This window comes from Hippopotamus amphibius, chromosome 13, assembly GCF_030028045.1.
Source record: "Hippopotamus amphibius kiboko isolate mHipAmp2 chromosome 13, mHipAmp2.hap2, whole genome shotgun sequence".
Taxonomy (NCBI): Eukaryota; Metazoa; Chordata; class Mammalia; order Artiodactyla; family Hippopotamidae; genus Hippopotamus; species Hippopotamus amphibius.
The window spans coordinates 96,243,692-96,315,780 of record NC_080198.1 but is presented as its reverse complement, the minus strand read 5'-3'; positions in this window follow the sequence as shown (position 1 = coordinate 96,315,780).

Below are 72,089 nucleotides of genomic sequence, written 5' to 3'. Positions count from 1 at the left end.
ATGTTAACATAAAGGAGAAAAATAGGATCTGTTAGCTTCCTACATAATGTGCTTGAAATGATAACTACATCTATGAGGGTTGAATCAACACATTTTGCCACCTGTATTTCTTTCTCCAAATTCACCTGGTTTTACTGAGAAAATTTTAAAGGATGGAAGGAAAGAAGGAAAGAAAGAAGGAAGGAAGGAAGAGGAGGGAGGGAGGGAGAGAGGGAGGGAGGGAAAGAAAAATAAGAATGGCAGCAAAAATGAAAACTGCTGGGTGAGTGCAGGCAGCCTGCCATCTCTGGGGTCCTGATCAGCGATTGTGTCCCTTTTATCTTCCAGCGCCTTAAGCTACTGTGATCTGTTCTGCCTTCTGTGACTACATACGTCTCCAAGCAGAGCGATGGTTCCTAACAGCAGGAACTCTGCATTATCACCCTCCTGTTTTTTGAATTGCTCTAAATTAAGCCGTGTGTCTGTGCACATTGGGAGGAGGAGAGACTGCTCCCCACCCTGCCCAGCTCGCCCGACGTTTATGGCGTTTAAAGATCTTCTCAACAAAAAAAGAAAAGAAGAAATCTAGCTCTCTTCTTTAAAAATAGCATAAATAATTCTATTTTCTTCACACAAGCTTTAGTACCAGGAGATTAGAGCTCATAAGAGATAAGTAAAATTATTTGTTCAAACACTACGCTGTCAGATGTGTTGCCAATAGAAGAAGAGATGTGAAATTCTCAATAGGACAAGAAGGGGGTCAGCTGGGCTCTTGTGTTTAGACATGAAAGTAAATGATAATATCCAAATAAGAGCTAGCAGAGAAAGAAGAAAAAAACAAAGAAATGAAAGGCATTTGCTAGGAATTATTGGCAAATTGTCCCCAGTGAAAGGTGAGAGTCACCAAGTACCAGTTTTCATGACCCTGTGCTGACATTAGCACTGTCCCAGGTAAACTGCATGACCTTGCAGGAGCTCTTCTCACTGGGTCAGTGGCAGTAGTGGCCATACAGCACAGAGGTAGCCAAAGCCGGATCAGAACTCCAGCATTCTGACCTGCATGTCAACTAAGGTAGACAGCTTCCCAGGACACCTGGGAAATGTCCCTGATACCTGATCAGGTCGCACGGGTGCTGCTCCAAGTTCTTTTGCTGGTGGCCGGGGGTCTTGTGCCAGTTACTTTACCCACTCGAAAGAGAGAATTTCATTGTTTGACAGTCTTTAGAACCTCCTATGTGCAAAGGTGCTCTGCTGGGCATGCAAAGAGAGAAAGGAAGGGACAAGGTGGCCAGAACGTGGACCACCCCCACCCCCTCAGCGACACTTGCTCAAATAAGATCAAAGGGCAAGGAGAGATGAGCCAGGAAGCTGGAGTGGTGGCCAGTCCCCATCACTGATATACACAGTGCAATTAGCATCAGGGTACCATCTTCTACATCCTGACTCAGGCACATGGTAAAAGATCTTTATTTTTATTTTTATTTTTTATTGGTAAAGAATCTTAATGGGATCTGAGATTGACCTCCTAACTTCTCCCCCTGCCTCCAATTCCTTGCAGCATCACTAGGCTTGCTGCCTGCCCTTCCCCCAACACATATAATCCACACCCCATACAGCTGCTAACATTATTCTAATGCAAATTCTACCATGTGACTCCCTGCTTAACACCTTTTAGCTATATCCCTTCCATGCTTTTCTCTTTAAGATAAATCCCAAATGTTTCTAACAGGATATATAAGAACTTTCATGATTTGGTTCCTGCTTTATCTCCTACCTCACCTCCTCCCTGCCAACTCCCCCTCAAGGGAACTAATTGAAGTCCCCCCAGATGGCCATATATTCTCTCTGCTCCAGATCTCTGCACATACTCTTCCCTCTCTCCAGAAAACACTCCCTCCCTTTCTCTGGCCTGCTACATCCTATTCCTTTGTCAGGTTTCAGTCAAGATGTCACTTTCTCTAGAAAAGTCTTTCTCTACCCTTATTGTACATTGGCATCCTAAGGTCCCATCACCTTAAGAGTGTTAATAAATACCATACGTCATCTTTATCATAATACTGAATTCAAAACTTTCTGGAGAGACTGGGTATCAATATGTTTTTAAATATTTTTTAGATCATTCTACTGTGTAGTGGGGTTTAAGAGCTACTAGCACAGAGAGACTTAGTGTTTGTCTTCCCAGTTCTGCAAAAAGTATTCTGTCCTCTGGATCAGGGGTTTGTAAACTTCTGTAAAAAGGCTATGTAAATTATCCCCTGTCACAACCACTCAACTTTGACTTTGTAACTTGAGAGCAGCCATAGACAATAGGTAAACAACTGGGCATGGTGTATACCAATGAAATTTTATTAAAAGCGGGCAGCATTCCAGCTTTCAGGCAGAAGTTTCTCACACTAGGTTGCAGTTGTCTATATTCACATCCATCTCCATGCTAGGTAATAACCTCTTTGAAGGCAAAGACTCCGTTATATTCACCTACTAAGGTGAGTCCTCAGTCTCCGTGTCCAGCCCAGCATCTGACATCAGCTAGTCCTCAGTGAACACTTGTTGGGGGAACGCCTGAGTGAATGAATTTGAGGAAGAGGAGTGAGCAATGCTTACATCCTGTTGCAAGCTTGGGTTCTTATCAGAAAGAGATTCTGGTTCCAGGCTCTGGGTTTATGTAGCAGGCTAGGTAAAGGGGGGAAGGGCCATTTAAAAACCTCATCTCATAATTATGATTGATGGTGGAACTTCTTCATTTTCTACTCTTTCCTGCTTCTGACATTCCAAGACATATGAATCATCTGCTAGAAAAATGCTATTGACAAATATTTGCTAGACAAAGCAGAGAAGTGTTCCATCCTAGCTTCCTTTCCTCCACTCCTTTTATCATTCACCTGGAAATGTGCTAAGGGCAGCCAAAGAATCATGCAAAGGGTTCTAATGTTGTTTAAGGCTTTCAAAAGCCTTACCTTATTTACACCCACCCGCTCACACACACGCCCCCAGGGATCTTAGATACAAATAGCTTATTGAGCTCACATAAACGGTACTTTGAACAAGATCCCTCTTCCCCAAATTCTTCCACAGTGAACTGTTACCTCAGGCTTACGTCTAAAGGCATCAACCTTGACTCTCAAATCTTCCACATTCTCTCCTGACTCATTTATTTTGAGAAGACATTGCCTCAACAGTTTCTCAAAGTGCTTCAGGTCAGCCAGAGTCTAGAATCCAGAGTGACGGTCAGGTTCACAGCAGTGAATACAACTTATCTTAGCACTGATGGAGGGGAATCTCTCTCTAACACACACACACACACACACCTCGACTGTAATGTACTTAAGAGTTAAAATATTTCCCATGTGATTGTCTATGTGATCTTGCACACATTATTTAACCTCTCTGAAATAGTTTCCAAATTCTTAGCGTTACTGAGTCATCAAGCTGTCATGAATATTAAGAGGTGATGCACGTCGAGCATTTAAGATTCTATCTGGCATGTAAACAATCCCCCAGCTATTATCACTTATGTATTATTATTTTGATCTCTACTGACCATCTCTAAAACCCTATGAGACAGTCAAGGCAGGGATAATTTTTTTTTTGTAGGTGAGAAAACAAAAGCTCAGAGAAGTTAAGCAATTTGACCAGGATGACAGAACTACTATAGCATGAAGCCATGATTAGACGTAAGACTTCTGATTCCTAAGGATTTTCCCAGCATACTCTGCTCCTTTTAAAACTTTACCTTTTAGGGAAATATTATTGTAAAGTAATCCATAGGTTATTTTAAATTAAGCTGCACTGTTACTGACATGGGATTAGAATTTTTTCCATGTAACTGCAATTAAAAGAGGATGAATATCTGGTGGTCACCAGCTGCATGTCATTGGCAGACAAATAATCCTCATGGGTTCTAAGTTTCCTCATCTGTAAATAGAGTAGTTTGGGTAAAATTATCTTTAGGTCCCATCCCTTTCTAGCAATTTATAAGTTGTCCATTTTTCCAGGCTCTGGATTCTCAGTTACTGAGGCTAACAGAAGGAGGAAATACTAGGGTAATTGAAATTCACAGATAATCCCTCAAGTTGTCTCTGAATCCTTGACCGCCATCCCTTCATCCTTTTATTTCAGTTGCTGACAAGTAGATGTAATTGACTGATTTGAGCTAGATTTTCCTTCTGATCTTATCTGTCCTCAGGAGGAAAGGACTAATGAACACAAAAATTGCCAGACTTGGGAAGGGAGACAGGAAAACAAAGGCATCAGTGATCTGTAAGTTGCTTATTTCTTTCTTGAGCTACTGAAAGTGTCTCTTGTTTTGCCTAGTGGTTTGAAAAGTTGTATTCCTGAAGGACTCTTTGTAAACCAGTCTTAGAAAGTTAAATCATATGCTCCATGCAGTGGTGAGTCGATAAGGTCAAATAAAACAAAATAAACAAACCAAAATCCCTGCTTCCCGCCAACCTTTCGGTTGTTTTATAAAGCCACTTGAACATCATTTTCTCTTTCCATCAAATGGAAGCACATCAATAGTAGAGGGAGGGTAAACACATGCAGGCAGAACTCAGAATTCAGAATTCATCAAAATTTGATGTCTTTGCCTTTGATGGTTCAGTTTGCAATTTATATATTTTGGGGAAAGAGATAAAAATATGTGGTTTTCTTAAAAGCGGGGGGAATGCTCTGAGTTTGAAAGTTGGGAAATAGTATAGAAAGAACAAGATATCAATTAGTATACAGAGAGGAGATGATAAAATATTTCCCTAAGTAGAAAGAAGACAAAACATTTCCAGATTATAGTTTCTGCAAAATACAGCAAACGCAGATTATTTTAGGACATACCTGCAGTTTGCTAAGCTGGTGATGAAGCTACTATTGTAAGCCCCGCAAGTGAAGCGATATAACATACTGTTTAAGGGTACCAAATCCCAGTCTGGCACCCACATTCCAGATGTGGTCCTTAGTAGCTCTGAGGCTTTGGGGAAATTATTTAATCTCCCTGTGCCTCGGTTTCCTCCTTTGTAGGATAGAGATGACAAAAGGAACTACCTCAGAGGGTATTTTTGTGAGGAATTAAACAAGTTAATATACATAAAGCCCTTAGAACTGTGTTTCCAAATATTTTGTGTTAAATAGTATTACTCACGAGATGATTCATATAAACATATACAATTCACGCACATCTTACTTCTGTGCATTGTCATCTCAAACTTCAAATGTTGCTATGAAATAGAAACTATTGCTATTTCCCAGTGACAAGGCAGAAGTGAGTTCCCAATTCAGGTCTTTCTGACTGAAAATACTCTGTTCATTCTCAGCATGTCCACATCTTCACTCAGGCCAAGGTGGAAGTCACAAGTGACAAGCCTGGCTTGGGTCCCAGCCCTCTGAGGATGGGTCTCGCCTCAGCTTTTCTTCTAATGTCCGCAGCAACTCATTATTAAATGTTGCTGTGACTCTTGCAAGGCTTTGGATGTGTTTGGAAGCCAGCTCCCCAGGCTTCTTTGAAACTCATTTTATTGCCTTTTTTTTAAAACATAAGAAACAAACAAATGTTCGGACAACAAACTAGGGCTTATATATTATTCAGTAGAATAGGGAACTCATCTGGTATGGAAGGATTAATTTTTTAAAAAGCCTCTTTTCGAGATCATGGGAAGATTCTACTCCTGTGATGTAACCAATTCACAGTCTAGTCAGTAAAAACAAGACAGTCTGTTTTTTCACAGCCTCTCAAATTCTGGGTTATACCATTTAACATTTGCAAAGCGCTTAGGCTAAGCAGTTTCTTTTTATTTAAATACATTTATTTATTTATTTATTTATTGGCTGCATTTGGTCTTCATTGCTGCATGCAGGCTTTCTCTAGTTGCGGTGAGCAAGGGCTACTCTTCAGTTGTGGTGCATGGGCTTCTCATTGCGGTGGCTTCTCTTCTGCAGAGCACAGGCTCTGGGCCCACAGGCTTCAGTAGTTGTCGCAGGTGGGTTCAGTAGTTGTGGCTCACGGGCTCTAGAGCACAGGCTCAGTAGTTGTGATGCACGGGATTAGTTGCTCTGTGGCTTGTGGGATCGTCCGGGACTAGGGCTCAAACCCGTGTCCCCTGCATTGGCAGGTGGATTCTGAATCACTGCGCCACCAGGGAAGTCCCAACAGTTTCCTATTGTAAGTGTAAAAGAGGTCGACTAGCTTTTTATATGTTAATTTATGATTCGCTTTTCATCTTCTGAGAACTGCTTTTTTTAAATATATTATCCATGTTTTTAGCAGATGATTTGTGTACCTCTTTTTGGTCTCAAGGTACTATTTTCAGATTAAGAATAACAACTCAAAAAAAAAGTGTATGTATATGTATAACTGATTCACTTTGCTGTACACATGAAACTAACACAACATTGTAAAAAAACTATACTCCAACAAAAATTTAAAATAAATAAAATAAAATTAACCTGTAAGAAAAGAATAACAACTATTTGTCCTTTATTTTAAAATATTCTTTCTAGTTTATTATATCTTTAGCCTTTGGAAAAAATCATAAATTCAACATAGTCAAATTTGTTTTTGATGAATTCTGATTTTTTTTAATTGCTTAGGACTTTTCTTTCACTGAAAGATTTATAAATATTCTCTAAATTTTTCTTCTAATACTTTACATTTTCAAAATATTTAAACATTAATGTGTTTGGAATGTTTTATACATTCTTAATTGTGTTTCCTTACAGATAAATAATTGATTATTCTTGCACTATTCATTAATAAAATATTATCTTTTCTTGGAAGTGAAATACTGGTTTTACTGTATACTAAATATGGGGTTTTGTTAATTTCTAGACTTTATATATTCCTTTTCTTTGATTTGGTTATTTTGGGGTGAAATCTATATGGCTTTAAACCAAGTTCTAATACCTGGGAAAGGTAAAAGCATGCTGCTTCATTAATCTACTTTATCTTTTCTTTTTTTTTTTTGACTTAGGGTTATTTATTGCTATCTTAATTTTTTAAAGTTAAAGTTAAAACAGCATTATAATTAAAATTGCATACACTCATAAATTTTTGGAATGATTGACATTTATACGAGATTAGTTATTCCTATTCAGGAACAAACAGTTTCTTTCCATTAGTTCAGGTCTTATTTTATGTCTAACAAAAATATTTTGATTGTTTTCATATAAATTTTGTGGTCTCCTTTCAATTTATTCTTTAGTGTTTCTAGATTATGTCTATTGTAAAGTGTATTTTTTCATTTTCTTTTCTAACTGGTTATTACTAGTATAAGGGAAGACATTAATTTTGTATATTTATATTGAATCCAGGCACCTTACCAACTTATTAATTCTAGTACTTGATTTTCTTTCCTAGGATTTTTCTTATTTTTCTCCCTGCTTTCCTTCCTTCCTTCTTTGTTCTTTTAATTCCTTTCTAAAATCTTTAATCATGAGATATTCAAATAAATATTATTCTGTTTTCTAACATATTGACATTCTTTATCTACTCTTATTACATTAGCTAACATCTCCAAAATAATAACTGACATCTCTGCTTTATGATTAACTTTAATGAAAGTAACTTTAAGCGTATCCTCACTTAATTTGATGTTTACTATTGGAAAATAGTTTTCCTTGTGTTAAATGTTTTTCTTCTATTTCTATTTTATGTGAATTTTTTTTTTTACCAATGGTAGTTTCCTTATTGATAAAGTTGCATAATTTTTCTCCTTGACATTTTTTATCATGATGAATTATTAGCATGGATTTCCTGATACTGAACCATTCTGTAATCTTGGTAATAGGTATAGTGTTCTTTTCATATTTTTTTTGGATTTTGAATTTTGTTAGCAATTTTTTTCAAGTTTTAACATCTCTATTTATAGGTAAAATTAATATGTTTCAATTTCTTAGTATTATGATTGTAAAGTTTTGATATCAAACTTCAGCTTTATTCCTCAAACAAGTTGGGAAGCTACTGTATACCATTTAGAACTTTGAATAAATCTTAGAAGTATCTTCAATTTAGAGGTTATTTAGAAATTTAGCAAGGGATTAGAGCATGTTTCTCTTTTAATAGGAATACTTTTATCTACCTTTCTAAACTGTTCATATTTTCAACCTCTTTTTGAATCAATTTTAGCAGTTTATATTTTGCTAGAAAACAGCAAAATACATATCACTTATTCTACATATTTAAATCCATTCCCATGCAATTGCACATCTGTATTCATATATACTATCTCATTTCTGATGGTCAAATTAAAAAAAAATTTTACTTATCCTTATTTGTCAAAGATGTATATATGCTTTATCATTTTTTGTCTCTATTAACTTCTTCTGGGGTACTTTCTAATTTTTCCCTAATTTCTTTAAAAAATTTAATTATCTCTCAACATTTTATTAGAATACATTATAAATCAAGTCATCTATTCACAAAATAATTATGGAACTGTAAGAAACTGATACAAATAAATCTCACAATAGATTTTACAAATGACTATTTTGAGAAGAAAAAGATCAGTGAGACCAGGAGTACACAAAGAAGTTGGTCATGAGTGATGAGGCTTAGGAGTTGAAAGGGGAAAGAGAAGGAGCAAGGTTCCCAAAACTATATGAGCTAATCATTATTTCCACAAAGAGAGTTTCCAGTTAGTTCCTTGTGGAATCACCATTTGTGTTAAAAAGAATTGAGCTGTTCCTAAGATAAACTCATCTTGGGAACTAATTAAAATTGAAGGATTGTTTCTGGGTCCAGACCCTGGGTTTCATTAAACTTTCACTTATTTCACTGGATCCAACAAAACCCAAGCTGCAAACAGAATAAGAAAAAAATGCCTGTTTGTTGCAAAGTCATAAATGCAGCTCGACGATAACTCCAGCACCAAACCTGCGAAGATGGTGACAATGTGTTGCAGTTCTGCTTGAGGTGGAGAGAGAACTCCTACGGGCTCGAAGGAGGAACATACACATCAATTGCCTGTAGATGAAAAGTTCAACTCGGTGCACATTTTTAGAGTAGATGCCCCTATTTGATGTGAAGGAGGAAAAAGGGAGGGAGAAATTTCCTTCAGATATTTCTCTTCGAAAATGATAGTGTATTAAGAGAATGTAAAAGTAAGACTTTTTAGTGTTTTCAAGACCCATATTTGATTTACATAAGAATCAATGGACTTCCTATGTTCACAAAATAACAAAACAACTACCTCTGACCCCAGGCTTTATTTGTAAGACATGTAGCCTCAAATAATGAGATAAATGGTTTTATTCAGGAGCGAGAAACCAAAGGAGGCATTTTTGTCTTTAAAGCGTCTTTTGCCTTCATTCACAGATAAAAAGAAAATGCAAAATGAAAGGACCCTTCTATGTCATGTCAGCAGATATGTGATATTTCCAATTTTCATGATCTCTCAGAAAAACATAGTCTCAAAAGTGCAGTTCAACTCAAAAAAGAAATTGCCCAACGATTGTAGATTAATTCTTGGAAAATGCTGCAACAACAACAACAAAATATTCCACACTTTGCTACTATTTTAGTGAATCATAAAGAATTTCTTGAAGGCCTAGCATTTTGTAATAAAAAGTAATTTTTGCTAATATATTCCCTAGACGTAAGGCATTGTATGATATTGGATTGCATACATTAGACCAAAATGCTCTCTTGTTCAAACTTTTATAATTCCAGAGGCTTCCTACAAGTTTTATGTATGTAAAGGAATTTGCCTACAAGTCATTACAAACAACTTGTTCTTTTTCTTCATGAGGAGTGTAAAGGGACTAGTACTGAAATGCAGTACGATAAATGTAAGGCAAAAGGAGAAGTTGAAATTGTTGAATATTTCACTTATAAATACTGAAATGAGAAAACTGAGAAGGCTGGATTTTTCTGCCATAGCATTTTTTAAATGCTTATGGTGATTTATTGAAACATAATTTACTTGCAATAAAAGGCACAGTCATAATTGTACATCTTAAAGCCTCTTGCCAAATGCATCCACCAGTGTACCCACCATCTGCTTAAAGTATGGAACATTGTACTTGAAAAAGTTCTTGTCTGCCCTTTTCATTTAATTCTCCTGAAAAGCAATCATTATTCTGATTTCCAGATTGTTGATTAGCTTTGCTTGTTCTTGACCTTTATGTAAATAGCATCATACAATATGTATTATACCGTGGCTGCCTTCTTTCACTTGTGATTTTGAGAATCATCCATGTTGTTGCATGTATTAAGGATTTGTTCTTTTTTTATTGGTGTTCCATTGCATGAATACTCTACAAGTGTGTTTATCCACCCGCCTATTGATGGGCATTGGGGTTGTTTCCAGTTTTCAGCTGGTATGACTAGCATACCTTGAATAATCTGATACAATCCTTTTTGTGAATATATTCATGTATTTCTCTTGGTTGTATGGTCATGTATGGACTTGCTGAGTCATATGATATAGTGGCATTATTTTTATCTCCAAATTAAAGTTTCAATTACAGTACAAATAAATTTTCCCCTAGCCTATCACTTACTTGATGTTCACCCACTCTCAAATACTTTAGTGGTGTTTCTGTGTACAAGAATATTCTCTTAAATAATCATTAAATAATGAAAGTAAAATTGACATTTTACTACCAAAGTTCAGATCCTATTCAAGATTTTTCAATTATCCCAATAATGTATTTTACAGGAAAACAATCATGTCCAGAATCATGAGTTGCATTTTGTTTTTATGTATCTTTATTCTAACTTTTATCTGGGACCTTTAATAAGTCTTTCTTTGACCTTCATGATCTTGATAACTTTACATTACAAGCCAGTTATTTTGTAGAACATCCCTCAATTTAGATTTGATTAGATTCAGGCTATGCATCTTTGGCAGAGGTATCACTGATGTAATACTTCCTATCCGGTCCACATGTTTTTGACTTGTACCATACGTGATGATGCTTACTTTGATCATCGGATTAAAGTGGTGTCTGCCAGGCTTCCACCACAACATTACTCTATTCCCTTTTCCATTTAACAAGGATTTTATGGGGAGGTATTTTGAATCTATATAAATATATTGTTTCCCATTCATCTTTTAATTTATTATTTACATATTTAGAAAAATATAGAGTCATGTGTTTCTATTTTATTTAATGGGTTATAATTCAATGCATTCACTATTTTGATGCTGAAATTATCCCAAATCTGGACAGTGTAAGTGTTTCCAGCTGGCTTCTTGTCCTTTTGATAAGCCTCTTCATTCTTTGAGCACTTTCTTACTTTCAAGTACATGATGTTCCAGTCTCATTTTGTGCTTTCCCTGCCCTGGTCCAGGAATCAACAAATTTTCCACAGTTCCCTGGTTCCTTTTGGTGGATCACAGTATTTAGAAGCTAAGATCTGGTTCCTGGGCGTGCTTTTCTACTCCCAGACCGTCTCACTGGAATGGACCAGTGCATATGAATGGGCACACACAAACATATGCACACACATTTACATCTATATTTTGCTCTCTATAGATGCTTTTTCATGTGCTTTCAATACCTCTGACGCTAATCCAACACCATGGTTTCAATTCTAGTTTTCTTTATTTCAATATTTGTAAGTCTTGACCCTGACAGTAATAAATCTGGTTTCCATTACTCTTAATACTTACTTATTTGATCAATTATTCTGTATGTAACCAGTATTTCATGGTCACCACTACCTCCCCGATATAAATGTTCACTGGACTCCATTCAGGCTCTGCTGTCCCCATGTTTGCATACCCTCTTCACCACGCCAAACTCCAACCACTTAAGCAGGCTGCCCCCTGTATGGGAGCTTCCTCACCTTGACTGGCTTCTGACACCCGGAGATGGACCACCTCCTTAATCTACTCAGGCTCTGACACCCTACACTTTGCCATCTCTTGAAATGGGCAGTCTCAACACCCTGCTTGGGCTCTGACAGTACATGCCAGGCCATCTCCTCCAAAGGGACACCCTCTTTATCCAGCTTAGGCTTCCACATTCTACTGTCAGTCACCAAGGCCTCACAGTCACCTACCATAGACACCAACTTTACTTGACCCCACCTAATATCTTTTGGACTGAATTCTTCAGCAAAGGAAGGAAAGAGAAGAAAAAAGATGAATGATTGCTTTTAATACTAATATACATTATCTGTTTTAGCAACTGATTCTCACAAAATTTGTTTGTTGATTTTTGCCAAACTCTTGTATCTGTGAAGAGCTTATGGTTACATTCAACCGTGATATGACAAATGTAGTTGCCGATAAATTCATTAACGATTTTGCCAATAAATTTATTGTCTAATATGTGATATTCTGTTAAATTATTTCTCACCCTTGTACAAATCATATTCAATAAACAGAAGTTGTCTTTGACCTCAGCACTAAATCAAGCCCTGATTTGCACTGCTTATTGATTATTATTGTGTAGATAGTCCCATAAAGGCCAATTTTGAGCTACCAACGTGATGTAAGTGAACATGGTTGGTAAGAAATGAGCAGTGGTATTTCTATCATAAAGTTACAAAAGACAATACTCTCAACAGCACACTATTGTAAAATGCTATGAAATAATTAGGAAGTAGTATGTTTTGAGTATTTATTTCATTTATTTTTATATAATTTAAATATATATAATTGTAGCTATATATAATTTTATTTTATTAATGGCTGTGTTTAATCACTGATTTGCAGTGAAAGTTTAGCGTTTGGATCTTACAAGCTGGTATAGGACAGCTCCAGCATACCATTGAGTGTTTTCCAAATTATTTGACCCCAGGACATTTGTCTTAATATAGACCTAATTCCTGGAAATACACTCTGATAAGTTTTTCTAAAATTAGATAATAATATATCCCATCTGTAATAAAAGCAATGGTCTTTTGGAAAAATAAACAAACTGGATATCACACAAATGATCACACTTTATTAAATATTTGCTCTCAGATAAGGAACTTAACTTTTCTGAGACTACACTTTTTATGTGTAACCTGGGGAGCTTGGACTACATCTCAGTAATTCCTATAGAAATGTTTATACCTAGGCTTTTTATTCATGAATGGAGACAAAGTCTTATTTAATAGAGAATTGTTGAGTTCTGGCTGTGTGCTTGAGTCTGTGTTAATATGTGAGTTTATAGAGAACATCATGTAGATTGTACCCTGAAGGAGCTTCAAGTCTAATGAGATAGACAGATAAGTCAGAAAAGGCTATCATATAAAGTAATAGCTATACTACAATTGATCTTGATAAGGATGTTATGCAGGAACGAGGAAGGAAACAGACCAGATGAGACAAAGAACATGGTAGAAACACAGGTTTGTTTGTTTTCTGGTGCCTTTCATGTTGGAGATATCACTGGGTTGGCCTGATTCTCTTACATTTCCAAATGACTTCAGATAAATCATCTGTGCTGTTTAAAATAATGCCTGCAAAATTACAGTCCTGAAACTTTACCTCTTTGATCAAAGAATTGTAAATTGTTAAGAGTCTACACTCTAGAATAGAATATCTTCAGATTTATTTCTTACTTTTTTAGCTCTCAACTTTACAGCAATAGACCCTTAATTTTATTTCGGAGCCTTCAAATGAGTAAATAGTTGTGTCATTATTTTTGTTTGTTTGTTTTTGCTCATTTTTTTTAAAGCTCTTTATTGGAATATAATTGCTTTACACACTTGTACCAGCTTATGAGGTACTCCAAAGTGAATCAGCTGTATTTATACACATATCCCCATATCCCATCCCTCCCACGACTCCCCCCCACCCTCCCTTTCCCCTCTAAGGCATCACCTATCATCAAGTTGATCTCCCTTTGTTATACTTTTGCTCATTTTTTAATTGAAGTACAGTTGACTTACAATATTATATCAGTTTCATGTATACAACATAGTAATTTGGTATTTTTATAGATTATATTCCATACAAAGTTATAAAATACTGACTTTATTCCTTGTGCTGTACATTACATCCTAGTTACTTATTTATTTTATACCTAGTGGTTTGAACCTCTTACTTCCCTTCACCTATTTGTCCTTCCCCCGCAACTGTCAGAATGGCCATCATCAAAAAGATAAGAGATAAGAAATGTTGGCGAGGATGTGGAGAAAAGGGAACCCTCATGCATCGTCAGTGGGAATGGAAATTGGTGCAGCCACTATGGAAAACAATATAGAGGTTCCTCGAAAAACTGAAAATAGAACCACCATACGATGCAGTAATTCCACTCCTGGGTGTTTACACCAAGAAAACAAAAACACTAATTCAAAAATATATGTGCACTCCAAAGTTCACAGCAGCATTATTTACAATATCCAAGATATAGAAGCAACCTAAGTGTCCACCAACAGATGAATAGGTAAGAAAATGTAGTATATACATAATATATATCATATATGTATAAAATGGAATATTACTCAGCCATAAAAAAGAATGAAAGTTTGTTGTTCACAACAACATGGATGGACCTAAAGGGTATTATGCTTAGTGAAATAAGTCAGACAGAGAAAGACAAATACTGAATGTTTTCACCTATATGTGGAACCAAAAAAAAATAAACCAAACAAACAAATACAACAAAACAGAAACAGACTCACAGATATGAAGAACAAACTAGTGGTTACTAGACTAGGAGAGAGGGACATTGCTAGGCCTTTTAATGAAAGTTAATGCCTTTGGGGGCTGAATCTGTCCTGACTGAGAAGTAAAGAGCAAGGCCCGAACCTCATCAGCTTTGAGGACACCATGTTTCTTTCCTCCTTCAACAGGTGGCAAAATGACTGCCATGGAAGCAATATAAGAGGGTTATTTATGACGAGAGAAGGAAAGTGAGAAATTAATACTATAACCCAAATTGTGCAAGATCCAGTAAGGGATACAGATCACGTAGATGACATTACCTGGCACTCCAGGAACTGAAGATATAGTCAGCAATGGCTAGGTATCCCACTTAAGATGGATAGTATTATAAGATAAAATTTGGTTAAGAGTGAATGCAGAAAACAAAGTGAGAGATCCAGTGCTCTGGGAGGTCAGCAAAGGAAGAAACTGAATCAGCTACGGTGAGGAAAGTACAGATCAGGGGTTGTGTACCTATAGCTGATTCACTTTGTTGTACAGCAGAAACTAACACAATACTGTAAAGCAATTATATTCCAATAAAGATAAAAAAAGAAAAGATGGCATTTGAAATGATTTTTAAAATATATATAGAAATAGATCAAGGTAAAAACACAGGGAGCAAGGAGAAGTATTTCTGGCAGCATGAGCACATCCAATAAATGCCTGGTTATACAAAAGGCATGTGCAAGTAGGATAAACAGTTTTTAGTCAGTTATGAGCCCTCCCACATGGAAACGTAAGAAACAAATGCAGAATCATAAGTGATTGGGTAATGAATATGGTTTTTGCCCTAAAGGGAAAGGGTTAAATAAATTTGTGCTTTTATTTTTTTATATTCTGTATTTTCTAACTCTTTGCAACTTTAATTCTAAATGTACCACTGTACACAATGAGGAAGTATTAAGTATTTTTAAGCAAAATTACAGGGAGGTTGTGCTACAAGGAGGTTAATCTGATAGCAGTATGAGGAATGGACTTTAGAACAAATCTGGAAGCTCGTGAGCATTTTGATGGTTATTGCAACAGTGCTGGTGAGAATAAAGATGGTGGTAGGTGGTAGTGGGGAAAGGGAGGTGGGATTGGAGACCAGTGGTGGAACTTACAAGCATGGTAAAATAGTGTAGGCAATGCAACAGTGGAGGTAGTTGGGGCCTCCAAATCCTGGTGCCTGGGTCACCGGGAAGACATTCAAATCTTTAACCATAATACCCACAGCAAAAATGCAGACCAGAGGAAGAGAAATGGCATCCACAACTGTTTTGAATGACCTGAGTTGGAGCATCTAGTGGGTTTGCCAGGTTGCCTTGCCTAGCAAGAAGTTGGAAAAGGGAAGTCAAAGCCAGGGCTACACATATGACTTCTCCTCCCACAGAACATGAATTATAATCACAGCATGGATGGGAGTCCTGGAAAGAGAATATAGAAAAGGTCTAAAGTCTCAACAACCTAGGAAGGCTTTTTTGTTGGAAGGAAGTGGGGATCAAATGAAAACTAGAGGCTACTTCCTTTCAAGGAGGTTTTAAGTTTATTCATACATTAGATTAGATTTCTACGTGAATGTCAGTTCTCCTGACAGAGCTGATTTCTCTTGACCCATCAAAGACATTCCTGGTTCTGGACGTTTAGGATCTCAAGATATTTCATCTATTTTATGCATTATGAATGGATGAGGGGAGCTGTCAACAGTCTCAGGGGGATGCTGCCCTGTTGTTGATTAATCCAACTGATAAGAACCTATAGAACATATAATATCCACTAGTCTGTGACAATATATCAGATACCTCTAAATTTCACTTCTTATAGTTTTGTGGTGGACTAATTATAAATGTTTGTCTTCCTATAGCTCTGTTGTGACACCTTTTTCTATCTGTATTCTCTCTGTGTTGTCTTCATGTCCATCTATATCACAGTCTTTTACACTCCAATACACACGATAAGGATAGGCACACTTGCTTCAACATGTCAAAGAAATAATTTTGAAATTCTCTTAAGATTTTTCCTCTATATATGAATGTGTTTATATGTGTGTAGGTCTCTCTATCTATAAATATAAAGATATATACAGTAGTGCATATGTGTATGACTCTGTTCCTCTCAGTGGTGGGTTTTCATCTCAATGAACAGACTGAGTATTTTTGGTAACTACCAAAAAATTGAATGAACTTCTATTACTAAAGCAAAATGCACACAGACATGGACCCCAACAAACATAGCTACCTCATTAACGTATTTTCTTTAGCAACATCCTGAAAACAGCATATTTCTTCAACCCTCTTTCCTGGCTTCAGATGAACTAGTGGTAGTTCCCTCCAAATGTCACACTGGTCATTTACCAGCTCAACCGCTCACCTCACCGTGTCCTATAGTGCATGGAGCTTCATTTTTCAGGACTCCCTGTCCTCTGGTTTTCCAGATAATTCTGTCCAGTGGGCAATAACTTCACCAACTGGCCAGAGCATGGAGGATGGGGAGGAGGGTATCTCTCCCTATTATTCTCCACTTTGGGCAGCAGTTATAGCAGCAGCTGCCTCATGTTGGTGGCTCCAGGCCCCCTTGTCCAGGTCTTCCCCATCATATACTCATTATGATTCCAACTTCTGCTAAGTGGTCCCAAATTCTGGGCTCTGGTAAGAATAGGTCATCCATTTGTCCCTGCAGGCTGAGTAGCAATTTCATGTGGTGCTAACCACCAAGTTGCTTCACAGGTCTCAGTTGGGATTTTCTGCTATTCCATCACCCATGTAATCAATTCTTTGCATTAAATTCTTTCCATATGAAGTACCAAGAGCAGTTTCTGTTTTTTGACCGGACTCTGACAGAGACAGATGTCTTCTTTAGAATTTCTCTCTTGCTCAGTCATCTGAGAGGTAGAAAAGGTTGAAATGAGAAAGTCTATCCAAAGCAGTTAATCCAGGGTGCAAAAGCATTTGACTTGGATGAGAAATCTGCATTTAAATACTTTTTCTATACATCTTTTAAAATTTTGTGACTGCAGAAAAAATACATAGTTATTGCTTACTTCAAAAATAATAGAAAAAGTCACAAATAAACCACAGCTAACGTTATTGTATGTATCTTTCTAGGTGTTTTTCTACATAGTTGCAGTGGTATTTATAGGTATGCATGTGCAAATATATATGTATACGTATGTATAGAGAAAGAGAAACACAGATATATAATATATTGCATAATGAATTGTTATCAAAGAAATGATGTGATGATGTAATTACACATTCATCTTGCCCTTTTGCTCATTTAACAATCCATTGTGAACTTCTCATCTCAGTGAATTTAAATTTGCCTCCTTTTTTTGACTGTATCCATTCATTCCCTTATTCCACAAATATTTATTTGTCACGCTCCTAGTAAATGCAGGCACTATTCCAGGAGCTTCAGATGAAACAATAATCTATGCAGCAAAATTCTCAAGGAAGGTACATTTTAGTGGAGGTAGATAAATAATAAACGTGTAAGCAAGTGAATATACAGTTAATGCTGCAATTAACTTCTTGTTAAACATACTTAAGGGCACACGTCAAATGTTTCTATAAGCTAAATTCCCAGAAATGGAATTGCTGGATTAAAGTATACACATTTTACATTTTAAGAAATATTGACAAATTGAGATGTTCTTTCAAAACTGCTGAAATCAGATACTTGAGAAAAAAAAAGAAGAAGAAGAAAAAAAAGAAAATGATAACACAAAGATATCCATGTGCTAAACCCCGGAATCTGTCAATATGCTACCTTACATAGCAAATGGGACTTTTCAGATGTCATTCAGATGTTAGAAATCCTGAGTTGGAGAAATTATCCTGGATTATCTAAGTAGGCCTAACATAACCACAAGGTGGAAGAAAAATTCAGGAGAGTTAGTGTCAATGTGATGCGTGTGATGAAGACTCTGCTGGCCATTGGTGGCTTTGAATGTGAAGAGGAGACACCACCCAAGGGATGAGGGCAGACTGGGGAAGCTGGAAACAGCAAGAAAATAGATTCTCCCCTAGAGCCCTAGAAAAGAACTTAGCCCTGCTGACACCTTGATTTTAGCCCAGTGAGACCCATTTCAGAGTTCTGACCTCCAGAATTGTGAGATAATAAGTTGTGTTGTTTTAAAACCACTGAGTTAATGATAATTTGTTACAGTAGTGATAGGAAACTAATACACTGGGTAAAGCCTTCTGATCTCAAAGCAGTGTGAGCTATGCATTCTGAAGCTGAGTTTTCTGAGTTTAAACTCTTGTCCTGTAACTTATCAATTGTAAGAGCTTTGAGCAGGTTTAATATCTCTATGTCCGCATTTCTTCATTTTTAAATTGGGTCTGATTTTAGTAGTATCTACCTCATAGATTTGTTTGTGTTTCTGATTTTTTTTTGGGGGGGGTGGGGGCAATAAAATGAATTAGTGTATGAAAAAATGCTTAGAATAACACTTGTTATACAGAACCTTCTATGTAAAGGTTGGCTATTTTTTATTCCAATTATACAACTATTGCATTTTCCTCAACTATAAAACAGAACAAAAGACAAGCTTTTGGATATGTTGTGAATAATACTTTTTCTTACATTACTTTGTCACGTGGTAAATGTAAATATGTGTGTACCTCATGTAATCTAATTCTTTCTCTTTTTCTTTCCACATACATGTGTGTGTAGATGTGTGTACACACACAAACACACACAGGATTATGTATTGGACAAATATGGATGTAGATATTGACACAAGAAAACACTAGGCACTTAACGTAGAATAATGAAAGTGCTCAATACATGTTATTTTGAGCCAGCTTAAGGCTGAGATAGGATTCATGTTGAGTCTAGTCCACTGAAGACCAAGATTATATGATTCTTTTTCCTTTGAATTTTATATCCAGGAAAAAAAAAAAGCAGCAGAATACACAGCCAAGGTGAAGCAGTAAACCTTAGTCATACCTGAAGGCTAATCTATTTCACAAAAATAGCTTCCTTTCCACTTGTTTTTCTTTCTAAGCTGGGCATTTCCCTAAATAATGTTCCATTTTTCTTGTGCCGTGAAGGCTCTCAAAAGCCCCTCCCCCAGAATCCCCACCAGGCCCGTGTTTCCTCTCCTTTTGTGTCTTCTTCAGTGCTAGCAATTAAGATGCAGCCGCATCACCTCATCCTAATAAGTTACTGGTTTCATTAAGGACAGAGAATTGTGGCAGCTCTTTGGTCTGGATTGCAACAGTTTTAAAATGGATAAACACGGCATGGGGATTATTCGTCAGTTTTTCAGGTTCCCTCAATGGGGAAAGCCAGTTGCTGTCCTCCTCATGCATCCAGGCCTAGAGAATGTGCTCTTGAGCCGTCTGCTGAGAGGCAGGACGACATCCTCATGAACACATGGTGATGAAAGCAGGCAGCTGACGAGGAAAGAGAACCAGAGGATGATTCCAAATAACCCTGTTCTAGCCCAAATGGGGCTACTTGTAGACTTTAGTACACTGCACAGGCAGTGGCACTGTGGGTGGCTCTGCAGTTAAAACTGGTGAACACAGGCTGTGCCCTCCTGAAAAGGCTGCTGGAAAGATCTGATACAATGACCGTGTTTAGCTCATTGTACGACAGGCAGCTCTTTCTTCTCCACTGGAGTCTGAACTTCCTGAGGCCAATGACCTAGCCTTCGTGTCCCAAGGTAGGGCAAGGTGTCAGGTGCATGATAGGAACCCAATAATTTATTGGTGATTGATTAAATGAATCACATGGACTTATATTTCAAGTTATAAGACAATGGGCAAACGTAACATGGTATTATGTTTCTTATGATGTCTCTAAATATCTGATCAGATTATCAGAAACACCGGACTGTTAGTGAGGAGGCATATTAGAGGTTTTCTTTTTTGTGGACACATTGGCCAAATCATCCAGCTCCTCTATGAACCCTGTTTGCATATCACCAGACACAGGACACTCCCCATATCCCAAACAATGCCTTGTCTCAGAGGTCCCTTCCAGAAGGAATTGTCTGGTGCCTGCCCTTGAGGTAGGACAGGTGCCATAGAGCAGGTGTGTACAGTTTCTGTGTCTGTGCACAACATATGAAAATATTTAACAGGTGTTATTGTGCATTGGTAACTTTTTGTTAATTCCACAGCTTTTCTAGTTTGTAGTTTAATTAGCAGCTATTAGATGTGATAATGAACTTGCAATTTTTCTGCACAACTGCTAAGGATTTTACAAGGAAGGGAGTCTAGCTCTCCACGGGCTAGCAGGTTATTCCTTAGGGATAATCTTTCCCAGGGTCTCATCCAGTCTGATGAACCCTTCTTGGCTATTTACTTTCACGTGCAAAATAAAATCAGCTATTCCTTTGGGTATGTTGTCTATACACCTAAAAATAAAATCTTATGCAAATTGAATTCTTCTGTAAAAGATTTTTGAAAAAGTTTCTAAATATTTTACTTTTCTGATCATCTATCCAGGAGTCTGAAAATTATCTCTTGGGCATTTTATAAGCCTTTTCCCTTTTATCCCTAACTCCATTTCTCTTTCCCTGTCAAATCTTTTTTGTTGTTTTTGGTTTTTTTGGCCTTAATACAAGACACCGTTTTTACTTATTTATTTAGTTTTATTGTGATATAATTGGCAAATAGCATTATATGAGTTTCAGATATAGAACTCATGTGTATATTTGATATATGCATATATAGAAAAATGATCACCACAATAAGTCTAGTTAACATCCATCATTACACACAGTCACAAATGTTTTTTCTTAGGATGAGGGCTTTTAAGATCTAGTCTTTTAGAAATGCAAATCAAAATTACAATGAGGTATCACCTGTTATCAGCCAGAATGGCCATCACCAAAAAAACTACAAAAAATAAATGCTGAAGAGGGTGTGGAGAAAAAAGAACCCTCCTGCACTGTTGTTGGGAATGTAAATTGATACAGCTACTATGGAGAACAGTATGGAGATTCCTTAAAAAACTAAAAATAGAACTACCATATGACCCAGCAATCCCACTACTGGGCATATACCCTGAGAAAACCATAATTCAAAAAGATACATGTACCACAATTTCATTGCAGCACTATTTACAATAGCCAGGATATGGAAGCAACCTAAATGTCCGTTGACAGATGAATGGATAAAGAGGTGGTACACGTATACATTGGACTATTAGTCATATAAAGGAATAAAATTGAGTTATTTGTAGTGAGGTGGGTGGATCTAGAATTTGTCATACAAAGTGAAGTTTTAAGTCAGAAAGAGAAAAACAAATATCATAAGCTAATGCGTATACATGGAATCTAGAAAAATGGTACTGATGAACCTAGAGGCAGGGCAGGAATAAAGACACAGATGTAGGGAATGGACCTGAGGACACTGGGGGAGAGAAGGACATAGTGAGAGAGTAGCACTGACATATTACACTACCAAATGTAAAAGAGATAGCTAGTGGGAAGCTGTGGCAGAGCACAGGGAGATCAGCTTGGTGCTTTGTGATGACTTAGAGGAGTGGGATGGGGAGGGATAAGGGGATATATGTATACGCATAGCTGATTCACTTTGCTGTACAGCAGATACTAACACAACATTGTTAAGCAGTTATACTCCAATAAAAATGTAAAAAAAATAAATAAGATCTACTCTTTTAGAAACTTTTGAATATATGTGTAAAGTATGATATTTATACCACCAGGATTGCTTCTCTCATTTGTCTTAAAAACCATCTTTTAGACCTCAAATTGTGAGAAAGTTCTTCCCTAACTTTTCCACTCCATGGTACATAGAAATTGATACTATCAGTTTGACACTCAGGGATAAATGGACAAATTTGCTTGTGGTCAGAGAAGACTGTCAATACCAGGTACACCAGGTAGGAAACCTCAGACTCACGAGTGTGCCAGTTCTTGAGTGTGGCATCCAACCTGTTTTCCAACGACCACACTGTTATTCCAGGACCTCCAATTCTGCTTCTGCTTCACCTTTTTTGTTTTGAATCTTTCAGGGATCACTGTCTTCTCTTGCCTCATGTCCAGTGTCTTTAAAACCATTATTTCATATATTTTGTCCTTTATTATTTTTTATAAATTTATTTATTTTTGGCTGTGTTGGGTCTTTGTTGCTGGGCACAGGCTTCTTCTAGTTGCCGCTAGTGGGGGCTACTCTTTGTTGTGGTGCATGGGCTTCTCATTGCAGTGGTTTCTCTTGTTGTGGAGCAGGGACTCTAGGCACGAGGGCTTTGGTAGTTGCAGTGCATGGGTTCAGTAGTTGTGGCTTTCAGGCTTTAGAGTACAGGCTCAGTAGTTGTGGCACAGGGGCTTATTTGCTTCGCAGCATGTGGGATCTTCCTAGACCAGCAATCAAACCCATGTCCCCTGCATTGGCAGGCAGATTCTTAACCACTGTGCAACCTGCGAAGTCCCTTTGTCCTTTATTTGATTGTTTGTTTGTTTGTTTCGAAGGTAGGTAAATCCTAGTTCTGAGTAGGGGGTGTGGCACTATTCCCTCTAATCCTCTTCCCTGTAATCTTCTCTCCCTGACCTCAGAGAGTTTAATTGTATCCCAGAACAAAGCTCAATAATATTTATAATAATTCAAAAATACCCATTATCCAATAAGATAAAATTTACAATGTCTGATACCCAGTTGAAAATTATGAGGAATACAAAGAAGTGAGAAATTATGACCCATAGTGAAGAAAAAAACCCCTTGAGTCTAAACTGACCCAGAAGTGATACAGATGTTAAAAAAAAAAAAAAAGGAAGACACTAAAGAGAAGGAAACTAAATCAGTTAAGTAGAGACATGGAAAATATTTTTTAAAAAAATCAAAATCTAGTTTCTCGAGATGAAAAAAAAATTATCTGTGAAATTAAAAAAAAAAAAAATCAGTGAACAGGACCAGTGGCAGATTAAACATTTCAGAAGAAAAGATTAGAAAACAGGAAAGCATAGTAGAAACTACCCAAAATGAAACAGAATAAAAAAAGAGAATCAAACAGAAAAATACACAGCATCATAAAGCAATACGTAAATGAAAGATTGTGGCTGTGTTTCAATAAAACTTTATTTATAAAAAGAGATAGTCTGTTCATAGGTTATAGTTCACAGACCCTAACCCCCACTTTAGATGAAAGCAGAAATAAACTTATATGTTCAGTCTTCCATGTTGAACTAAAGGTCCATTGTGTCCCTCAATAAAATATATTCATTTATTATGATGATTTCAGGTACAGAAGGGGCTGAATGAATTAATATCCACTTAAAGAATGAATGACTACACCACAAAATTTTGTTGCATGAATGAAATAATAAATCAATCTAGTTGGATAAATCCTCAGAAAACATCAACCCTAGAATTTCTTCCTCTGATAAAATTGTTTGAATCTACCATCTTCCTTCCCCTCGAACGGTAAAACCTGGGATGAAATGTGTACATCCAGTTTAATGTTTTTATTGGACAAGAAAAGAGTTTGGGAGCATATTCTGCAATCAATTTCTGGAAATGGAGAGAGAACTTTCTTTGCATTTAACTTGAATGAGGGAGATGCTGTTCATTTGAAATTCATCAATGTGAAAGCCATTCCTGGGGAAAACACAGGTGCTGTTTTTCCATAAATTACTGGGGCCTCTGCAGAGCCCAAGCAAAACAGAAACGGCGGGGAGTTTACAAAATTGTTTTCTATATTTGAAAATGCCACCTAAATGGAAAATGAGAAGGAGATGTATCTGGCCAAGTACAAGCTTGGAGAGAGAAAGAGGGAGGAGGCAGAGCTCAGTAGGATTTTATCTCAATTCAAAACACTTCTTTTCCCACAGGAACATTTTGGATTATTTGATAAGATAAAAAACATCATACTATGGAATCATAAAACTGAAAATTCACATGAATTAATGGCCTTTAAAGACCATCTCTTCTGGACCAAACTTCATTTGATGTTTGAATCCTTTATACCATATACCAACAAATGGTTATTGCTTTAGTGTTGAGTGCCTTAAGGACAAAGTGCTTCCTATATCTGAGATGCTGTTTTAAATTTATACAGCTTGCTTGTTCTTTTTCGTATGTACAAATCCATTTTCTGTTTTCCTGTCACACATGCAAGAAATGGAGGGTATTGATTAAGGAAAGGCTTCAGAGGCAATCACAATTAAAGGTGGACATAGAAGAAAGAACCAGGAATGCAAGCTTGTTTGAACATAGAACATTTATTTTGTTTTTTGAAAGTTGTTTGAAACTGGCAGTCTCTGATACTTTTTCTTTTTTCTTTTTTTGAAATTTAGTTTCTTCATCTATAAAGGGGTAGTATTAAGTTAAATTAATGCATCAAACACAAGTGTATATCTCTGGGTATATCAGGATCACCTAGAGACACTGTTAAAACACAGATCATTAGACCTCACACTCAGAGCCTCTGATTCAGAAAGATGGGTTTCGCCTTAGAATTTGCATTTCTAACTATTTCTATTTCCCAGGTGATGCTGAGGCTGGTCTATCAACCACTTAGCCATACAATCCTAAAGGCAGCTCTTCAGCACACATCTAAGAACCATATGTTTGGTAAGATGTTATCTAGGTCAGAGAAGGTGGTTAAATTGATTTTGGAAACTGTTGATACTGCAACCCCCTCTCAGAAGTTCATGTTTCACATTGGCACAATACAGGTTCTGAGAAAGTCTCATAATTAAAACCCAAACCAAAAACTAGTTGACTTCATTTTAGCTAGCATTCACATTTTTTATTGTATTTGACATACTTGCCTACATTTGCTGATAATTGACCTATGAATCTCATTACTGCTTTAGAGAACAGTGAATTAATATGAATTTCCTCTAGATTTTAAGTTTGTTGAGTTCTATGGACTCTGTGGAAGATATCTGTAATTTATAGACTAAAAATGTGGAAAGGTGAATTTTGAACTCAGAGTTGTCCTGCGCTTGCTACTATATAATCAGGGTCAAATCAGGAGATAAAAACGTCAAAATTCAACACCCATTTATGATAAAATTAAAGTCACTAAGTGACTTAAACAGGGTAAAGTTTAATATAAAGAATTTCATTGTAAAAGGGGTTTGGAATAATAATGCGTTGGTAATAAGCAGAGTGAATGCTAAAGAGTATAGGAATTGCAGATATAAAGACCAACCGTTGTCCCTAGAGCTGAGACAAAGGACCCAAAGAAGAGGACCCTCAGGGCTAATACTCAGACCTTCTCAGAGAGAGCACACCCATGACTCTGGATGACAGAGACATCTCTGTACTGCCATGCTAGAGGAAATTTCTAAAAATCCCTCTTCTAAAACTTGCTAGAAATCCACCCTTTAAGGTCCTGAAAAAAAAAAAAAAAAGTTCACGGGTAGGTATCTCATTAGAGGTATTTTACTATAAACCTGCCCAAGATTCCTTTTATTTCTTTTTCTTCTCTGATTGCCATGGCTAGGACTTCCAAAACTATGTTGAATAAAAGTGGAGAGAATGGGCATCCTTGTCTTATTCCTGATCTTAGAGGGAATGCTTTCAGTTTTTCACTGTTGAGAATGATGTTTGCTGTGGGTCTTTCATATATGGCCTTTATTATGTTGAGGTAGGTTCCCTCTATGCCCACTTTCCAAAGAGTTTTTATCATAATTGGGTGTTGAATTTTGTCAAAAGCTTTGTCTGCACCTATTGAGATGATCATATGGTTTTTATTCTTCAGTTTGTTAATATAGTTTATCACATTGATTGATTTATGTTGAAGAATTCTTGCATCCTTGGGATAATCCCACTTGATCATGGTTCATGATGACAAGCAGCTGCTGGGGGAAGCTGCTGGCCACTGGGTGAGGTTGACCACCATGCACTGCAGGAGCCAGGTACTGGAGAAGCTGTACATGCTGTAGGACACAAGCACTGGGAAAACTGCACTGCTGCAGGAACCAGGTGCTGGGCAAGTCGGGTCCACGACAGGATCCTGCCAAGTGAGCACACCAGAACCGGGAAGCAAAGCCTCTTCCTCCTGCAATGTCTTCCCAGTGCCCTCTACTAACAAAGCTCGACATCATGTCAGGTAGCAAACAAGAGATAGTCACAGAACCCATCTCTATCATCATAGAGTAGGAAATGAAAGGTATTTTAAGGTCTGAGAGGCAGTAAATTGATAACTGGCATTGGTGTCTTACTTTGACATGACGTATTCAGCTTTCAGGAATTCTACTCAATGAGTAATTGATTTACCATGAGTCAAGCACTGTTTTAGGCACTTTTGGTGATACAAAAAAAAGTTAAAGGGCCCTGATTCACAGAGGTGCATAATTCAGTGGGGAGAAAGATATTTGTACAACTAAATATATTAATGTATGCCCATATACATTTATTCCACAAACATTTAAGGAGTGTTAATTATGAACATGACATTGTGTTGCATGATGGGCACTGCCCCTTCCCATAAGCAAGCACAATCTAGAGACTAAAACAAATGAGTACATAGATATAACCCAAATATTACTTAAGGTTTAGATAAGATTAAATCCCCACACCTTCCCTAGAACTTATGTAATCATGGTCCCCTATGATTCTGAGTTCCTGATTCCAGTGACCTTGATACATTAATGGGTCAGCTTGCTTCCTGTTCTGTACTTCATTAACCCAGTTATGATTCTTTCCCCCCCAAAATTACCATGAAACGCTTCTGAATATGACAGGCTTTACTGGATATTAAAGATGAAGGAATACTTTTCTTAAAGATAAAACAAATGATGTAAAATTATATGTCAGATATTCTTGTTACTAAGAACCATTATTTTGGCCATATCACCACCTAAGTTTTTTCAGTAACTTGCTCCACTCATGTAGTCCCAGCCTTTTACCATTTCTGACTCATCTCTCCTTCTTCCCTCTTCTCTTTTTATTTCCCTCCACCCTTCTTAAAATTAGCCCGGGAAGTCCCACCTTTTCTAGTTACTTTTAGGCTAGGCCAGTTGATCTATCTCCAGCCCCAATTCACCTATTTGCCTTCAAGATTTGAATATTGAAACCAATATGAGTGGTCATCAGAAAAAAAAAAAAAAGAACCATTCATGAAACAGAAGTCATCTGTCCACCTGTTATAGACTGGGTTCTCTGAGAAACAGACTCAAAGTTTATCAAGCAGAATATTTATTACAGAAGCCCTTGTGACCAACACCTGTAGAAAGGGCGGAAAGGAAGCAGGATCAGTTAGAGGGAGAAGTAGAGCTGAGATGCAGTCTTGATACTCAGCTTGCCCACAGGGAGCCCTGGATATACAATGTCCTGTTAGAATTGTCCCACGTTGGACTGAAATAGCTGGACTTTTATATCTCCATCTCAATCAGCCATTAAAATGGCTTTACTGGGAAGGGTATGACTTTGAGCAAGATGGATTAAGTAAGGCAAGACCTGAAGTTTCCCACACTGAAAGGTATCTACTTACAGCATGTCCAGAAGCTAAGGCAGTAAGTCCTTTGAAGAGAGATCTGGATGGTGCATCATGTCTCCTAAAGTACATTCATATTTACTGGTGGGGAAGGGGTAACTCCTCATGGGTCCCTGAGAGGGAACTTATAAGAGGCATGTTAGTGAGGCAAGCCTACAACTCTTCCCGAGGCACTTAGTCTTGAGGCCACAACTGATACTCATCTCCATCCTCCATTCTCCAATCTACATCTCCTTTACCTTCAGCTGCCGTCTCTGCTGGTCTTGGAGACTTACCTTAGATAAAGCACAGACCCTTCTCTGTGGGGTGTGTGCCACGGTTACTATGCTCTTTCCGGGCCAGAGTTTCTGCTCTCATCAATGTCAATTTACTATTACCATTGGGTCACAGGTCTCCTGGACACCAAAAATATTTCTACTTAATTCCACTGTGTAAAAGAAGCCCTACCACTTCCTCATGACCAGAGTTAATCATCTCTGTGAAGACAGTCACTTCTCCTCTTGTCTGCTATCTCTGGATACAAGAAATCTGAAGTGCTCGGGCACAAACCATAGCTCAATATACAATTCTTGTTTGTCCCATTGTGGAAATGTCCCCCTGTGGAAATGTCCCCCCTTTGGGAATTAGGATCCATAACATTGCAGAGTCTAGAACTGCAGGAAAAGGAGCCTCAAATTCTCCAAGTGAATCATTGGAAGAGACAAAGTGCCATGCCTGCTTCCACTCCTTGGTTACTGGATCCACGTGTTAATTTTACTGAGTAATGTAAAGATTTGTGATTCTAGGTATATACCTGGAAACCTTCAAAACATATTTAAAAGACCATCACTGTCTCTTTAGCTCAGTCAGGATACAATCCAGAATCTTTACAATGTTCTCAGTTTATCTCTCTGACCTCACCTCCTTCTCCTTTTTCCTTTTAGAAATTCCTGTTCCAACTGCCCTGGTTTTTTCATGTTACTGGAATATTCCAGACGTGTTCCCAAATCAGAGACTTAGCATTTGCTATTTGTTCTGTCTGAAATACCATTTCCATGCTACCTTCTAATTCATTTCTTCAACTATTTCAAGTATTTGCTCCAATGTCCTCTTCTCAGTGAGGCTTTCCTTGGTCACGCTATTTAAAAGTTGTTTCATTCCCTGGACCCTCAGGACTTCAAATTTCCTTCCTGCTTTGCTTTCAAACTCTTCTTCATGGTACTCGCCACCGTCTGACACCCTATTCACTTATTTATTCATTGTCTGTCTTCCCCCACAAGTATTTAAACTCCACAAAAGCAGGTGGCTTTTGTTTAGATGTTAGTTTTGTTTTGTTTTAGCCTGTTTTGGTTATTATTGTTTCCTCAGTGCTTTGAAGGAGGATGTGGTACTTAGTAGGTGCACAGGAAATATTTGTTTAATTAATAAACAAAAATGAAAAGTGTCACTGTCATCACTCATTTCCTAGTTCTGGTATAGGAAGGTATAACTTGGAGTGTAAATACACACTATAAAAAGAATCAGCTGGACAGGAATATGGGGCATAAGATTTAGACAGACGTGAAGGAAGTACATTGCTTTGGCCTTATCTTCTCAACACTTTCTTTATTAAATTCCTTATTCAAGGATCAAGATAAAAACATAAAACTAAGACTAATGTTGAGTTTTCAGTAGCTTTTGCCTGACTTTGGCTTAGAGTTATAGCTTGTTAAAGCCTGAAGTAACTTGTAGAAGGACAAAGTGATTTATGGAAGAATAGCATCTATTTTTTATTAAGGTGCCTTTCCACTAAAACCAAGGACAGCTGTTTAACTTGGTTGATCCTGAAAAATTTAAGTTCCAAGTGTTACAGATTTTAGTCAAGCAAAGGAAGTCAGGTGTCCCAGCATGAGTGATATTGTGGCTTCTTCTGTTCTTTGTATTGCCACCAAATCGACATGATGCATATGTACAGGCATCCAATGACATTAATTTTTTTTCAAACCTACTATGTGAGCCTCTAAAACGTGCACAGTACTATCAACACCACAGAAAGATGTGGCAAAATACAAACCATGAAAGAACTCAGGCTCTAGAGGTAGCAAGAGATAACCAGCAGCCCAACAGTGGGATTAGTGCTAATGTAAGTGGTAGGAGGGTGGTGTACCTGGGGCTATAGAAGAACAACAACAACAAAAAAAGATGAGTTAAAGAAGGCATTGCATAGATGGTGATTTAAGGGCTGGACCCTGATGGAAAAGTGTTACTTTGCACGATTGGAATAAAAGGGATTTTCTTGTTTTGGCAGAGGGGTATATATACGTATATATCATTGATTGATGATAGAGAATGCTATGTTGAGTAAGTAGAAAATAGTGATCATAATAGCGGCAAACCACTTTATGGTGTTAAATAGATGGTAAAAACTATTATAAGTGCTTTATATCATATGATATTTGATACTCATAACATTTCTATAAAGTAGGCGCGGGTGTTACATCTATTTTACAGATGAAGTGGATTAGTCTAGATTCTGAAAGAAGCAAATATCAAGACAAAATTAAATATGTAAGAAGTTCATTATAGGAAATATCTGTGAGGGAAAATGGAAATGGATCAGTGGAGGTCAGGGGACCTGTGCAGACCACAGTGCAGGTCTAACCTTTGCGAAGAAAAAAAGGAAGGAAGAAATGTTGAACGAAAGGGTATAAAACTGTAGTGAATCCGAGGAAGTTCCGCAAAGCCAATGGGAAGTCATCAGACCAAGGACCACTGTCAGAGGAGTCCTGGGCCCTCCAGAAAGACCTCTGCCTCAGCAACCCTTCTGTTTTCAGTCACTTCTTGGTAGAGCCTGTCGGAAGCATGACCTCAGCACGAGTGTGCTCATATACTTCAGAGGGCAACATGTGGGGCCATCCGTCCATCTGATTCTCCGTGCAGTTGGAGATCTGAAAAGCACATGATCATGGCCACCCCACGAGGAAACTGAGGAACTGAGATAATGCCACTGAGGTCACGGAGACAAAAAGTGGCAGAATCTATCTCAGGCAGTTTGGTCCCAAACTCATGTTTACAGCATAGTACACCCAAAGTAGGAAAAAGTCATATTAAGTTTCGATTTGAGACTACAGTAGTCACTCTGATAACCAGGTGATGGATGCACCAACACAATGAAAAGAAATTTAAATGGGAAAGACCAGAAAGGGGTCTGATGCTGTCATCCAGAAAAGAAGTTTTGAAGATCTAATAAAAAGAGGGAGCAGCAAAGAACAGGAGGATATCAAAGATACTAAGTCAATAGAACCAACAGGATCTTGTGATTGACAGTATAAGGGGAAGGGGAAGGTGGAGTGGGAAATGTCATAGATGTTTCTTGTGTTAGGAGATTGAGACTATTTCCTGAAACTGAGAATAGTGGCATGGCAAGAAAAGAGTGAACTCTTGCATTGGATTTATGGAGTTTGAGACGTTGCTGTCTATCCAAGATTTGCTAGGCACCGTGGGACCCTCTAAAGGAATATAAAGTTTATTTTTGTCTTTTGATAGATCTTTTTATTATTTACCATTACTTTGCATAATTTAAGAAATAGCACTGGAAGGCAGGTATGTTTCTGAGAGTAAGCATGTCATTGGTGCTGAGATTGACACTTGGCAACATTGGTCCTCTTTTGCAAGGTCAAATAGCTTATGAAACATAGGATCCACTGTACTAGATCATTGTAAATGATACTGTAAAGGATACTTTCCAGTGTTCTGTCCTCTGCTCAAAGCTTTTTTCCTTTGAATGTAAGAAGATAGAAAGTTGAAGATATGAGTAGGAACCTAACTGAAACTTCAAACAACACACTGGGAGGTTGAGTCTCATCCTATGAGAAGAATGACAGCTTATGTCGAATAGCTTGTTTGAGTTTACAAGCTCTTTAACATATTTCCAAAGTGGTTCTTCATAACAAACCTGTAGGATAGTCAGAAAATGTGCCCATTTTACAGACATGGACACTAAATTCAGTGATGCAAGTGACTCACCCAAGGTCACATGGATCCTGGATGAGGAGCCAAGATACAATGCCAAGTCCTCAGGCTCCATGTTCAGTGGGTGAGTTATGGAAAATTCTTGATCTCAGAAGTGGGAAAATCATAGTTGTGCCCAAGGAGGACTTATTTAATGTCAAAAAGTAGGAAGGTCCATAAGGCAGGAAGGCCAAAGTAACAGACAGGTAGGTGAATCAGGTGAAGGCTGACATTTCCTCACAATTTACACACAATTTTATAAATATAGTGTCATTACCATCCTTACCTGGGGCAGCACGAAACCAAAGGACAGATCTGTCCAAACCTGGTATATTAAACCTGACAGGTGAGTCACATTGGCTTGACAGCATTGCAGTTCACAAGGCAATTGTGTGACTCTTGTAAGCCTATTTTTATACTGACTTGATGAACGATGAGGTCTTAGGTTCAGCCACAGGCATCAAAGCTCAGCCTTGTGGATAGAAGAGTAGGAAAAAAAGAAACACAATCTCAAGGCAGTTATCAAAGGACAGTATTCATTTTCCCCAAGAAATGTATTTATTCATACAATTATATTTAATTTAAAAAGCATGGCAAATGAGGAAGGAAGAAGGTGAAGACGGTGAGAGGAGAGATAAGAAGGAACAAACCCACAGTAGCCGAGGTTAATTGGATTCCTCACATGGGGAAAAAACTATCTTATATAAGAGTTCACCTTAATTGGAATGTTTGGGGACACATCAAAGTGTGCCAGTGTGGCATAAAGAGATCTATAAACCACCTTGCACCAGAGCTGCCAAGGAGCTCTTGAGTTTAAGAGACAGAAGATGCAGTTGTGGAGAGAGAAATAAAGATGAAACTTTGAAACCAGGAGAAAGAAAGAGAGAGAGAAAGGTAGGAAGGAAGGAAGGAAGGAAGGAAGGAAGGAATGAAGGAAGGGAGAGAAAGAAAGAAAGAAAGAAAGAGAAAGAAAAAGAGAGAAAGAAAGAAGAAAGAAAGAAAGAAAGAAAGGAAGGAAGGAAGGAAGGAAGGAAGAAAGAAAGAGGGAAGGAGGGAGGGAGGAAGGGAGGGAGGGAGGAAGGGAAAACAAGAAAAGAAAACAAGAAAGGGAGGCAGGTGGGGGGAGGGAGGGGGAGAAAGAATTGAGAACTACCTGTGGCAGGTGTGACTGAGAGAGCTTTTAAATATCAGTACTATTTAATATTTGACATTCAGTTTTGGGTTCTGCTCTCCTCCTGCTCTGTTCCTCATGTCTGCTGTTGCACCCAAAGCTCCTGTAAAATTCTCCCCACATGAATGCCTTTTGTAAATGGTACTTTGGGAAAATCGAAGCAAAGAATCAGTGTTCCATGACTGAGGCCAACTGGAACAAAGAGAGAAAATAGCCATGAGACAAGAAATACATATAAAAATAGGGAATCAGACTCATAGAAGCAGAGAGTATAATGGTGGTTTCCAGGGGCTGGGAGGAGGAGGAAAAGGGGGGATGTTGATCAAAGTGTATGAAGATTCAGTTAAGCAAGAGAAATAAGACCTAGAAATCTACTGTACAGCACAGTGCCTATAGTTAACAATACCACATTGTATACTTAAGATTTGGCAGAGAGTGTAAATCTAATGCTGCGTTCTTATCACAAAAAATAAAACAAAGAGGATGGGGGAAAGTATTTGAAGGTGTTAGATATGTTTATGGCATAGATTGTGGTGATGATTTCATGGGTGTGTGTTTATCTTCAAACTCGGCAAGTTATGTACATTAAATACGTACAGATTTTTGCAAGTCAAAAGAACCCTCTAAAAAGTTAAAACGGATAGGGAATCAGTTGAGAGATGACAATCAGCAATGGGCAGATGGCCTGGGACTTGCTAAAATCTTGGGAATTTCATTAGATTTCCAGAAAAAAAGAGTGACATTTAAGCCAAGCCTGTTTTCTCTCAAAGAATAGGCAAATCAGCTGAAGTCTGCTTGGCTTGAGCTTTGGTTTTATCCTGTTGCTGTGGTATCTTCCCCACTGACTTTTGGTAAGACAGTGGTGGTTATTATGACAAAAATAGCCACCTGTTTCATTAAACCCTCCTGTAAAATGACTATAGCCGCTTACTACATGTGTGACCTTGGACAATTACTTAACCTCATTAAGCCTTGTTTTTTTCTCTTTTGTCAAATAAACATAACTATATGTAATAATATTTATGCAAAAAATGGTGATTATTATTATTACTCTGCTCTCATCGTTCTCTGGGTTATCTATGATCTTACTACTCTTCAAATATACCTCCCCAGATATGTTAAACACATCATGTGTTCTTGTAAGTTCTGTCACATGCAGAAGTTAGTCCTGAGACTCTAAGAAGCATCCTTGAATTCCACTCACTTCCCTCACCCCACCTGCTGTAATGTGCAGTTCATCAGTGAGTCCAAGAAAATCTAGCTGAAAACTTTATCCAAATGCAGTTTACTTCACTCTACTTCTGCTCTGGCCCCTCTAGTCTGAAGTCTCCTTCATCGTTCACCTAGACTATGACATTTTCTCCTCCAACTACATTCCCTTCTCCACATGGTAGCCATGTAAATCAGGCCATGTCACTCTCTTGTCTAAGACCTGCCAACAGCTTTCCATCACCATTAGAATAAAATTCAAACTCCCTCCTATGCCTTATCAGGCTCTATTGAATCTGGTCACTTAACTAATCTCATTCCCTTTTCTCACCCTGCTCTAGCCACCCTGGCCTTTTGTTTCCCTCCTTTCTATCTCCTTCTCTGCTGACTCTGTCTTTCTCTTCCTCCTTCTCCTCTGTATTTTTCCCCTGGAACCAGTGCATCTTGGCCCTACCTTGATGCCTTTGCACCTTCAGTTCCCTCTTTCTGGAAGGCTTTCCCTCCACAACTTTCCAGAGCTGGCTTGTTTGTGACATTCTGAACTCAGTGTCTGAACTCACCTATCTCCTTTTCCTAGGGTCATTCTTGATCATTCAATTTAGAAAGTCTCTCCTTCCATCACTCCTTAACACATCTATTTTATTTTCTTTAGATCACTTATCCCCACTTGATAGTGACTTAGTGTATTTGTTTGCTATTTTTTTCTATTTCCCTCCTGAAATGTAACATAAATGAAAGAAAGGACCTTAACTATTTGGTTCAAATAAATAATCAATATGTTATATTAGTCTTCAATATCTAATTAAACAATTAGCTCTCAATTTGGGGAGATCACAGTCTTCTTTAGGAATCTGTCAGAAGCAACATATTCTTGCTACAGATCATTGTATACACTCATGCAATTTTGCATGAAATTTTAGAGGAAGCTTGGATCCTCGAAAAAGATTTCATTAATAATTGGTGAACTTTTGAAGGCAGGTATTAGACAGTATACAGGTTTCACCCATATCAAAAAGTAGAGCATTCATATGAAAACTTTCCTAAGACAAAATTGCATAAATCAAAGAAGCAATTACCATAGGACACATCTTGTTAATGGATGTACAAAATTAATAGAGATAAAGCACAGATGCTCACAGACACAGTTCCAAGCTATGGAGCTTGGTGCTGAGATGCTAAATGTGGTTCCCAGGAAGGAGGTTGGTGTTACCACTCAACAATCTTGTTGTTTATATAAGGACTCCTGCAACATATACGTTGAATGCTATTTTCACTTTTTGCTCATTTAAGAAAAGCTAAAATCCTCTTTGGATTTCTTTCAATTATTGAAACAGGTACATACCTTAAAACCAAAGTGACATAAAATGAACTTATAAAAGGGAGGGAATACCTGTGACTCTGCTTATGGAGCTGTTGTGTGTTGGTCCTAGCGTTTTATAACCAATGTTGTGGCTGGACCAGCCCTTGTGGTTTGTACTATGATTGAGAGACACCCTTTGGCAATGACGATCAGGAAATTTTGGAAAAAATATCTGTTACTTACAGAACCTTGAAATTTCACGGCACACCTGAGTCCACACAGCAATGTTACAGCTAGAGAAAGACAGAGAGAGAACACACACATGGTCTGGGATTCTGCTTTTATTGGGGTCGAGATTAGGGATGCAGGGTTTCTCGGGCTCATTCTTTATTGGTGAATTTAAAACATAAGAGCCAGAATTTAAAGCTGAGTGAGAGAAAAAATAATTGGAGCCCAAATGATCAGTTATTGAAACCAGCCAAGATCTCTAAAACAAAGGAGACTGCAGAGACATAGTGTGGCTGGCAGTGTGTTTATTTGAGATGATTCTCTTTGAAGAATATGCATTGGCAATTAAAGCGTAAGTCAGACACTTGCTTTACAAAAAGTCAACAGTCAGGGCTTAAAAGGCAGGAGCTTAGGTCAGGCCTTGGCATAGAGAAGTATACAATTTCTGTCCTTAGAGTCACAGAATGGCAGCATAGTAAAGGTCATAAAGAATATCTAAAGCAATATATTGATTTTACATAAAAGGCAACTGAGGTCCAGAAAAGGAAAGCAACTTATCAAATGTCACACAGATGATAGACTGCAAGGCTAAGAGTAGAACCCACGTCTCCTATCTCATGATCCAGTGTGTATTCTCAGAACTCGTGATGTTTTCTGTTTCCTTTTTTACAAACTCAATGAGTTGAACTAAGGCCTCTAATATCCCTTAGAGGGATTGCCAAACCAAAGCTATTTTTGAGGAATCAAAAGCCAATTAAAACTTGTACTTTTTAAACTAGGTGCTGTGTGATCTTCTATAAACTTGACACTATCTTTGTTTCTCAAGTCTTAGATTTAAAATCAAGTAAGAAAAACAAGAACAGGATGGTCAAAGGAGGTAAGGCATTAATTCTCGATATGTGACTCAATTTGAGATTTAAAGTAGCTCAAGGGCTAGGAAATTTCCAATCTTCTTTTATAAGATATGTACAGAGAAACAGAATTTGTCTCTGTTTGGAAGGCTTATGACTTCTCCAGAGGCAAGCTGAAATAAAGATACAGGATTTCTTAACATGACACACAAAAGCTGGAGAGAGACAGACTTGGGAATTTTCTCGGCTTAATTCCTCATACTACTCGAAGCTGGTATCTTCAATTGCTAAGGGAGAGAAAATAAAAGGGTGCAAATGATCTATCCTCTGCATGAATGATTCATTAAATTCAATGAGTTAACTAAACTTCTGTGCAGAATCCAGGAAACACAATTCTTATCTCTTAGTTATGCCCTTACCCCCCCCCCCCCCAATCAGACAGAATAAAGTCTATGCATTGTCATGGGTTGCACATGCAGATACTTATGTTATAGGTCTTTCATGCAGAAAGGCAGATCATTTAAAGGTGCCTTTCTGTTTTAGAACAAGTTTTTTATTTCGTTCTCTGTACCACAATTATCTGCTCATCTAGAATCATCCAGTAAGGTTATAAGACTGCATGACTAGAATTTCCACTTATTTATCTTCCATTGCTTTGTTCCAACTACATCTTCCCTTACAAATGTGAAATCGAGGAGTTTTTCCAAATCATCCAAATGTCTTAACATCACACATGACAGTCTTAAGGTTCAATTTACTAACTTCATATCACCCTCCTGACAACACCAGTCCCTTCCCCCAGTCGTCATCCTTCTGCTTCATCCACTTAAAAACTTACATTTCTGGGAGAGGATCAAGATGGCAAAGTAGGAGGACGTGCGCTCACTCCCTCTTGTAAGAGCACTGGAAATACAACTAACTGCTGAACAATCATTGACAGAAAGACACTGGAACTCACAAAAAAAGACACCCCACATCCAGAAACAAAGGAGAAGCTGCCATGAGATGGTAGGAGGGGTTCAATTGCATTAAAATCAAATCCCATAAATGTTGGGTGGGTGACTCACAAGCAGAAGAGTTATATTGCAGAAGTCCAGCCACTAAAGTGAGGGTTCTGAGCCCCATGTCAGGCTTCCCAACCTGAGGGTCCAGCGACAGGAGGAGGAATCCCCAGAGAATCAGATGTTGAAAGCCAGTGGGATTTGATTGCAGGACCTCCACAGGACTGGGGGAAACAGAGACCCCACTCTTGGAGGGTACACAATAAAGTGTGCTCACCAGGACCCGGGGGAAGGAGCAATGACCCCATAGGAGACTGAACCAGACCTACCTGCTGGTGTTGGAGGGTTGTCTGAAGAGGTGGGGGCAGCTGTGGCTCACTGAGGAGACAGGGGCACTGGAGACAGGGGTTCTGGGAAGTGCTCATTGGCGTGAGCCCTCCCAGGGTCCATCATTAGTCCCACCAAAGAGCCTGTAAGCTCCAGTGTTAGGTAGCCTCAGGCCAAACAACCAACATGGTGGGAACACAGTCCCACCCATTGGCAGACAAGCAGATTAAAGTATTACTGAGCTCCGCCCACCAAATCAGATTAAAGTCTTACTGAGCTGCACCCACCCAGCCCTACCCACCATCAGTCCCTCCCATCAGGAAGCATGCATGAGCCTCCTAGATAGCTTCTAGCACAAGAGGGCAGACAGCAGTATCAAGCTGTATCAGCAGTATTTCATCCTGTGGAACTGAAAACCACAGCCACAAAAAGATAGAGAAAATGAAAAGGCAAAAGACTTTGTACCAGATAAAGGGACAAGCTAAAACCCCAAAAAACAACTAAATGAAGAGGAGATAGGCACCCTTCCAGAAAAAGAATTCAGAATAATGATGGTGAAGATGGTCCAGGACATTGAAAAAAGACTGGATGCAAAGATCAAAAAGTTGCAAGAAAAGTTTACCAAAGACCTAGAAGAAGTAAAGAGCAAACAAACAGAGATAAGCAACACAATAACTGAAATGAACAATACACTAGAAGGAACCAATAGCAGATTAACTGAGGCAGAAGGGCAAATAAGTGACCTGGAAGACAGAATGGTGATAATCACTGATGTGGAAAAGAATAAAGAAAAAAGAATGAAAAGAACTGAAGACAGCCTAAGAGACCTCTGGGACAATGTTAAATGCACCAACATTCGCATTATAGGGGTCCCAGAAGGAGAAGAGATAGAGAAAGGACCTGAGAAAATATTAGAAGAGATTATAGTTGAAAACTTCCCTAACATGGGAAAGGAAATAGCTACCCAAGTCCAGGAAGCACAGAGAGTCCCAGGCAGGATAAACCCAAGGAGAAACACACCAAGACATATAGTAGTCAAACTGACAAAAAATTAAACACAGAGGAAAGTTATTAAAAGCAACAAGGGAAAAATGACAAATAACATACAAGGGACCTCCCATAAGGTTAACAGCTGATATCTCAGCAGAAACTCTGCAAGCCAGAGGGAGTGGTATGATATATTTCAAGTGATGAAAGGGAAGAACCTACAACCAAGAATACTCTACCCAGCAAGGATCTCATTCAGATTGGATGGAGAAATCAAAAGCTTTACAGACAAGCAACAGCTAAGAGAATTCAGCACCACCAAACCAGCCCTACAACAAATGCTACACGAACTTCTCTAAGTGGGAAACATAAGAGAAGAAAAGGACATAAAAAAAAAATTAAGAAAATGGTAATAGGAACATACATATCAATAATTACCTTGAATGTAAATGGACTAAATGCACCAAACCAAAAGACACAGACTGGCTGAATGGATACAAAAACAAGACCCATATATATGCTGTCTACAAGAGACCCACTTCAGACCTAGGGACACGTACAGACGGAAAGTGAGTGGATGGAAAAAAGATATTCCACACAAATGGAAATCAAAAGAAAGCTGCAGTAGTGATACTCATATCAGATAAAATAGACTTTAAAATAAAAAATATTACAAGAGACAAGAAAGGACACTACATAAAGATGAAGGGATCAATCCAAGAAGAAGAGATAACAATTATAAACCTATATGCACCCAATATAGGAACACCAAAATACATAAGGCAAATGCTAACAACTATGAAAGAGGAAATTGACAGTAACACAATAATAGTGGGGGATTTTAACACCCCACTTACACCAATGGACAGATCATCCAGACAGAAAATTAATAAGGAAACACAAACTTTAAATGACACAATAAATCAGCTTGATTTAATACATATCTATAGGACATTATATCCAAAAACAGCAGATTACACATTCTTCTGAAATGCACAAGGAACATTCTCCAGGATAGACCACATCTTGGGTCACAAATCAAGCATTGGTAAATTTAAGAAAATTGAAATCATATCAAGCATCTTTTCTGACCACAATGCTATGAGATTAGAAATCAATTACAGGAAAAAAACTGTAAAAAACACAAATACATGGAGGCTAAACAATACACTACTAAGTAACCAACAGATCACTGAGGAAATCAAAGAGGAAATCAAAAAATACCTAGAGATAAATGACAATGAAAACACAATGATCCAAAACCTATGGGATGCAGCAAAAGCAGTTCTAAAAGAGAAGTTTATAGCAATACAATCCTACCTCAAGAAACAAGAAAAATCCCAAATAAACAATCTAAACTTACACTAAAGAAACTAGAGAAAAAAGAGCAAACAGAACCCAAAGTTAGTAGACAGAGAGAAATCATAAAGATCAGAGCAGATATAAATGAAATAGAAACAAAGAAAACAACAGCAAAAATCAATAAAACTAAAAGCTGTTTCTTTGAGAAGATAAATAAAATCAATAAACCTTTAGCAAGACTCATCAAGAAAAAGAGGGAGAGAGGAAAAGATGGCGGCGAAGTAGAGAGACGTGGAGTGCATCCCTCCCCACAGATGCATTGGAAATGCACGGAAGGACGCAGTAATTCTCACAGAGAACCAGCTGAACACCAGCAGACAGCCTCGGACACCGGATGGGACTGCGGGGAGCCCGACATAGCCGGTAGGGAGGCATCTACGAGGGCTCAAAGAGGGTGAAGCGGCGGAGCTGTGGCAGACGGGAGGGAGTGAGAAACATTCGGAGGGTCTGCAGCGCAGCTCAGTGTTCCCGGACCGAGACATCGATCCGCGGCTGAACGGAGGGTCCAAGAGCGGGAGTGTGGGAGCAGGAGAGCTGGTTCAGTGTGGGAAACATTGTTGCCGGTAGGGTGACGGACCGAGAGGACAGGAGGGAGGAGGCCCGCGGAGAAGAGTGCCCGTTCCTGAGAGCTGCCCGGCCATGATGGCGGCTGGAGGCTGCAGGCTCACTGGCGGCTGGGAGGAGCCACGCGCATAGCATAGCCTCTCTCTCTTTCCACGCCTCTGCAACAGGCAGTGGAGAGACGCCCTGCAGGCCACCTAAGGCGCTCAGGGATAACAAGTACCCTCAGGCACTCGGGTGGGGCTAGATTAAAACCCCTTGCAACGCCAGCAGCAGGGAGGCTGCCGAGAGAAAAAAAAAAAAAGAAAAAGAAAAGAAAAAAACCCGGAGAGAGGCCCAACTCTAAGACTTTCTGTTTACGCCTGAGCCACCGGCGCCCTCTGCAACAGGCACCTCCAAGCCTGACTGAGACATCAGTACGCCACTGCTCACTCCCTCCCAGGAAAAGGAGCCACTATTGTACCCTCTCCCTCCCCACACACCGACGCTTACAGACGAACAATAAAGGAACCTCTGCTGGTCACAGAATAACGCAAAAAAACCCAAGGACAAGCAACCCCAAAAGTTTGGACAACCATGAGGAAACAAAGAAACACCATGCAGGCAAAGGAGCAGGAAAAAAACCCACAAGACCAAATAAATGAGGAGGAAATAGGAAAAATGCCTAAAAAGGAATTTAGAGTAATGATAGTAAAAATGATACAAAATCTCGATAACAAAATAGAGAAAGTACAAGAAACAGTTCATAAGAACTCAGAAAAACAAACAGCCATGGATAACAAAATAACTGCAATTAAAAATACTCTAGATGCTATAACCAGCAGAATGACTGAGGCAGAAGAACGAATAAGTGAGTTGGAAGACAGAATGGGGGAAATAACTGCCACAGAGCAGGAAAAAGAAAAAATAATAAAAAGATTAGAAGACAGTCTCAGAGACCTCACTGATAACATTAAGTGAACCAACATTCGAATTATAGGCATCCCAGAAGAAGAAGAAAACAAGAAAGGGTCTGAGAAAATATTTGAAGAGGTTATAGTGGAAAACTTCCCCAACATGGGAAAGGAAATAATGAACCAAGTCCAAGAAGCACAGAGAGTCCCATACAGAATAAACCCAAGGAGAAATACACCGAGACACATATTAATCAAACTAACGACAACTAAACACAAAGAAAAAATATTAAAAGCAGCAAGAGAAAAGCAACAAACAACATATAAGGGAAAACCCATCAGGGTAACAGCTGACCTTTCCACAGAAACTCTGCAGGCCAGAAGGGAATGGCAGGATATCCTGAAAGTCCTGAAAGAGAGAAACCTACAGCCAAGAATACTCTACCCAGCAAGAATCTCATTCAGATTTGAGGGAGAAATCAAAAGCTTTCCAGACAAGCACAAGTTACGAGAATTCAGCACCACCAAACCAGCCTTACAACAAGTGCTAAAGGAACTTCTCTAAGTAGGAAACACAAGAAAAGGAAAACACCTACAAATACAAACTCAAAACAATTAAGAAAATGGTAATTGGAACACACATGTCAATAATCACCTTAAATGTAAATGGATTAAATGCTCCAACCAAAAGACACAGACTGGCTGAATGGATACAAAAACAAGACCCTTCTATATGCTGCCTACAAGAAACCCACTTCAGACCAAGGGATACATATAGACTGAAAGTAAAGGGATGGAAAAAGATATTCCATGCCAATGGAAGTCAAAAGAAAGCTGGAGTAGCAATACTCATATCAGACAAATTAGACTTGAAAGTAAAGACTATTACAAGAGACAAGGAAGGACACTACATAATGATCAAGGGATCCATCCAAGAAGAACATATCACAATGGTAAATATCTATGCCCCCAATATAGGAGCACCTCAATACATAAGGCAAATGCTAACAGCTATAAAAGGGGACATCGACAGGAACACAATAATAGTGGGAGACTTGAACACCCCACTTACATCAATGGACAGATCATCCAAACAGAAAATAAATAAAGACACACAAGCTTTAAATGACACATTAGACCATCTCGACTTCATTGATATTTATATGACATTCCATCCAAAAACGACAGACTACACTTTCTTCTCAAGTGCACACGGAACATTTTCCAGGATAGATCACATCTTGGGTCACAAATCAAACCTCAGCAAATTCAAGAAAATTGAAATCATATCAAGCATCTTCTCAGACCACAACGCCATGAGACTAGATATCAATTACAGGAAAAAAACTGCAAAAAAGACAAACACATGGAGGCTAAACAATTCACTCTTAAACAACCAAGGAATCACTAAAGAAATCAAAGAGGAAATCAAAAAATATCTAGAAACAAATGACAACGAAAACACAACAACCCAAAACCTATGGGACGCAGCAAAAGCAGTTCTAAGGGGGAAGTTTATAGCAATACAGTCCTACCTTAAGAAACAAGAAAATGATCGAATAAACAACCTAACCTTACACCTAAAACAACTAGAGAAAGAAGAACAAAGAAACCCTAAAGTGAGCAGAAGGAAAGAAATCATAAAGATCAGAGCAGAAATAAATGAAAAAGAAAGGAAAGAAACCATAAGAAAAATAAATAAAACTAAAAGCTGGTTCTTTGAGAAGATTAACAAAATTGATAAACCATTAGCCAGACTCATCAAGAAAAAAAGGGAGAAGATGCAAATCAACAGAATTAGAAATGAAAAAGGAGAAGTCACAACGAACACCTCAGAAATACAAAACATCATGAGAGACTACTACAAGCAACTATATGCCAATCTATTGGATAACCTGGAAGAAATGGATACATTCTTAGAAAAATACAATCTTCCAAGACTGAACCAGGAAGAAATAGAAACCATGAACAGAGCAATCACAAGTACAGAAATTGAGGCAGTGATTAAAAATCTCCCAACACACAAAAGCCCAGGACCAGATGGATTCACAGGCGAATTCTATCAAACATTTCGAGAAGAGTTAACACCTATTCTTCTCAAACTCTTCCAAAATATTGCAGAAGGCGGAGCACTCCCAAACTCATTCTACGAGGTTACCATCACCCTGATACCAAAACCAGGCAAAGATGTCACAAAAAAAGAAAACTATAGACCAATATCACTGATGAATATAGATGCAAAAATCCTCAACAAAATACTAGCTAACAGACTGCAACAGTGCATTAAAAAAATCATACACCATGATCAAGTGGGGTTTATCCCTGGGATGCAAGGATTCTTCAATATTCGCAAATCAATCAATGTGATACATCATATCAACAAATTGAAGGATAAAAACCATATGATCATTTCAATAGATGCAGAAAAAGCTTTTGACAAAGTTCAACATCCATTTATGATAAAAGCTCTCCAGAAAATGGGCATAGAAGGAAATTACCTCAACATAATAAAAGTCATATATGCAAAACCAAAAGCCAACATTGTTCTCAATGGAGAAAAACTGGAAGAATTCCCTCTAAGAACAGGAACAAGACAAGGGTGTCCACTCTCACCACTATTATTCAACATAGTTTTGGAAGTTTTAGCCACAGCAATCAGAGAAGAAAAAGAAATAAAAGGAATCCAAATTGGAAAAGAAGAAGTAAAATTGTCACTCTTTGCAGATGACATGATATTATATATAGAAAACCCTAAAGACTCTACCAGAAAACTGCTAGCACTCATTGATGAGTTTAGTAAAGTAGCAGGATACAAAATTAATGCACAGAAATCTCTTGCATTCCTATACACTAACAATGGAAGAGCAGAAAGAGAAATTAAGGAAACTCTCCCATTCACCATTGCAACAAAAAGAATCAAATACCTAGGAATAAACCTGCCTAAGGAGGCAAAAGTTCTGTATGCAGAAAACTTTAAGACATTGATGAAAGAAATCAAAGACGACACAAACAGATGGAGGGACATACCATGTTCCTGGATTGGAAGAATCAACATCGTGAAAATGACTGTACTACCCAAAGCAATTTACAGATTTAATGCAATCCCGATCAGATTACCAATGGCATTTTTCACAGAACTAGAGCAAGAAATCTTACGATTTGTATGGAAACGCAAAAGACCCCGAATAGCCAAAGCAATCTTGAGAAGGAAAAATGGAGTTGGTGGAATCAGGCTTCCTGACTTCAAACTATACTACAAGGCCATAGTGATCAAGACAGTATGGTACTGGCACAAAAATAGAAAGGAAGATCAATGGAATAGAATAGAGAACTCAGAAGCAAGCCCAAACACATATGGGCACCTTATCTTTGACAAAGGAGGCAAGAATATACAATGGAAAAAAGACAGCCTCTTCCATAAGTGGTGCTGGGAGAACTGGGCAGCAACATGCAAAAGAATGAAATTAGAACACTTCCTAACACCATACACAAAAGTAAACTCCAAATGGATTAAAGACCTACATGTAAGGCCAGACACTATAAAACTCCTAGAGGAAAACATAGGCAGAACACTATATGACATCCATCAAAGCGCCATCCTTTTTGACCCACCTCCTAGAATCATGGAAATAAAATCAAGAATAAACGAATGGGACCTCATGAAACTTAAAAGCTTTTGCACAGCAAAAGAAACCATAAACAAGACTAAAAGGCAACCCTCAGAGTGGGAAAAAATAATTGCCTATGAAACAACGGACAAAGGATTAACCTCCAAAATATACAAGCAGCTCATGAAGCTTAATACCAAAAAAGCAAATAACCCAATCCACAAATGGGCAGAAGACCTAAATAGACATTTCTCCAAAGAAGACATACAGATGGCCAACAAACACATGAAAAGATGCTCCACATCACTAATCATCAGAGAAATGCAAGTCAAAGCCACAATGAGGTATCACCTCACACCAGTCAGAATGGCCATCATCACAAAGTCTGGAAACAACAAATGTTGGAGAGGGTGTGGAGAAAAAGGAACTCTCCTGCACTGTTGGTGGGACTGTAAATTGGTACAGCCACTATGGAAAACAATTTGGAGGTTCCTTAAAAAACTACAAATAGAACTACCATATGATCCAGTCATCCCACTCCTGGGCATATACCCAAAGAAAACCATAATCCCAAAAGAAACTTGTACCATAATGTTTATTGCAGCACTCTTTACAATAGCCAGGACATGGAAGCAACCTAAATGCCCATCAACAAATGAATGGATACAGAAGATGTGGCATATATATACAATGGAATATTACTCAGCTATAAAAAGGGATGAGATGGAGCTATATGTAATGAGGTGGATAGAACTACAGTCTGTCATACAGAATGAAGTAAGTCAGAAAGAGAAGGACAAATATTGTATGCTAACTCACATATACGGAATCTAAAAATGGTACTGATGAAGTCAGTGACAAGAACAAGGATGCAGATACAGAGAATGGACTGGAGAACTCGAGGTATGGGAGGGGGCGGGGGGTGAAGGGGAAACTGAGATGAAGCGAGAGAGTAACACAGACATATATATACTACCAACTGTAAAATAGTCAGTGGGAAGTTGTTGTATAACAAAGGGAGTCCAACTCGAGGATGGAAGATGCCTTTGAGGACTGGGGTGGGGAGGGTGGGGGGGGCTTGGGGGGGGGAGTCAAGGAAGGGAGGGAAGATGGGGATATGTGTATAAAAACGGGTGATTGAACCTGGTGTACCCCCCCAAAAAATAAATAAATAAATAAATAAAGGGAAAAAAAAAAAAGAAAAAGAGGGAGAGGACTCAAATCAATAAAATTAGAAATGAAACAGGAGAAGTTACACCAGACACCGCAGAGATAAAAATCACCATAAGAGACTACTACAAGCAACTATATGCCAATAAAATGGACAACTTGGATGAAATGGACAGATTCTTAGAAAGGTATAACCTTCCAAGACTGAATCAGGAAGACGCAGAAAATATGAACAAACCAATAGCAAGTAATGAAATTGAAACTGTGATTAAAAATCTCCCAACAAACAAAAGTCCAGGACCAGATGTATTTACAGGTGAATTTTATCAAACATTTAGAGAAGAGCTAACACCCATCCTTCTCAAACTCTTCCAAAACATTGCAGAGGAAGGAACACTCCCAAACTCATTTTATGAGGCCACCATCACCCTGATACCAAAACCAGACAAAGATACTACAAAAAAAGAAAACTATAGACCAATATCACTGATGAATGTAGATGCAAAAATCCTCAACAAAATACTAGCCAACAGAATTCAACAACACATTAAAAGGATCATACACCATGATCAAGTGGGGCTTATCCCTGAAATGCAAGGATTCTTCAATATATGCAAATCGATCAATGTGATACACCATATTAACCAAATGAAGGATAAAAGCCACATGATCATCTCAATAGATGCAGAAAAAGCTTTTTGATAAAATTAAACACCCATTTATGATAAAAACTCTCCAGAAGGTGGGCATAGAGGGAACCTACCTCAACATAATAAAGGCCATATATGACAAACCCACAGCAAACATCATTCTCAATGGTGAAAAACTGCAAGCATTCTCTCTAGGATCAGGAACAAGACAAGAATGTCCACTCTTGCCACTACTATTCAACATCGTTTGGGAAGTCTTTGCCACAGCAATCAGAGAAGAAAAAGAAATGAAACGAATCCAAATTGGAAAATAAGAAGTAAAACTGTCACTGTTCAGAGATGACCTGATACTATACATAGAAAATCCTAAAGATGCCACCAGAAAACTACTTGAGCTAATCAGTGAAGTTGGTAAAGTTGCAGGATACAAAATTAACACACAGAAATCTGTTGCATTTTTATACACTAACGATGAAAGATCAGAAAGAGAAATTAAGGAAACAATTGCATTCACCATTGCAACAAAAAGAATAAAATACCTAGGAATAAACCTAACCAAGGAGGGAAAAGACCTGTACTCAGAGAACTATAAGACATGAATGAAAGAAATCAAAGATGACACAAACAGATGAAGGGACATACCATGTTCTTGGATTGGAAAAATCAACATTGTGAAAATGACTATACTACCCAAAGCAAGTTACAGATTCAATGCAATCCCGATCTAATTACCAATGGCATTTTGCACAGAACTAGAACAAGAAACCCTATGATTTGCATGGAAACACAAAAAACCCCGAATAGCCAAAGCAATATTGGGAAGGAAAGACAGAGTTTGTGGAATCAGGCTTTCTGACTTCAGGCTATACTACAAGGCTAAAGTGATCAAGACAGTAAGGTACTGGCACAAAAACAGAAATATAGATCAATGGAACAGGATAGAAAGCCCAGAGGTAATCTATGGTCAACTAATCTATGACAAAGGAGCCAAGGATATACAATGGAGAAAAGGCAGCCTCTTCAATAAGTGGCGCTAGGAAAACTGGACAGCTACATGTAAAAGAATGAAAATAGAACACTCCTTAACACCATACACAAAAATAAACTCAAAATGGATTAAAGACCTAAATGTAAGGCCAGACACTATAAAACTCCTAGAGAAAAACATGGGAAGAACACTCTTGGACATAAATAACAGCAAGATCTTTTTTGATCCACCCCCTAGAGTAATGGAAATAAAAACAAAAATAAATAAATGGGACCTAATGAAACTTCAGAGCTTCTGCACAACCAAGGAGACTATAAGCAAGACGCAAAGAGAACCCTCAGAATGGGACAAAGTATTTGCAAACGCATCAACAGACAAAGGACTAATCTCCAAAATATATAAACAGTTCATCCAGCTCAATATCAAAAAAAAAAAAAATCAAAAAATGGGCAGAAGACCTAAATAGGCATTTCTCCAAAGAAGACATATGGATGGCCAAGAGACACATGAAAAGCTGCTCAACACCACTAATGATTAGAGAAATGCAAATCAAAATGACAATGAGGTATCACCTCACACCGGTTAGAATGGGCATCATCAGAAAATCTACAAACAGTAAATGCTGGAGAGGGTGTGGAGAAAAGGGAACGCTTTTGCGCTGTTGGTGGGAATGTAAATTGATACAGCCACTATGGAGAACAGTATGGGGATTCCTTGCAAAACTAAACATAGAGTTACCATATGACCCAGCAATCCCACTGCTGGGCATATACCCAGAGAACACCATAGTTCAAAAAGACACATGCACTCCAATGTTCATTGCAGCACTATTTACAATAGCCAGGACATGGAAGCAACCTAAATGTCCATCAACAGATGAATGGATAAAAAAAATGTGGTACATATATACAATGGCATATTACTCAGCTGTAAAAAGCAATGAAACTGGGACATTTGTAGAGACATGGATGGACCTAGAGGCTGTCATACAGCGTGAAGTGTGTCAGAAAGAGAAAAACAAACATCATATATTAACACATATATACAGAATATAGAAAAATGGTACAAATCAACTGGTTTGCAAGGCAGAAATAGAGACACAGATGTAGAGAACAAACATATGGACACCAAGTGGGGAAAGTGGGGAGGGTTGGGGGAGAATGAATTGGGAGATTGGGATACCAAATTGTACACTCTAAATTTATGCAGTTTATTGTCTGTTAACTGTAGCTCAATAAAAGTTCTTTTAAAAAAAACTTACATTTCCACTCAGACATGCGATTAAATTGTGTGTCTTTGTGCCTTTGCATATTCTAGAGACTGTCTGGGATTCCTTCCTTCCATTTCTACATTTATTCAATTTATTCATCTAAAAAAAGGACTTTCTCCTCTGTGAAGCCTTCTTTGATGTTTAAAAACAATTCTAATAGCTGCTTCCTTGGTACTATCCCATTATTTAGTGAGTTTCCCCATTACTGCATTTATAGGATTCTGCATGCTTACATCCACCTACCCCCCTCCTGCACATACCCTCATACAGTGTCCTCACTGAGGTCAAGGGTCCTGTCTTATTGGTCTCTGCCACTTCATTGTATACTATGTCGTCTGGAGCAGAGTAGGGTGGGAGTATAAAACATATGTGGACCACCCTGGTTGCAGATTAGATATTTGTGAAAAAGTCAAGAGTTAGAATGATTCTGGGTATTAGGATGGGGGAGATGGTGAGGGAAGAAAAATAATGTTATAAAACACCAAAGGGATATTTAAAGGGACACCTAGAGAAGAGGAAAGAGGATCAGAAGAGAAATGATGTAATGATAGGACTGAGCCAAGTTCCCCAGGTGAACTGTATCAAAGAAGATAATAGCAAGAGGGGATGCCAGGGAGATGGCAATGACCTGGAGAAAATGGAGGCTGCAAAAGTTCCAGTAAGTGTGCTCTTGAAGGGCAAGTGTTCTGAGCCCTGGCAGCTCAGCCAATAAACAACTCCTTAATATCAAGTCTATTGAGCCACAGCCTCAATCTCTGGTGATGCCTCATAACCCACCAGCTATGAAGCTGGAAAAAAACGAGCAGAGCTGGAGGAAGAAGGAGTGTGGGAGGAGGGAAGGTAGAACAAAAGAAGGCAGAAGAAAGAACAAGAAAAGAGAGAAGGAGGAAATAAAAAAAGAGAAGACGGAGAGAAGAAAACCTCATGAATACATAAATCTGACTTTGATGAAGATGTCTCTGCTTGAACAGGTATTCACATATTCCAGTATTTAAAGGAAATGGCCATGTGGAGGCAATCAATGATACCGAATTTCTTACCTTTCTGAAATATTTTATAAATATATAAATGTGTCTACATTGTCTTTATTATTTTTATACAAATGTTAGTGAGTATACATACACCTTATGCATACTCTTCTGCTTTGCAGTCTTTTCACTTAAATACCTCTTCAAGTTTAACATCATTGCATAAACAGCCTCGTTAATTTAAATGGCTACCTTGAATTCTATTCAATGTTTTTGTACTAAGTTATTTAACTAGTATCTCACTGATGGACAATTAGGTAATTTCAATCTTCTGAAATCTAACAGTGTGTTTATGTGTATAAATACACACACAGTTTTTCATATCTGGTGGTATATTTGCTGAATAATGGAATCACTGCATCAAATATATACAGGCTTTGTGATTTTGCTGAATATGCCAAATGCCCACCAAGGATGAGATACCACCATTTTACATTTCCATGATTGCTATGATGTGTGTGCCTCTTTCCTTATAGACACATCAAAACAGTATGCTACCCTACACTTACCTCTTTGCCTGTCCTGCAGATGAAGAACAGTATGTTTAGTTTATATTTTTAGATATCAGGTTCACATAATTGAGTGATAATTTTTAGTTCATACTGCACTGACATTATTGGGCCATGTATGGCTCTCCTTGACAATATTTTATTTGTCTCACCAGTTAATTAATTAGTGTAATACACACATGATCCTCACCACACAAGACCAAAATTAAAACATTATCTGGAAAGACATATAGACATACCTCGGAGGTATTTCAGGTTTGATTCCAGACCGCTGAAATAAAGTATCACAATAAAGTGAGTCAAACAAATTTTTTAGTTTCCAGTACATAAAAATGTTATGTTTACACTATACTGCAATCTGTTAAGTGCACAATAAAATTTTGTCTAAAAAAAACAGCATGCACACATTAATTTAAAATACTTAATCACTGAAAAGTGCTAACCTTCATCTGAGCCTTCAGCAAGTCATAGTATTTTTGCTGGTGCAGGGCCTTGCCTCATTGTTGGCTGCTAACTGATCGGGGAGATGGTTGCTGGAGGCTGGGGTGGCTGTGGTGATTTCTTAAAATAAGACAACATTGAAGTTTGCCACATCGTTTGACTCTTTCACAAAAAATTTCTCTGTAGCATGCAATGCTGTTTGATAGCATTTTATCCGCAGTAGAGCTTCTTTCAATATTGGAGTCAATTCTCTCAAAACCTGCTGCTGCTTTATCAATTAAGTTTATGTAATATTCTAAACCCTTTGTTGTCACTTCAATAACCTTCACAGCATCTTCACCAGGAGTAGATTCCATCTCCAGAAACCACTTTCTTCGTTCATCCATAAGAAGGAACTCCCCATCCATTAAGGTTTTTATCATGAGATTGTAGCAAGTCTTTCACATCTTCAGGCTCCACTTCTGATTTGGTTCTTTTGCTTTTTCTACATCTACAGACACTTCCTCTACTAAAGTCTTGAACTCATCAAAGTCATCCATGAGGGTTGGAATCAACTTCTTCCAAACCCCTCTCAGTATTGATATTTTGACCTCTTATCGTGAATCACGAATGTTCTTCATGACATCTAGAACGGTGAATCCTTTCCAGCAGGCTTTCAATTTCTTTTGCCCAGAACCAGCAGAAGAATCACTAGCTATGACAGCTATTGCCTTACAATTATGTATTTCTTAAGTAATAAGACTTGAAATCTGAAATGATTCATTGGTTCACGGGCTGCAGAATAAATGTTGTGTTAACAGGCATAAACATTAATCTTATTGTACATCTCCATCAGAGTTCTTGGTGACCAGATGCATTTTCAGTAAGCAGTTATATTTTAAAAGAAATATGTATATTTTTCTGAGCAGTAGGTCTCAACAGTGGGCTTAAAATATTCAGTGAACCATGTTGTAAACAGTTGTGCTGTCATCCAGGCTTTGTTGTTCCATTTACAGAGCACAGGCAGGGTAGATTTAGCACGATTTTTAAGGACCCTAGAATTTTGTGAATAGTAAATGAGCACTGGCTTCAACTTAAAGTCACCAGTTCCATTTGCCCCTAAGAAGAGAGCCAGCCTATCTTTTGAAGTTTTAAAGCCAGACACTGACTTCTCCTCTTTAGCTATGAAAGTCCTGGATGGCATCTTCTTCTAATATGAAGCTGTTTTGTCCACATTGGACATCTATTGTTTAGTGTAGCCAGCCTTAATTATCTGAGCTAGATCTTCTAGATAGCTCACTGCAGCTTCTCTATGAGCACTTGCTGCTTCACCTTGCACTGGAGAAGACTTCTATCCTTAAACCTCATGACCCAACCTCTGCTAGCTTCAAACTTTTCTTCTGCAGCTTCCTCACCTCTCTTAGCCTTCACAGAAGTGAAAAGAGTTCGAGATTTGCTCTGGAGTAAGCTTTGGCTAAAGGGAAGGTTGTGGCTGGATTGATCTTCTATCTAGACCACTAATACTTTCTCCATATTATCCATAAGGCTGTTTCACTTTCTAATCATTTGTACAGTCACTGGAGTAGCACTTTTAATTTCCTTCAAGAACTTTGCATTCACAACTTGGCTAACTGTTTGGTACCAGGGGCCTAGCTTTTGGCCTATCTTATCTTTCAAGATGCTTTCTTCATTAAGCTTAATCATTTCTAGCTTTTGATTTAAAATAAGAGATGTGACTCTTCTCTTGACCACTTAGAGGACATTGTAGGGTTATTAACTGATCTACTTTCAAAATTGTTGTGTCTCAGAGAATAGGGAGCCCAATGACAGGGAGAGAGACAGGGAACGGCCAGTTGGTGAGCAGTCAGAACAAACCCATTTATCCGTTAAGTTTGCTGTCTTATTTGAGTGCAGTTTGTGGCACCCCCAAGAAATTACAGTAGTAACATCAGAGATGACTGATCATAGATCACTATAACAAATGTAATAATGATGAAATATTTGAAAAATTTCAGGAATTATCAAAATGTGACATGGAGACATGAGGTGAACAAATGATCTTTGACTCTCCACACAGGGTTGCCACAAACCTTTGATCTGTAAAAGAAAAACACAGTATCTGCCAAGTGCAGTTAAGTAAAGTGCAGTGAAATTAGGTATGCCTGTATAAGTGGACAGATATATTTGGGACTTCACTGGGTTTCCTTTGCCACATTGTCAGGAACTAGCATTCTCTATTCTAAGGGAGAATACAAGGTAAATCATACCTCCTGTATCACATTTGTGCTCTGCAGAACTACTGACAGAATTCATAGCACCTCTGTCCTGCCCCTGATGTCTCACCCACCCCCCTTATACTTGTTGCCATCAGCTTCATTCACCCTAATTCCCTCTCTTGATAATTTCCCTGATGTTTCTGCTGCTAAACTAAGGGACTAGAATCCAGGGACTGGGTTTTTGAGTTTGTCTGCTGCAATGGTGATGATAGAGGTACCACCATCCTAATGACAATGCTCAGAGCTATTTCCTGCTTCCTGATATACATCTAATGAGATCGGAACTTCCTTCCTTATCTCACTCACATCGATGCAGTCTCTATGGAGAGAGACAGAGGATTTACTAACACATAATGGGGAGAGTGGACCACAGAAGAGGATGTAACTCCCTGTTCATTGAAGACTTTGGCAAACGGTTTGTACTATTTCATCTCAACTCATCCTCTGCTATGAAACTAGAGGACTTAGAAGAATATCTACTTGAATGTCCCTTTATACATCTCTGTCTTGCCGTCCCTTGATTCTCATCTCAGATATCATTCCCCAGGAGCATCCTGTAGCATGCTCAACTCAGAAATTTTTCTGCCTCTGAACTCACTAATGCAGACCCCACAATTTATCATCTACTAACCTCGCAGTATGCCTACTAATCTATATTTAATTTTTTTAACCTCATCAGACTATCTAATGCCTTGAAACCCACAGGAAGCTATTGTATCTACCATGCTTTCCCTCTAGATGATACTTTAAAGTCCATCTCTTTATACTCAGGTCTACACTAAACTTTATGTGTATGTTTTTGCCATTTTGTCCATTCATTATGCATCTTTTTGAAATATTCTAAAGTTGGATGGATTCCAATTCTTCACCTTTATGTGATCTATGAAGTCATCAACCAGAAGAGTTGTGCTAGAAATTCATTGAGCCTAATCTCAGTTATAATTTAAAACCTCCCCCCAAATATCTTAATATGTATTTCCAGTCATTCTGATCTTTCATTGTTGTAAATTCAGACTCCTTTCCTTCTCCCCCACTATTAATAGTTATCACTTTCTTCTACTTTACAAAAAATTAGAAACCACAAAACTGAAAATATTTGACATTTCCACTATAAATTCACAACTCCCCTTACTAAACATTTCCGACAACATTAGCAGGAGCAATTTCAGTAGAGCAGTTGACATGAAGGAGCCAAACTTGAACTGGGTTTAAGAGTGTTTCTAGAACATTTTCACCCAAAATATTTTAGGATGAATCAACAAATGAATGATGAAGACATGGGACGTAGAAAATAAGGAGAAAAAGTAACTGTATTTCTCTCTTCCCTGTTACAGGCAGGAAGGAAAATGAGTACAGATTAAGGTGGGTTTCTGGGCTTGTTTCAGTCCTCATCCTACTTGACCTCTGGGCAGCATTAGACAGTGGTGGTGTGTTCCATCTCCAAACACTGTTTTCTCTGTCTTCTCATTTTGGTCCTAGCTCTCTAGCTTCCTCTTCTCCACCATTAAATGTTGGAGATTCTCAGGGATCACTCAAAGACTCCTCTGATCTCACAACACTTACTCAGTTGACAATTATATTTATTTTCTGAGATTCAGTAACAATCTACTGGCCAATGATTCTCAAGTATATATACCCTATGTGGCCCTCTCTTCAGGTGTCCAGACCCAGTTTTTGACTGGATATCTTCACCTGGATTTGTATAGATGCTCAACCTCACTCAGAATCCTCTTGTTGTCATTAGGGTATAGTTTAGCTTGCATGATCTGGGCTCTGCCCTGACCTTCCTTCTCATCTGGTGCACCCACATTCATTGTCCAGTCTCTGTCTGAACTCCAGCTGTCCAAAGATGCCACGAGCTTTCCTGTGCATTTCCCATTGCCTGGAACACTCTTCTCATTGCCCAGCAGTTTGTCTTGTTCCTTGTCAACTGTAGGCTTCTGTTCACGCATCACTTCTTAAGAGAAGCTTCCTTTGACTCACCAGAGGAAGTAAGCGTCTCTGTCTTACATTCCTTAGCATGCTCTATTACTGAATTGCACACTTACTCATTTCTAACTATGTTTCAAGCTGTATCTTCTTTACCAAACTATAAACTCCACAAAATTGATGCTCATAGCTAATTCACTGCCAAGCCCCCGGCTCCTTGTGGTGGTGGATACCAGAACCCCCACACTCCTCATGTTGCTCTGAGGCAGGACCTGTATCAGTAACATGCTGGCCTCTCTCTTGCCCCCTGCCCATCTTACACCCATACTTGCTTTTTCCCAGGGGCAGAGAAGGAACTCTGCTTATTGACAAATTTGAGAGAATGATTGGGGGAAATGCCACTCTCCCCCTTTGGGAACTTGGCTAATAGACTAAATGCAGCACCTTCCGACAGCTTTATCAGAATATTCTTGTCTTCAGCTTTCATTTCCTTCAGTCTATCTCTCAACTAATTTCAAGCCCAGGCAGAGAATGAGAATTTTATTCACTGAACCATCCAAAACAACAAAATAACCCAGTGCCTGGCCTGTTGTGACTATATACTTGAATACATTTATAAATTTGCTAATGAATTAAATTTGAGCTTATGAAATAATTGGAGAATAAAAGAGGCCTTGGAATAAAAGAAGAATAAGAACAACAATGGTATAGAGGAAGCAGAGTTTTAAAATGATTAGACAAGAAAGGAAATTATGCTAGAATTTTATAATGTAGATTATTTTATTAATCTTCAAAACATCCTTGGGTAGAAAATAGAGAAACAAGCATGTAATTAAAATACTGGTCAATATGAAAATTTTTTTAAAAGTTGGAAAAATAATTCATTTTTCAGAATTCAAAAGGATAAAGCTCTAGATAAAAATCATAAATCATAGAGTTGCAAACAGTTTATAAACCATGTTGTATATTTTGCTTATTGAAAGGTAAGAAAAGAAGTTCTCAAGGTCACAAAACAAGTTGAAAGCAAATCTGAGACCAAGGCCAGGTCTTTTGACTCTCAGCTCAAAGCCATTTTGCTCCCCCACACTGACTCCTTTAAAATGTGAGGAGCCTAAAGAAAGGTCAAAAAAAATGAGCTAGTGGGAGACTGGGAAAACCAGATGAATGATGGAAAGTGTAGCATGGGATGAGAAAAGTGAATTAAGAAAATGAAAGGACTCATTTCTAATTCATAGGTGTTTTACTTTATTCAACATTTAGAATCTGTGATTTAATGGTGGCTTGGCACATAGAACAGAAAAGCAAAAAATAATGAAAATATGATGCTGGTAAGACCATGCATCAATCTGAAATATAGAGTCCTGGCAGGTCTACACTCAGGATCAAAAGTCTTTGTTTGGAACAGCCCAGTATGCTCGACCAAATACCAATATTTCATAGTTCTTTCATCTAAATTAGAAAAAGAAATTTCATCTGTCTATAACATGCACCCTGTCGTGGTCTGCCTTCCAAAGAAAAATAAAGCAGCCAAAAGTTAAAGGGCCCAGAATGTTATTTGGGGTGAATGTTGTTGCTCTTTTTCTATTTTCCAAAAGAAGCAGTAGAGTGGGAAGTACAGAATAGTGGTGCTTATTCAAAAGTCAAAACTTACTTCAACATTCACATACTTTAGTGCGTTTATTTGTTCACATTGTCAGATAACCGCAAGTATGGAGCTATTAAAATAGGGCAGGGCTTACGTTTCTTCTAGGTTTAATTTGATCATGTTGCAGATATAGTGCATTAAAGGCTTATAATATGCCATGCATGGTCTTTGGCTTTGTGAGAATATGGTCCTTGTTCTCAGGTGGCATATAGTGTTTGGAGAAGGCAAAGAACCTGTACACAGGTGCATGCAATACTGTCATACAGAGCTTATTTAAATAAACAGAGCCAGGAAGAGAACACTGGTTAATAAGAGTAATTAACTTTTTTGCTGAGCTGTTGATATTCACCAGACATTGTTCTGAGATTTTTACATAGATTTCCTCGTTTAATCCTCATTACAATCTTTTCAGCATTGCTTTTCAGGAGTGAGAATTCCCGGACAGAGAGAGGGTAAGTAACTTTGCCCAATTTCCAGGGCTATGGAGATTCTGATTACATCCTAAGAGCTTCTTAAACATGACTTTGAATTTACTTGATACTCTCTAATGACCTATACGGGAAAAGAATCTAAAAAAGAGTGGCTATTAGGTATATGTATAACGGATTCACTTTGCTGTACAGCAGAAAGTAACACAACATTGTAAATCAACTATACTCCAATTAAAAAAAAAAGTAAATAAATAAATAAACAAACATGACTTTGTTTACACAGAAGTCATGTAAAAGAAATCGTAAGTTTTAGCTCACCTAAAATAGAGCTATACTACATGTGCCTTAGTTATGTGGCTTCTGAGGGCTCATGTAAACCATCAAATCAGAAACAACTGGGGACTATCCTATGCACTTGTCTGTAAACCATCCACACACAACAAAGAGCAATCTCATGATGGAGCTGATATTGAATTTAGCAGATGAATTTTCAAGATGCAATTGATGAAGAGTGGAGGGAGGGTGTTCGGGGCTGGGGGGAAAGTAAGTGGAAGCACAAAGATAACTGGGAAGCAGGGGCATCTGGGGAGGAGCAGCAGGCTAGATGGCTCCCGTTGGGTGAGAGATGAGCTTGACCAAGTGAGCAAGAACCCAACAGCAAAGGCCTTGAATGGGAGGCTTAGGAGCACAGAACAATTATAGAGTTTTGAAGGCTCCAGTTTGTCCTGGATTGATGACTGTGTAGTTCTAAATTGAACCCAGGCTTCCCATTGTTCAGAATAGACCTACTCTTGGCAAAGCTTCAATCCAAGTACCCTTTAGAAGTTCATTAAACATCTCAAAAGCTTTTTCAAACACCAAAAGGCCTCAGCACTTCATTTAAATGTAAATACCCTTGAGAGTTCAAATTCTAAGATTTAAGAATGAATGGGGCAAAGTGTTTGGAAATAAACGTTGTTTGGAAAAAAGAAATGGAAAAGTGATGACCAGTGTGCGACCCAGAAAAGACTTGAATGCATCCAATGCTGCAGGTTTTCAGACATCATTTGAGCCGTTATTGCCGTTCTCTCTAACGCGGATCATAAGTCAGGGAATTCAGAAGTCAACATCAGAGAGGGGAGCGCTGGACATCAAAATACAAGAGAATAAAAACCACAGAGTGAAAGCTCAGCTGGGTTTGGGCAGAGTTATGCTCCCAGGTGGCCGTGTGGATTAGAAATCTGTCAGGTCTGGATCTGTGATGAAGAGGTGACTGAACGGACTTTGGTCTACAGAGAAGCCCTGGTCCCATCCAGGTGGTGTTTATGCTTACGTGCTGATGATCACAGTCTTCTTTCTGCTTCTCGTGACAGTGCACCCTTCAACAGGAAATCAGCTTTATAGAATATTGCCGTGGAGACAAAGGCGATAATGGATGCTGAGTGTTTGTTTTGTTTTGTTTTTAACACTGCCATTTTGAGAAGAGAGTGCAGAGAAACTAAAGGCTAAAATGTAAGCTCGCTATTGTTTATAATGAACTAATAAGCACCAATGGACGTTTCTAGTGCTTACCCCCTTCTTTCATCTCTAAAGCAACTTATGAGACAAAATTTTTATTTGATTTGATTCTATATTGTTTATAGAACAAGTAAGCAATATAGAATTTTGTGTTTTTTATAAAAAGCATATATTATATTAAATACCCATATTGTTCATATGATTCTATAAAAATATAGCAATTAATATGTTGGTTCATATTTTTCCAGCCATAGGCCATACAGACACTCACTCACAGGCAACTCTTGACAAAGCTGAAATCATGACATACGTAAAAATGTGTCCTATCCATTTACTTTTACTCTCTGTGTCTTTAGAGTGGGTTTCTTATAGACTACACATGGTTGGGTCTGATTGAGTCACTCTGACAATCTCTGTCTTTTAATTGTGCATTTAGACCATTGAGGTTTGAAGTGATTATTGATATGGTTCAATTAATATCTGTCATACTTGTTACTATTTTCTAGTCACTGACCTTGTTTTTTGTTCTTATTTTTGTCTTTCATTCTTTTCCTCCCTTTTGTGGTTTTAATGAGCATTTTGATTCCATTTTCTCTCTTTTTCGAGCTTATCAGTTATACTTCTTTTTAAGTGGTTGCCCTAGAATTTGCAACATACGTATGTGTCACTGAAAATTTAATCAGTCGATCTAAGAAAGAAATGGAAATTTTTATTTAAGCCAAATTGAGGATTACAACCCAGGAGCAGCCTCTCAGAAAGCTCTGAGAACTGTTCAGCCCGTTAGAGGTAAAAGCACAGTTATATAAGTTGTTGAGACAGAGGGCTGTACATTAAATGACGTACTATTGTCAGTTTACACAGTCCAGATCTACACATACAAATGGAGAAGTAGGTCATGGGTCATCATGGCCCCTTACAAGATTAAGAAGGAAGGGTACCTCCTAAGGAGTTATCTTGGTGATGCTAACGTTGCTCTTTATGGTTGAGCTGGTGTTTCTGCCAAGGCGGAGCTTTGGTCAATGCATAAGGCACGTACACAATGCATAGCAGAAGGGAGACAGGACGCCAAAGGGCAGGGAAAAATTTTATCTTTAAATTTCCCTGACTTGCTAGAATATTAATTTTTACTGCATCTTGTACGACTAATCCAAGTCCACTTTCAGACAACATGACACTACTCCATGGGTGGTACACGCTCACTATACACTAACACTTACTAATTACATCTAACACTAACACTCATTATTAAATCTTATGATAAAGGTGATACTAATACTCGCTATTACAGCTTATAATAATAAAATAACAAAAATTCTTCCTGTCTCTTGTGTCGTTGTTGTTATTCATTTTATTTATATACTGGATAAGCATACACACACACATATATTTATAAGCACATATATGTACATGCATATGTACACATACATACGTGGGTATGCACGTACATATACATACACATATATGTACATAAGCACACAGAATCAACTACAGTGTTGCTATTATTTCAACAAACTGTTATCTGTCAGATTAATGAAGAATAAGGGAAATAACAGTTTTTATTTTACCTTCACTTACTCCTCCTTTGATATTCTTCCTTTCCTCGTGTAGATCCAAGTTTCTGACTTATGTCATTTTCCTTCTCTCTAAAGAATTTCTTTTAACATTTCTTGCAAGGCTATCTACAGACAAGTTCTCTCAATTTTTGTTTGTCTAAGAAACTCATTTTGCTCCTTCACTTTTGAAGAATAATTTCACAAGTCATAGAATTCTAGATAGGAGTTTTTTGTTTTTGTTTTCTTTCAACTTTTTAATATTTCACTCCACTCTCTTCTTGCTTGCATGGTTTCTGAGAAATCAGATGTAACTCCTATCTTTTTTTCCTCTATAGATAAGGTGTTTTTCCTTCTGGCCTCTTTCAGGATTTTGTCTTTATCTTTGATTTTGTGTAATTTGAAGATGATGTGCCTAGTTTTTTGTTTCATTTTCTTTTGGTTTTTGTTTGTTTGTTTTATAATTTATTCTGTCTGGTATTCTCTGAGCTTCCTGGATCTGTGGTTTAGTATTTGGCATGAATTTGGGGGACCTTCCTTCTTAGTCTTTATTGTTTCAAATGTTTCTTCTGTTCCTTTCTCTCTCTTATTCATCTGGCGTCCCATTACATGCATGTTACACAATTGTTCCTCGGTACTTGGAGGATCTGCTCTGTTTTTTTCAGTATTTATTCTCTTGGCTTTTCGGCTTTGGAGTTTTCTATTAATACATCCTCAAGCTCAGAGATTCTTTCCTCAGCCATCTCTAATTGACTAATAAGCTCATCAAAGGCATTCTTCATTTCTGTTATAGTGTTTTTGATTTCTAGCATTTCTGTTTGGTCCTTTCTTAGAATTTCCACCTCTTTGCTCACATTGCCCTCCTGTTTTTGCATGCTGTCTACTTTATCTATTCGAATCCTTAGCATGTTAATCATAGTTATTTTAAATTTCCAATCGAATCATTCCAACATCCTTGCCGTGTCTGGTACTGATGCTTGCTCTCTCTCTTCAAATTGTGTTTTTGGTTTTGGGTTTTTTATTTTGTTTTACATTTCGATGTGCCTTGTAACTTTTTCCTTGATAGCCAAACATGATGTACTGGGTAAAAGGAACTGCTGTAACATAGGCCTTTACTAATGTGATGATAAGGTAAGAGAGCAGGAGAAGCATTCCATAGTCCTATGATTAAGTCTCATCTTTTAGTGAAACTTTGCCTCTGGATTGTGAACTTTACAAGTGTTTCTCAGTTTGTTCTCCCCACTTAGGTGGGACAGGATGACTAGAGCAGACTGGAGTTGACTATTTCCCTTCCCTCAGCTCAATTAGGCTCTTATAACACCCCAGCAGATTAGGATCTGATTTACCAGTTTCTCCTGAGGGCAGCCCTTCTTAAGAAGAACATAGTGCTCTGCTGTGTTTCAAAATGATTCCTTTTTCCAAAAGTGTAAAAGCATTTTCTCCGATGTTTATTTTGAGAACCTGATTGAGTTCTTGGAGGTAAAACTCACAAACCAGTGGGACCTTCCCATGGCTGGGTCCCCTTGGAGATTTTACTTTCAGACGTGTGCATGCTGAGTCTTCAGCAATTCTTCAATTACAGTTCAGGTGTTCCTACCCTGGTTCCCATGGCCATTTCCACTTATGAGTCTCTGCTCTAGGAATCCAAGGCTCTCTGTGTTCACCAGTCTGTCTGTCTAATCTTAGAGGCATGGCTTCGCCTATGTCCTAACCTCTTTTATGTAACCAAAAAAAGAGTTGATTTTTCAGGCTTCATCTTTTTATTTGTTGTTAAAATGGAGTGGCAACTTCCAAGCTCCTTGCACATGGAAATAGGAATCAGAAATTAATAAAATTTGATCTCATTTTTTTCACCTAACACTAATTTTCAAGCTTTTCTTCCATTATTAAATATTTTGTTAAAGCACAATATTAAATATTTAATACTATTTCTTCATATGGGTGTGTCATTACATAGTGAATCAAATATATTTGTACTCTTGTATTTTCTGTTCTTTCACAGACATGAATATCCTTGTGCATAGATGTTTAAGTGTAAAGAAGTGTAAGACATAGTTCCTCCTCTCCACGAGTCAACAAGCTAGTTTAATAACATCCACATTTTAAATACCATTTAGAGACAATAATGAAAGAGGTATTATAAAGCGAAGTTTCTGGTAGACTGTGTTTGGAGAGTTTGAAGGACAGGAGAAGCCCTGTTGATTCTGCGTGCAGTCTCTCTGAGATTATACCAGAGGCATTCCTCTCTTTTGCCATTTTTACCATTTGAGACCATTTCAACCCTCTTCACACACACTGTTCTCTCCGCCTTAAGATTCTCTCCACGACAAAGTGTTTCCTTCATCATGAGAGATCTGACCTTGAATACATTCTGCTTTTATCAAACTATAGTTGTCTAACACTCATCAAATCTTGGGCAATCTTCATTTATAAAATACTCCCTACATCTCATCATCCTTTGTTCCTTGTTCATGTTTTATTCCTTTTCATAGAATTGATTACCACCTGACATTACATCATATGCTTATTCATTTTCTCCTATAGCATATGCTTATTTTCTACTCAATATTAGCTCCCAGAGGGCAGGCGACTAGTTTGCTGTACTCATCATTGAATCTCCAAAACCTAAAGCTGTCCCTAACCCAGAGCAGGTTGTCAAAACTATTTTTAAATAGGTAAATAACTAAATGGATGTAAAACAAGTTGAGTATGTAATAGAGTACTTTCTTATGGAAATAGCAAATGCCATCTCATCCCTCCAATAGCCTTGTGGTCTGAGTCACTGATTCCTAGTTCTGCATCACCTTCAGCCTCCCTCAGGAGCACTTTTGCTGGGTCTGGCACACGCCTTAATGTGCCGGCACTGTCCGAGGGGCTGAAGACCCCCTGGTACCAGCAGTGCTGGTCTGCATCACCTTCAGGTGTCCCTCCTACTCATTACTTGGCCCCCCATTCTCCAGTCCTTTCCCTGCCTTCTCAGCTTCCCCTGTCCTTTGGCGAGAGTCATTATGGTTTTCCATACCCACAGACATCTCCTGAGTGGGCGCCCTCCTCCTACGTATCTCTTGAGTATGTTTTAGTGTGGGCCTCCTAGGTCATAGTCACACACATTTTCCTTCTGCCATGCCTTTCTTACTTTCTCAGATGTGGCCATCAAGACACTCAGTCCTCTCTTCCTGGCCCATTTCAATCTGTGAGAGGCTCACTATATCTTCCATCATCTTCCGATGTCCCGCATCATCAGGACCAGATAGAAACAGTCATTTGCAGCTCAACATATGTTTTCTAAGTTATTGAAACATAAACAGTCAGTAAATGAATGAATGAATGAATGAACGAATAAATGCATTTTCACAGAAAATAAATCGTTTCTCTAAAGGAATTCTTCTTTACTTTGATCAATTTTGGTTAAATTTCAGGAGCCAGAAATTATTTGGGGAGGGGTGTTTCAGTGGTATGAAATTATTTTATCATTTTATCTGCATTTTGGTAAGGACACTATGCTAAAAGGAGACCTTGCACATTTTGTAACTATATTTCTTGTCTTGGATTAAATTTTCAGTATTTTCCTCTAAAAGTCATTGTAAACCATACAGAGTAACTTAAAGAAGTGTGAATTTCTGACAATATCTAGCATTTGTTGAGCATGGAGTATGTGATAGACATTTTATAAACTTTTAATTCTCACAAAAACATATGTCATAGAACATTGATCAGGATAGGCTAGATTAAACTATGGTAACTCAAAAATCTCAGGGAATTAAGACACAAAGCTTTATTTCTCATTCATGCTGCATGTTTAAGGAAGATAGGCAGGGGCTCTGGACCACAAAGTCCTTCAAGGACCCACATTTATAGAGGCTCCACCATATTACATCTATCCATCTAGAAAGTGTGCTTTCACAGTCACCTTAGCAGGAAAAGAGACAGCATGTACATTTTTCTCAGAACCATCCACATTTATAAACTTTGAGTTAATATCATCTTTTTCATAGAAGAAGGATGGGTACAAGTTCAACAAAAGGGCCGTTTTAAAGCCTACTTGCTGTGTATTTGCATTGACTTTGGCCTTCCATCTTTGATGTAATATGCAGAGAATAATTTAATTAGTGGATCTTTTTATGGTTATACACCTCACGAAAATTTTACAGTGAATTATTTATATAACCCTTTGGAAATTACTACACTTTTCAAACTCCACAACCTTGATTTTTTGAGTCAGAAGTGGTGTATTCTGCTTATCACCTCTTTTGGGGATATTGGAGCTTGAATTCTATTCAAAAATTGTATGACATTTACACATTTTTTTTTTTCTGAAAGAACCTCATTTTCCCCACATGTAATATATGAAAATAACAAGTATTTATAGACTGTGACTAGAATTACATGTTTAAAAATGTATATATAATATGTACATAGAATTATATGTAAAAATGTAATATCTAGCATATATCTGACACATAGCTGATGCCCAATAATGTTACTTATTATTATAGAGACAAATATTCGTAAATTTAAGGTGGTGTATTTTGAGAATTATATTAATAAAATATAGATGGACAATACTGTGGAAATTCCAAAGAATAGGCTCCTTTTAAAGAACTCATAAGCCAAGGAGCAAACTGTATTTAAGGTAATCACTATATAAATAGATGCTAAAATACACCTTTATTATCTCTGTTTAGAAATTTAAAGCTGAAGTAAGAATTAGAGAGAATTTCTGTTGATTTAGGTAAACACTGCTATGAGATTTCCAAATACATTTTTAGATATTAGGAGAGGCTAAAAAGTCAAATGTTGGATAATGCCAAAAAACTAGTATCCCATTTTAAAGGCAGTGTGTTGAATTTCACAATAGTGTAGCTTGTTCAATAGATCTTGATAATATAGTTTGGAGGACACATTGATAAATCACTTTTTAAATGTCTAGCAAATTATTAGTGGTTTTTATTCAGTAATTATACTTCTAGAATATATGCAATTTATATATGTACATAGTTTCAAGATGATATTACAATGTAATTTTTGTATTATGCTTTAAAGTAAAATAGAAATAATTTAAATGTCTATCAGTATGATACAGATTATGCTACACCTATGTAATAGAAAACTAAGACATTTTTTCTAAATTTTTAAGAGAGTTAAACACATACCAACATTATGAGCTACCAATTTCACACTTCAGTGTCTTATGTTTGCTTCTTTGATGACAAAATGCAGATTCTCTCTCTCTCTCTCTCTCTGTGTATTAATTTTCTCTTTATCTGTGGTTTTCAGAAATTTGACTACAATGTACTCAGAACTACTTACTTTATCCTGCTTGAGGTTTGCTGAGCTACTGGAAACTGTGGGTTGATATATTAATAAGGTTTTTTTTCTTTTTAATAAATTCTAGGCCATTGTCCTTTTAAATACTGGTTCTAGCCCATTCTCTTCTCTCCATCTAGGACTCACTTTATGTACTTGTAAGATATTCTGGTTGTGTTCCATGTGTGTCTTGCACTCTGTTTTGTTTACATTCATTTTTCTCTTTGTGCTTCAGTTTAGGTACATCCTCTATTGGTTTGTTTTTGAGGTCATCAGTTTTAACTTCTTTGATGTCCTATCTGCTGCTAAATCATGCAATGATTTCTTAATGCTAGCCATTATCTATGTATTGGGTCAGTTCTAGGGTATCCATTTGAGTTTTATATAGATTTTATTCATCTGTTGAAATTCACTGTCTTTTTATTTATTCATCTACCTTTGCCTCTATTTTCTTAAACATTATAATTTCAATTTTTAAATACATTCTAGGTTTTTTTTCTATCAATTTTTAAATTAAGACTTTATTTTTAGGTCAGTTTTATGTTCACAGCAAAATCGAGTGGCACATAGAGAGATTTCTCATATACATCCTGCCCTACACACACATAGCCTCCCATATTATCAACATTTCCCACCAAATTGGTACATTTGTTATAACTGATGAACCTGGGTTGACACACCATAACCACCAGAAGTCCATTAGCTTTCACCCTTATGTTGTATATTATATGGGTTTGAAAAACAAGAAGTATCCATCATTATGGTATCATACAGGATATCTTCATTGCCCTAAAAATTTTCTGTGCTTCACTTGTTCATCCCGTCCTCCTACACCTAACATCTGACAACCACTGATAATTTTACTCTCGCCAGTTTTCCCTTTTCCAGAATGTCATATTGTTAGAATTGCGCAGTATGTAGCATTTATGATTCCTCCATGTTTTCTCATAGCTTAATAGCGCATTTCTTCTTAGCGCTGAATAATATTCCATTGTCTGGATGGACCACAGCTTATTGATTCATTCACCTAGTGAAGGACATCTTATTTACTTGCAAGTTTTGGAAATTATGACAAAGGCTTCTATAAACAAATTTGTGCAGGTTTTGTGTGGCCATAAGTGCTCCTTAGTCTATGGAATTGTATTTCATCTTGATCTTATTACATCCACAACTTTCTACTACCTTAAAAATATGATTTTTAAATTTTTTTCTATTTTTTTTCAATACGAGCATTGACCTATTGTAAATTGTTTTGTATTTTCTAGAAGCACAAGCCTAAGACATAATTTGTTAAGAAAATCTAAATTTTGATAATTCATTATGTTGGCAAAGCTGTGAAGAAATAGATATGTTAAAAAATTGCTGATACAAAGGGTATGGAGAGTAATTTTTCTATAGCTATCAATCTTACAAATATATAATTTATCAGTTACACTTCTAAACTTATACTCTACTTACACAGCATAAAATGACATGTTACAACAGTATTTGTTTCAACTTCACATCTAATAGCAAAAGATTAGAAATAATCCAAATGTCCATGAATAGGATAACACTCCAAAAAAGGAAAGCTCATTTAACTAATTATGGATTTATTTGTTAAGCAGCATGAAAATATAGCCAGGATATATTGTCAAGTGAAAAGATCAATGTGTAGATCAAGGGTGTAAAGATGTTAATATTTGAAAAAGCTGGGAATTCTAGGAAATGTAATATTGTGCTTAATGTTGTAACCAATAGCTGGAAATACACAAGAGACATAATACGGAACATCTGTTGAAGAGTGGGAGTGTAGAAACTGAGTGGATGGAGGATGGAATGTAGGGAGAAAACTTCTTAGTGTATATTTTTATACACAACACAATAGATGCATCTAAAAAGTAATAAAATAGTAAGATCCATAACACTTTTAAGAGAAAGAATAATATAATATATAATATTTAATGCAAGAAAAACATCATTATTCCAAAATTGTACAGTATTTTTTGCCCAAAGCTGACCAAAATTTGGGGAAAATGTGGAAAATGAGCTATAAGCTCAAGAACTGAGGATTAAACATACACAAGGATATTTGGCTTCTCTCAGATTCCTCAGGAAACTTAACTTCCAAAGCTTCTTAGATAGGGGCAACCACACTCAATGAAGAGAGGAGAAAATCATTTCTTACTCACAGGAAATAAACACTTAATAACCTAAGTCTCAGTGACTCCCACCCTCACAACCAAATTGTATTCTTTAGCACCAGTTAAGAATGAGCAAAATATCTTAGAAGATAAAAATATTTCGGGATAAAATATACACTATTCTTCATCAAATTAACAGAAAAGACTTGCTGGAAACTTAGTGGAAGCTCCATGCATTAGGTCAATTCACTGACGAAAAAGAAAAGATTGCATGCCCGTAGAATTTGTGTCTTAGAAGAAAAGCTTGCAAAACCAGTCTCTAGCTTGATGTTTTTCAGCTGGAAAGCAAGATGAGTGCCTTGGCTGTTGTTAAATGAAGAACTTGCAACTATTCATTCTTAATATTTGACAGCATCTCAGAATCCAATTACATGTCCTCTAGAATCTTAGCATCCTCCAAGTATTCTATTTTAGTGGACAGAGAAATGGTTCGAAAGTCAGGAGACATAGATTCCAGTCTCAGCTGTACCATTAGCCGACCTTGGGGCAATCCATTTCTCCTCTGTATGCATTCATTTCTTCCTCTGAAAAATAAGGTCTTGGATCTAGATAATCTCTATAACGACTTCGAGCGTCTATATATTAAAAGAAAAAAAGTCCTTAAGAGTGAGAGATTCAAGTAACTCCATTCTTTATATTGAACTGCACAGAGCAGGTCACATAGATTATCTGGTTTATACAAAAGGAGCTTGCTTAGTTTAGTTGAGTCACTTCCCCTCTAGGTCTCACGAACCTCAGTTGTAGAATAAGGAGATTGGACTAAATAACCTCAGTATATTTTAAATGAGATGGTGGTTCATGAGCTCAAGATAATGACGCTGAATATCTTGGTATTGGAGAACTCCTTGGTCTTGTCAGTTTATACTCTATTCATATGTTAAATCAACACTGTCCTGACCCAAAGTACTTGACCCAAACATTTAAGGCACTTTTTCTCTGCCTCTTTCTCCCTTCCAGTTCAGGCAGTCTTCACTATTTCAGGATCTACAAGGTAAGAGAACTGAAAATTAGAGAAAAAGAGAGCTCCTCAATGTAATCTCCTTTTACCAGCCAATAACTTCTCAGAGTGAACACAAGCATGTCTTCTGATTAGTCATTAGTATGTCAAAAAATCATCTCTCCTAATGCTCTCTTCCTTTTTATTTTAGCTACTATTTATAGGACACTTATTAGCTGCTGCATATTATATAAGCCCTTTCTGTATACCATCCCATTTAATCCACATGACAATCCTGAAATATCATTATTACAACTCCATTTTACAGCAGACACAATTAAGGCTTAGAGCAGCTTTCCTGCTAGCTGAGCTCATATAGGTAGTTCCAGGCATCCAGTTGTGGAACCAAGCTTCAAAGTCAGATTTATAAAATCTAGACTATATTGCCACCACATTGTTTTGCCTTCACTCCACGTAATCTTTTTTTTTTAGCCATGAGATATTATTTATTATTTTCATTTGTTTTGCATGCCTCCCTCACTATCTGAGCTTTCACTATCCAAATATTTGCTGTAGAAATTTGCAAAAACATTTTATTAAAATCTTCCAAATTGAATATCCACTCTGACAAATTTGTCATGCCTGCACATATTTACATTGTTTGCATATCTAGGCTGGAGGAAGCAGAGTGTGTGCTGAAGCCTCATCCCAGCAATTCTTCCCATAGGACTTTATTGCTTCCCCAGAGCTTATATTGCTTCAATGTGCCAAGCTTTACTAATATAATCTTCCCTACATCAAGTGAAATGATTTAAAGAAAGTGCAAAAGACAGGGAAAAAAATAGAAAAAAATAAATAGAAAATTAATTAACTAATTAATTATTTAAAGATCCTAGAAAAGCCCGTGCTTTAGGAGAAAAGTTGGAAGCAATTAAGTGCATCGAGGACAAAGAAAGCCATCATTCTCTTCTAAACATATTACAATGAGACCTCCATCCTTTCCACCAATGTGACAATGGTAATCAATGTCACCAATGACTTCACATTGCCAAAATGAACACTTAATGTTCAACCACTGTTTTACTCAGTCCCTCATCAGGATTGGACACAATTGTTTGGTGCCTCTTTCTTGAAATAATCTCTTCACTTAACGTGTTCTCCTGGTTCTCTTCTTACTTAAGTGACTGCCACTTCTCATCTTTTCAACTTCTGAACTCTGGAGGGACACAGATGTTAGTTTCTGGACTTTATTTTTTCTCTCTGTTTCCTCCCAAGGTAACCTTATCCAATTTAAATACTATCCATACATAGATGACTGTTAAATCTCAATCTTCAGTCTGACATCCCTGTTGTACTTCATTGCACCTCTCTGTACTTTGCACTCCTACTTGCTCTGTAGGGGGAAAAACAAACTGATTTGTAGCATTTAGTGATTTTTATGGTGCAAATGCTCCTAATACATGACAAACTTTAAGCCACCATTGTGACATTGGCTCTCTTGAACCAGGAGTATTTGATTCCATACAACCACTGAATGTACCTGTGTACTTGGAATCTCTCCTTGGATGTCAAGTAGGCTTTTTAAACATGTGATGAAACCACAGTTCTTCAGCTCTCCCTTTCCTAAACCTACTCTTCCACTAATTTTCTTTTTCTTCTTAAATAGCACCATCATTTACACAATTTCTCACTTAATATTCTTTGGGGGAAAGTCCACCACTTTTTCTGTTAACCTACAGTTTAAAAGGCTGCGGAAGGGGTTTACTAAGTTGCTAGAAATCTAGAGGTAGAATTATTCCGGGACATCACTTACTGACCCAGTTATCTCCCCTGAATAAGTATGTAAACTTGCAGACTCAGAGCTTGGTTCTAGAAAGAGGACTACTCAATATTAGGGAACATGTCTTAAAAAGAAGCACATGCAGTGTTACTGGAAGCATTTCTAGAAGCATGATATAAGGCTATGCACAGAAAGGGCAATGGTAATGTGAAAATTGAACTTCACACTTCCTGTAATACTCATCTTTGCAAGAGTGACACAGACAACTTTGAGACCCCAAAAGGGATTCTGGGGACCAAGGAAAGCCATGCTGAATCAGTACTACGTCTGTTCCTGCCCTGTTTGGCTACATCATTGCTAATAAGATTTTGTATTTCTGACTAACTAGAATGGATGCTTAATCTAATCATTCTCTTGTTTGCACATGTGTGTGTGTGAGTGTATGTTTTCTTCAATTCACAGCTCACCAGAAAATCTGTCCTCCTTACACAAGCAGAATCAGAAACTGGAAATAAATCTGGATTATCCATATTTTTGTGATTAAAATTTCCAAATTTACAGAGAGTTTTACAAGGTAATACAACAATGTTCCCAACAAGGAGATTTAACATATGATAACAATTTGGCGATGTTTATTTTGGATCCTTTTATCAACATGCTTATGCGTAATTGCAGCTGTTTCTGAGCCTTTCCTTGAACCCATTTCTCTCTCTGTACTCCTGGTATAACCATTACCATGAAAGTAATGTGCATTCCCAGGCAGACGTATTCTGAGAATGCTTGATAGTCACGTGTGAAGTATGCGGGGCTCGGTGCTACTACATTCTGATGGAAATATTTGTCTCTCTGTATCTCTAAACCTTCAACAGCTATTGTTGCATCATTTTTACTGTCATAAAGATATCTATAACCTGGCTGTAGCATGCATCTCCAAGAATAGTCTTTACATTATGTCCAAAGCTGCCAGAAATCTCCTCCCCTCTTTGGGAGATTTTCTTTAGAAAATCAAAAGTCTGTGCTTAGGCATTAAAAATAACCAATGCACTGCCCTCTCTCCTTCCTCCTATCTCACTTACAACCTCACGGGAATTAA